This window comes from Ictidomys tridecemlineatus, chromosome 6, assembly GCF_052094955.1.
Source record: "Ictidomys tridecemlineatus isolate mIctTri1 chromosome 6, mIctTri1.hap1, whole genome shotgun sequence".
Taxonomy (NCBI): domain Eukaryota; kingdom Metazoa; phylum Chordata; class Mammalia; order Rodentia; family Sciuridae; genus Ictidomys; species Ictidomys tridecemlineatus.
In genome coordinates this window covers 97400453-97462480 of record NC_135482.1, presented here as the reverse complement: position 1 = coordinate 97462480, position 62028 = coordinate 97400453, and the positions used below count along the sequence as shown (strand labels likewise).

General features: G+C 34.1%; 3 protein-coding genes across 5 annotated transcripts; 2 read left to right on the top strand and 1 right to left on the bottom strand.

The window, feature by feature from the left end:
- Positions 1-8495: 8495 nt before the first annotated feature.
- Positions 8496-14790, top strand: Clec1b (C-type lectin domain family 1 member B). The gene is made up of 6 exons (XM_005341808.4): positions 8496-8769; positions 9372-9470; positions 10458-10583; positions 10743-10894; positions 12606-12712; positions 14583-14790. Exons 1-6 carry the CDS (start codon positions 8706-8708, stop codon positions 14725-14727), a joined length of 693 nt encoding a protein of 230 aa, XP_005341865.1. The 5' UTR covers positions 8496-8705; the 3' UTR covers positions 14728-14790.
- A 3050-nt stretch (positions 14791-17840) lies between these two features.
- Positions 17841-34666, top strand: Clec9a (C-type lectin domain containing 9A). Its single transcript, XM_005341807.5, has 6 exons — positions 17841-19935; positions 21356-21436; positions 30846-30992; positions 31964-32115; positions 33369-33490; positions 34137-34666. The coding sequence occupies exons 1-6, from the start codon at positions 19677-19679 to the stop codon at positions 34267-34269; spliced, it is 894 nt and encodes a 297-aa protein (XP_005341864.2). The 5' UTR covers positions 17841-19676; the 3' UTR covers positions 34270-34666.
- On the bottom strand, positions 29041-60722 carry Clec1a (C-type lectin domain family 1 member A). Of its 3 annotated transcripts, XM_078015256.1 has the most exons (8): positions 60475-60722; positions 52096-52194; positions 48180-48356; positions 43787-43938; positions 41459-41577; positions 39054-40313; positions 36288-36423; positions 33536-33691 (listed from the first exon to the last, which is right to left on the bottom strand). In XM_078015256.1, the coding sequence occupies exons 1-6, from the start codon at positions 60587-60589 to the stop codon at positions 40154-40156; spliced, it is 822 nt and encodes a 273-aa protein (XP_077871382.1). In that variant the 5' UTR covers positions 60590-60722; the 3' UTR covers positions 33536-33691; positions 36288-36423; positions 39054-40153. The 3 variants fall into 3 exon arrangements, with proteins under 3 accessions (XP_077871381.1, XP_077871382.1, XP_005341863.2); XM_078015255.1 differs by lacking the exon at positions 33536-33691 and adding an exon at positions 29041-33488 and having other exon boundaries at positions 36288-40313; XM_005341806.5 differs by having other exon boundaries at positions 36288-40313.
- Between the last annotated feature and the right edge of the window lie 1306 nt (positions 60723-62028).

Here is a 62028-nt window from a genome sequence, read left to right as displayed (position 1 = left end):
ATCTATTAACATATATAAGAAAATAAATTATTTAGAATCTTTGATAGGTAGAATAAGAGCTCCTAAGGATGTCTATGGTTTCATCCTCAGACACTATAAATATAATATAGTTCAAATGGCAAAACTATCATTGCAGATGTGAATAAGGTTATGGACCTTTAAGAGGAAGAAATTACCCTGTATTACGTAAGTGTACATAATTTGATTACATGAGTCCTAAAAATTGGAGATGACCTCTAGGGTGGTCAGAGTTGTGTAACAACAAAGATGAGTTAGAGAGATAAAGCATCTTTGAGTGATGATGAAGGAAGAAAGCTAAGAACCAAGAATCTTGACTAGAAGATGGAAAGGTAAAGAAGCAGATTCTCCCACACAGCCTTCGGAAAGGAGCTTGTCCCTGCCAACAGCCTTCATTTTAGTCTAGTGAGACTCTATCAGATTTTTAACCTACAAAGCTGTAAGATTATAAACTTGTGCTGTTTAAGTGGCTAAGTTTGTGAAAATTTGTCATAGCACAAATAGGAAACTAATTACAAAATCCCAGAAAATATTTAGGAGCTACACAAGAGCAAGGGTATCTCCTTTAAAGTTTTCCTTTGAACGAAGCAAGAGAATATTAAATAGCTATGTTTCAGGGAGGATTTGGCATTGGTTTTGTGTTTTCAGATAGCTAGGGAGTGATTCAAGATGTTCCAGGTCTATATCTGTGTGATGTGGTCCCCACAGGGTTCATATCTGTGTGAGATGATCTCAAAAGATCTCCAGAATGAGGAGCAACCACTACCAATGTGGGAAAGAAGTACAGGAACGTTTGCACATGCTCTCCAATGGTATTAATGTACTTACATATCTTTCTCATGTTAATTTTTTTTTAACCAATGGAGTGTTGAATCAAAAGGTGTTTGGAGGCTCTATGTTATACATTAACTGAACTTTGCTGTCAGAATATATGAAAATGAATAATAAATCTATCCTCTTATTTACCATTCTAGGTAAATTAAATAATGACAGAGAAAATTAACATGAGAGACAGTTAAACCAAGTAGATGATTATAAAAATAACAAATGAAAGTTGTTCATCTGTCTCTGCTCTGCTCCTCCATTTTCACCAAATTTTGCAAACTATTTTGTTCTAATTTTTCCTGATTTTTCATGTACCTTAAATTTCCCTGAGAGTGTATGCAACCTCTTGCTATGGTACAGGAAATGATGCTTGGATAAAAGAGTGATATATAATTGCACCTGACTCATGATTATTTCTAAAAGGAAAAAAATGAGTCATACCCCCTACATACTTTCTACTATTGTGGTACTAAAAGGGTAAATAATCTATTATTAGCTTATGATTTTATTATTTTGGAAATCACTGTATGATTTTTAAGCATCTCAATAGCTCATTTCATCAGTTATATTCTCAAAAAAACACCTTGATATAATCATCTATCAAATGCTCAATCTTCCTTATCCCCTTATTATTTTTCCAACCATCTTAAATCTCCTACTCACCTCTATTGCTCTCATGATCTTAGTAATTTTAATATCCATGTAGATGATAATTTAATACTATGGGTTCTTAGTTCTTGTACTTACCTCCAATAACCTCATCCATATCCACAAATCAACTACCTACAGTTGATTATACTCTAGAGCTACACTGTCCAATACTATATCAATACTATATCAATACAATATAATCACTAGGCACAGATGACTATTTAAATTTAAATTTATCACAATTTTTAAAACTTAAAATTATTTTCCTAGTCACATTAGTCATATGTTGAGTGCTCAATAACCATAGATGCTATTTATTATGAAATCATACAGCACAGATATATAAGGTCTCCATCATTAAGAAGGTCCTGTTGAATAGAGCTGCACTGAATCTAGAAATTTCACTTCCCACAAGAACCCCTTCTCCATTATCTCAATTTTAGGTATCCAACTCTCTTACTTCCAACTCCTGTCTTTACAACCCACTCCTTCTAGACAGTCCATACTCCTTTAATACCCTCTGGGATGTCAAATCCACTGATATACATATATATATATATATCATTGTTGTACATATATAACCCTTTCAGTGTCATCAATCCCTCACAACTTATTGACTATTTAACCAGACTTAGACCACATAAGGATCAATTATATATAATAATAATTTCCTTACATACAGCTACCACTTGTTGCTTATCTCTTCATTCATCACAAGCATCTAGAAATTGCAGCCTGGTTTAGTCTACGCCTATCCGCACCACAGTTTTTTGAAAGTGGTAATTGTGACCCCAGTAACTGGTCTAATCTCCAGGAAGATTATTCACAAATTCTCTTCCTTTCTCAACTTTCTTTTCTCTTTCCTCAAATTCAACTGATGACCTGTTGTAATATTATCTTGGGGAAAAAATAATTAGAAGAGTTTCCTTTGCTCTGCCAACCAAATACACAAAAACTGTCTTATGTCTGCGTGTAAGACATTATCCTTTTCAACAATGGTTAAGTTGAACCATCTCTTATTTACCATCTGTCTTCAGCTGTATTTTAAAATTCATCCTATCTGCCTATTTAAAAATTTTGAATTTATAATTCTCTTTCTTTCTCTCTCTGGAATCATTGATTTTTTTTCATTTCTACTGGTTCACTCATTTTAATGTACATATATAATAAAATATCTCCCATTTTAAAAACAAAAAGCAAACAAACCCTCATGTATATCCTCCCTCAACACACACTACCACCCCATTTCTCTAATGCTTTTAACAACAAAAGGGTTCTTGCCCTGCTTTCTCTTCCTACTTTTCTGCTTTCTCTTCCTATTTTTCTTGAACACTTTTTTTTCTTTTTGAATCCCTTAAAATAATTTTATTTTATTTTTTGTTTTCTTTTAATTAGTTACACATGACAGTACAATGATCTTGACATATCATACATTTGAATCAGATGGGATATAATTTCTCATCTTTCTGAGCGTACAGGTTGCAGAATCACATTGGTCACGCAGTCACGTATACACCCACAGCAATAATAATGTCTATTATATTCTGCTGTCTTGAACCCTTTCTAATCAGGATTTCCCCCTCACTATTTCTGTAAAACTGTCCTGTTAAAGTCAGGATTAACCTCCCTGTTCCTATCCAATGGGTATTTCTTGGCAGTTATCTTACTCACCCTGTAAGCAGTATTTGATATAACAATTTTATTGAATTTTCTCAAAACACTGTCTTCTCTAAATGATTTTATACCCCAGGACACCATTTTCTTATTTTCTTCTTTAGAGTCACTGACTCCTCCTTAACTGATTTCAAAATATTGTATCCCAACACTTGGTTATGCTCACCTAGATGAGCCCATCTCGGGGCATGGCTTGATGAAACAGCCATATCTTGATGATATCTAAATGTTTATCTCCAAGTCTGTGCTTGAACTTTAGGACCCCATATCTCCCTGTATTCTTTGCATATCTGCTTAGATATTTTTGTAGAATTTTAAGTTTAGTACATCAAAAAGTGAATGACCCCTCTCAATATATTTCGTCTTGGTAAATGAGAACTCCATGCTTTTGGTCTCTCACCCAAAAGCTTGGAATCACCTTTGACTTTTTTTGATGCTCTCACTTGAATTAAATCCATCAGAATACTGTTCACTGAAGAACAGAACAGAACACAGATGTAAAATATAAAAGTATTGCTGATTCAGAATACATTAAAAAATACTGAGTTTATACCATGGGAAGTTGTATCCTCACTTTGTTCTTTAACAGTCTCCCATTCCCATGTGTTATGCCTGTTTCAGAGAAAACTTTTAAAAAGAATGGCCTACATTGGTCAGTACCCAGAGAATAGCTAGAATTGGAAGTAATTCATAAGTATTGATGAAAAAGGATTGGGAGAAATGAAAGGCAGAGATGTTAAAAACCCAAAGAAAACAAAAGATAAATTAAAACCAGAAAGAAAAAAAGTGGCCACAAGGAGGAGACAGAGGATGAACACAAGATGGAATTTTTTTTGGAAATGCATCTTTACCAAATAGGAAAAGATGTCCTGATTCAAATAAAGGTCTATAAAAATGCACTGATTGATTCAAATCCTAATCAACACTTGCTCTGTGACTAAAGGCAAATTACTTATCCTCTGTGTTTATTTTTCTTATTAGTGAAATTTAAATAAATACCTGCAAAGGTAATTGTTTAATACACATACTTTGCTTCTAGAAGTATCAATCTAATTATTATAACAGAAGCAAATCTGGTTTATTCTGGATGACTTTTAAAATGGAAGAAACCTGTGTAATTTCCCAAGTGAACCCTTCAAGTAAGCTGAATCAGGGTCTTCCTGTAGCCTTACCAGTCAAGCTCTATTAGCTCAATTGATTTTCCTTCAAAGCATAGCACTTATCATGATGTCACATTATCTTGCTCTTTGCTTTCTTTACTTTTTAACTGTCTGTACCCATTACCCTTTAAGAAGAGCACAAACAATGTATCAGTGACCACTTGATCCTCTGAAAACAGCAGTGCCTGAGACATCCACAGTGTTGAAAAAATTTATGTTCAAATACTTGACCAATTATCCCTGCCATTTAAGTTTTATAGCAATTTTCATAGCAAAGTGCAATGTTTTATACTTCAATATACTGGGATATGAATCCTCAGTTCTGATATGCTTTTTATCAATTACACCATGTTTACTCAAATTTCCCAACTTTTTTACTCAGCTTTTTTCCTTGCTTGATAAACATTCCCCTCTCCTTTTTATTTGTATGCAAATCTTTACCTTTCCTTATATACACTTTATTCCATTTGATTGTCATTTAACTTTTTACTTATGTATGTTTTCTATGCATATGCAGGACAAGTTTAGTGATATGGATGCAGTCTAATACATTTTTTCTTCATTTTCTCAACGATGTCTAACAAAACACTCTGCCATAGTTGTCTATTAGTTACTTACTATTCAATTCAATAATTTTTAATGAAGCTCATTCCTTTTTTTTTAGGAGGATCACAAGTTCAAGGTTACTTGGGCAACTTAGCCAAATGCTTTCTCAGAATAAAAGGACTGGGGATGTAGCTCAGTGGTAGAGCACCCTTAGGTTCAATTCCCAGTACCCACACACACAAAGAAAAACAAATGTAATGCAGAGGGCTGAGAGAGGAAACAGGATATCACTGATAAAAGGACCCAAAACTCAGCTTAAAAGGGGTATACACGAAAAAGTCTATACATAGAGAGAGAACCAATTGTAGAATGTTCCTTTTATTTTTCAGTTTAGAGACAATTAACGATTCTTATAGTAATCAGCATTATTTTCTTGACTGTCACTTTTCCACATCCACTAGCCTTCCTTGAATATTGATTAGTCCTATCCACAATGCTATCCATTCAAATATTTCACTTTGTTATTATACCAATATCTCCTTATTCTGATCCCAGTGTCTTAATAAGTATTTATTGAGTGGTAATTGAATGTCAGTTACTAGTTTAGAGCTATAGAGTATATATCATTCCAGGGATTTAAAAAACAATTTAAATATGTGAGTGGGGATGTAAGTCAGTGGTAGAGTACTTTCCTGGCATGCACATACCATGAATTCAATCCAGAGCACTGCAAAAAAAGAAAAAGAATTAAATATTTAAGATTACTGTGTATGTGACAGTGTTTTAAAAAAGAGGTAAAAGAATATGAGCTTGTGTGTATTGGGCTGGAGGAAGATGTTCTAAATGTTAAAAAATGAAGATTACATATTTAAATTTCAAGTCTGTGCTCCATGATTAATATCATGGCTTTTTCCATAACTATTAAGCACCTGTTTCAGTGTCAGGAACCTAATCAATATTAATTAAATATTTGATTTAAATATAAAGGATAATTTATGCTAAAGTGCCTCAATCTCTAAACTACGTAAAATAGATTAAAACATGTTCTTCCAAATTTAAGATTCATCAGAAAATTTGGAATAAAGAACACTTTTTTAAAGGTACTGTCTTCTAAACAAAGAAAATAGAAAAGAGATAAATATTCAAGCTGAAATAAGATATACTAAGAAAAGACTTTGTAGGATGGTTAAGAGATATCTACCAAAGCCTCTGGACTTGTAAAAGGAAGAAGAAAATTTTGTCATATCTATCTCTTTTTCCTGCATGTCTCTGCTTAATTTTTGCTGAGTAACTCAGCTTCTATTTATAGGCTATGTGGCAGGGTAGAGCAAAATTAAGACTAAATGTTATCAGAGGCTTTTTTGACCCTGTAATTATGCTCTGTTTCTAACACCCAGAGTCATGATGGTGAGGGGGCGGAGATTGCAAATAAAGGCATATTTATTTTATAGAACATTAGATCTAGATTATCAGACCATAGCTGGAATTATCAAAGGCAAAGAAAAGACAAATTACAATGAGAAAGAAAGAAAAAAAGGAAATTTGGAGCAAAAAAGAAAGAAACTTTATTATAATCTGTTAACCTATTTCAGATACACCTTCTTCTGATGCTAAATATATTCCATACACTAATGGATCAAGAAGTAAGAAGTAAGACTGATACAGTCCTGGTGGTTTCCAAGAATAAATTAGTCACTTTCACATTAAACCAATTGCCCAGGACTCAGAAAATAAGAAATCTCAACAAAGCAAACAATTGTTATGTTTAATTCCTTCTTAAAGCTCATATTAATGAAGAAGAAAATGTGTATAACAATCTAAAATATTTCCTAAATATCCTCTTATGTCACAGTTATGCATTCAATTAAATTAAAATGATTACATTTTCAGAAGTTTCCAATTTGGTTACTAAGAGAACATGTAAAACTTTACTGAAAATGTATCCTTTGAATTATTACCTCCATCCCCATTTTATTCTCTTAAGTCAGAATTATTTATTCAAATGTTTTTTTAATATTTCTATACATAGTTAAGAAAAAACACTAAAGTAAGGCAATAAGAGAAAGAGCACAAAAGGAGGTTTATATTTTTTAAAAAGTGAAACAAAATAAAAGCAGCTTTGAGCATTGGTGCATTAGTATATGTGGGCAGAAGAAACCAGAAGGGTCCAGCTCTTCTTAGGCTTTTCTGGGAGTCCAGCTCACCAGGCACTGTGAGGAAGAGGAGGAGCCACTTTAGGTGAAACAAAAGTTACACAAACAGAAATAGCTATAGGTGTTTGCTGAGATGACAGTCTGAATTTATCCTTCTTATGGTTGGAAATCGTTGAATATTTTAACTAAGAACTCATTAACAAACACCAGATTGGGGATATAAGAAATTCAATTTATAGTACTTTTATCAAATTTCACATTTATTTAAAGTAAATGAGGGTTTTTTATGAAGGATTGGTTTATGGTAAAAATATTGGATTATACTAAATTTGGTTTTCCAAAATCAGGCAATGCCTTTCATATTTGTTTTGTGTAGTCTTCACATCATTCTTAAAATACTTTGAGGTGTACAGGGAGATAAATGTTAAAATATGAGTATTTTAAGTGAATTGGTGAAGATTTCAAAGTGAAGTGGATACTAAAATATATTAAAGGTAATATCAGCAATCAAAATTTTACCTGCCACAAGATCCCATGTCATTATTGCATTAAAAAATAAAATCTAGGATTTTATTAAATAAGGAGAAAAATAAAAATAAGATCATTTTTAAGATAAATGCTACTAGTCAAATTTAAAGGAACACTTTACTGGCAGTGGAGTTAACAAATGCATCAGTTTCAAAATTATGTAAGAGCTACCCTAATGGCAAAACAGACAACATTCCCAAGAATATTCCTGCAATATATCAGCCAATTTTGTATATTTGTTCTTATAACTACTTTCAATATAAGATAAATAATCATTTAAAAGTCTATCTATGAAGTTAAATGTGAGGAATGAATATTATATTATGATGTAAAGGGCATTAGGAAACCATACTCTCCCCAAATGTGTTTATCTAAGCACTACCATGACAGAAATGAAATGATGTCATTGAATAAAGATTAATTTTATTCCAGGAAATTCACTTTAAAGTATAAACATTAGTAAAGGGAATTATATCAAGTCACTAACTTTGTGTTATTTCACTTTGTTATTTTCCTTCAATGTCTAAATCTCAGTAATATGAGGCCTACAGAGTCCTCAAATTTTTGAAAAACCTATTTATAAAAGATGCAAGATTTAGATGAATTCTAGTCATAATTAGTCAGGCTTCCTTCCAACATAAGACTATGAACATCTAATTTAGCTCCATATAATTTCAAATAATATTAGACTTGCTTCCCACCGTGGGATAGACTATATATCTGGGGATATTTTTACCTATGAATTTTCATCAAAAATTGGTTCATTTAAGCAATATGATTTAAGGTTTCATAGGGTTAAGATGGAACATAAACTTTTGTTCTTTGAAAGGATACACATGAGGGAATCTCTCTTCATTCAGGATTGAAGATAAGGAAACAGGAAACAAATACCACATCTACTCCTTTACCACAGTTGTTATTATTTTCGTGTTTTTATGTTCAAGGTTCATGTATCTCAGAACAGCCATGAAAGGGCTTCCTGGAAAACAAACCAAAACAAAACAAAAACCATGTGTCCCAACTCACATGCTTCTACCCGACCACGGAGAGGAGGATCACAGCCTGCAGACTCTGGGATTGTAAAAAAAGGGAAGGCTGCATTTCACAAAGTCATTGAAACTCTGAGCTCACTTGCAGTCCAGGGGCAACCATGCAGGATGAAGACGGCTACATCACTTTGAATATTAAATCTAGAAAGCCACCTCTCTCCTCAGGTGAGAATGTAGGGAGCCCTCCACAGGGAAATTAATTAGTGAAACAGGTCAATCCTATTTTCTCTTTGCTACCTGTGATAGCATGTATAGTTGTACTTCATCTTTTCCTGAATGATGTTCTTTCTCTGAAGTTGTTTGAATAATGTCTACAAAGGCTTATATGGACATATTTAGAATATAAACAGCAAAGATGCAAGCAGGGAACATTATTTTAAGGCTCTAGAATTTAGTACTGGAAGGCACAGAAACCAAGGAGATAAAGAAACGTAATGTTTGAAAAATCCATTTTCTGAATGTCTGTATGGTTGTTGCTTATTAAAGTAACTATTTATGTGGGTGGCACACACAACAACAACAAGAAGAACAACAAGACAAACTACATGAGATCTTAACAGCCAGATATGTTTTGGCTTAGAATGAGAGAATCCATTGGGAATGCAGATGGATGTGAGGTGTGGAGTGGGTTGTGCTTATTATCCATGATCACGAAAGGAACAAAGGCAAGTTCTGTCTTGGCCCTTTGTGAGACTGGAAAATCCTGAGAAGGCATGTGGGGGTGGAAGGACCATCTGCTCCCTGATGTCTTTGTTGTTTGCCTACAGCTGACCCCACTTCCTCTCCTTGGTGGCGTGTGATGGCTTTGGTTCTGATGATCTTGTCCGTGGGGATGGTTGTTGGGCTGGTGGCTTTGGGGATCATGTGTAAGTATTGAATTTTGCCAAAGGTCTGATCTGAGAAAGGCAATACCTAAGGGTTCTGGTTTATGCTGCTCAGCTTCTTGTCACTATTGTCTATTTGTTGCACTCCAATCAGCCTATGCGTAGCTGCCACTATATTCCAAATGAAGGAGAACTTTGACTTTTACTTCTGATTAAAATCACTTTTTAAAATTCTTCCATTAATCATAATTACTTTCAGAATTCAAAACTAGTCCTTAAGATCTTCCTTAGTGTGGATCCAAACTATCTTTTGAAACTTTCAGCTTTCCTATCATACATATCCTAAGACCCAGCCAACCCAGAGTTTTCTTAATTTCATAAATAAATCTGAATTCTCCCTGTTTGAAAGTTTGTTCTATCTATTCCCCCTTCCTGAAATATCTTCCTTGCTATTTCACTTACTGAAATAATTGGCTTTCTCTTCCTGCAAATCTAATGGCTCTACAACGTCACATTGTAGGTTGTGTAGTTATTACTTGTTTGTATATTTATTTTTATAAGTGGTTTTAGAAGTTTTCATTTATCATGTTTTATCTATATGAATACTCACAGTTATTTTAAGCATAATAATAAATAAATATACATCCTTAAATAAGTTAATATTTTGGTATTACATGAAGAACAGAAAATAAATGGGGTCACTCACCTCTATGATGTCTGCTCTGAAATTTGTATTCAAGACAACTGCTTTGACGCATTATCTGGTTATGGGATTTTCTTCTTTGTGACTATCTCCTTCAAATAATTCACTTCTTCTGGATAGCCCTGACATATCTTTTGCATATTTCTTACTTTGTTCTTTATATTCTCCTTTACTCTTATTCTTTTTCATATATTCATATGTATCAAATAATCTCTTCATATACTGGTCATTCTATAGAAGTGGAAATGAATGGAAAGATCCTTGCTTCACCTTTATGATCCTAACTACAAGTTATAATTTTATGTAATTTTTTTTTTTAAATCTAGCTGTCACACAGCAAAAGTACCTACAAGCTGAAAAAGAAAATCTCTCAGGAACTCTACAACAATTAGCCAAGAACTTCTGTCAAAATTTAATAAAACAATTAGAACAAAAGCAAAAGGGCAGTTTCTGTAAGTATGATTTGAAAACCTCTTCCTCTCCCCAACTCCTAGAACATACCTGTGATGGTAACCAAAGGGAGTCATGAGATAGACAGTAAACAGTGAACATGGGGAAAATGTAAGCCACATGTAGAATGATGAGGTCCCTATACTTGGTTTCTCCTTCAGACCATAAATGCAGCCCTTGTGACACAAAATGGAGGTATTACGGAAATAGCTGCTATGGATTCTTCAGGCAAAACTTGACGTGGGAAGAGAGTAAACAGTACTGCATGGATATGAATGCAACTCTTGTGAAGATTGCCAGCCAGAACATTCTGGTAAGAAAATTCTGATGTTAAGTATGTTGGAAGCATACAGGGGGGAAAACCTGTAATATATGACCTGTTTCTTTCTTTTTAACATTTTCTCATGTTTGTAATAATCAAACTTGTCAAGCTCAGTAAAAGTTACAGAGTTCAAATATTCAATCTAGTCATGTTCCTCAGAATCACTATAGTTGGTCAGTAAAATTGACTTGTATCTTCCTGAGGACTAAAGTGCACAGTGGATCTAACTAGAAGAGTCAGCCAGGTATGTTCCCCAACACTAATGTTCCCTGTTACTCTAACTTGTTGCACCATCTACTTACCGTTCAGACTCACAGAGAATATAATCAACTAAATAAACTTTTTATTCCATTCAGGCAAAATAAGAGAATGCCCCCAAATCTCAACTTCTAAAGAGATTAATTGGAGATATATGTGTACTGAATCTTATTACTCTAGGGTAATGTGAGGGTGAATATTTATAGCTAAAAGAAGTAATATAATTTATGAGAAAAAAGAAATACTGAATTTGAAGTAGAATTATCCATCAGGTCCTATAGTGAAGCAGCTACTGTGGATATATTTTAAAGAAAAAAAATAGATATCATCATAAAGTTTATGGATGGCTCATACTTTCAAAAATAAACAATAAGAATGACATTTATACAATATCTCCATGGAATGTCATACTGAGTCACATATCTGTCAAGAAACTCAAATTACTTTCTTTTTCCAAAAATGAAATCCCACCTGTTATTCTGGGAGGCATGAGAGTATTCACCTTTTAATTTGGTTCAATTGATTGACTGCCCATTCATCCATTGGTTCAACAAATATATACTGGAACTGTTCCAGGACCTTGACCCATGCATTTTTTAAAAAGAGACAAAAAAAATCCCTAATCTCCAGGAGTATGTATTCTAGTTGGAACAATAGAAAGTGAATAAAACAAATATATTCAGTATATAGAATGATAGTAAAAATTATTGAGTAGAAAAAAGTAAATCAGGAAAGGTTTGATGCATGCAATTTATAATCCCTTTTAGAAAGATGTCATAAATATTTGATTCTCCCAGGCAACTAAAACAAATTAAAATTTTTTATGTATGATAAGTGGTAAAACCAAAGCAGGTAGCACTGAATTCTAGGTACTAAAAATCTCATCAACAATGCATTTCTTTTTGTGTTCTTCCTCTAGTTGTTTGCCATACTTCACATTTGAATCATATGTTCTAGTCCATTTGGAACTCCAATCTTCAATTGATAGAAAATATAACCATAGATTATAAAGACTTAGGAAGACTAAAACATCAGCTATTCAGTGACTAGTTTTCCTATGTCCTAGAAGTTTTTTCATATTATGAAACAACTCAATTTTGTACAATTCTAAATGCTAAATAGAATCCATTCATTCTAACACAGACATATAATCTAACATTTTTTAAAAAAGAAAGAGTGAGAGAGAGTGAGAAAGAGGGAGAGAGAGAGAGAGAATTTTAATATTTATTTTTCAGTATTTGGCAGACACAGCATCTTTGTCTGTATGTGGTGCTGAGGATCGAACCCGGGCCGCACGCATGCCAGGCGAGCCCGCTACCGAGCCACATCCCCAGCCCATATAATCTAACATTTTGTGCAAGGCCTTATTATTAAGCTTTGTCTCTGTTATTATGAAGAGTTGTGGATATTCTGAACATTTTATATTTATTTGTGTTTACAATAGGAGTACATCAAAACCAGAACCGTTTTAATTCGTTGGGTTGGATTATCCAATCAGAATTCTAACAAGGTCTGGATGTGGGAAGATGGTTCCATATTCTCCAAAAATATGTAAGTCACTAGACACTTGAACAGAAGGCACTACTAGAAACATTCATTCTGGGAAACCATTTCCTCTTGAATACAAGTTATTGAAAATTGAGATATGTCTCTATACCCTACTATGAGTTTTCTAAGCAGCAGCTGAGTCATTGATAACCTACTTACTCTTAACAACCAGAAAACACTGATAATAAGACAATTCTATTTTTCCTTCCCTCTCATTCTATTTTTATCTAAGTCATAGTTCACCTGTATTCTCAGTATTTTCCTCATTTATTTCTGTCTGACTTTACCTTTGGAACAGTGTGTGTGTGTGTGTTAAGCTTGATCTGATTCTCTTCACATATTTTTAGACCCAAATAATCACTCTCATTATTTTATAGTTGACAGTTATTAACTTGATGATTCTGTTGATTTTCAGTGTCATTTCGCCTAGTCTGTATCCTAGCAGACTCCAAGAATCAGGAACACTGTAGGTCACAAGCAATTCCCATGTTCATGTAATGAGGTGCCATCCTTCCACAGAAAATCCAGGCAAATGGCCTAATTACATTGAAAGATGAGTGAACATCTTGGTTCTCCAATTTCTAATTTCAGCACATTTTGTTCATCCTGTGTATACATATTGAAGTCTCTCTCCAATTCAAATTTAAACTGATAACAAAAGCTTTTGCAATCTGATCATTATTTAAATTATTAATCAATTTTTTAACATATATTTATTAAGTCTTTACTTTGGGAAGGAGACCAGAACATCATAACTACAACAAGCCTCTTCTGGACCTTGGGTTTTATCTCCTGTCACTGGCTGCCTCAGTCACAATATCATAGGCAAAGTAGCATTCTCTCTATTCTTCCATCAAGTCAAACTTGGTTTTGTTTTAGTTTTTTGTTGTTGTTGTTGTTTTGTTAGTTTGATTTCTTTGAGGAAATGACTGAAGGCCACTGTATCTGCTGGTTTTTCTTCTAGAATGCTCTTACTCCACAAGTTCAGTTTTGGGTCCCCCTTTTGAGTCGACTCTCAGCATAACTTGTTTGGTGAAATCAATTCTAATTACCTGAACTAATTTAGTCTCCCTCCGACCCATGTCTACACGGTCCATCATACCTTCATTGTGGTGTATCTTCATAATTCTTGTCACTGTTCAATTGTCTTGTCTACCTGTTTGTAGGCTTTTTACCAATGTTCCATTGTGTCATATAAGAGCCCCAAGAGAAGAGAGGGTCTTTGTTTTTATTTACCACTCTGTCCTCAGTATCTTGAACAACTTTGATACCTGACACATCCACAGATATTTGGCAAATAAACTAGTAAATATATATTCCTCATCTCCTCATAATAAACAGTCTAGCAAGGGGTATAGACAAGTTAAAGGGAAAATACAATGCAGTGTGCTTTTGTAGATATATTACTCAATAACTAAGTCTTCAGTTCAAAAATATTCAATCAACTTTCTTTTCCCTGAGCCTATTCCCATCTTGTGCAGCTTGCTCTCTAGGATCTCCCATGTCCTCCCTGCTTATCTGAATCCTAGCCTTCCTTCAGTACTGATCTGATAGGTAAAGCCTTTGCTCATCATATCAGAACCATATCCATCCTTTCTCTGCACTGCCATTGTAATCAGTGTTCACTTCTTCTTTATCTTATGCATTATAAAATTTCTACTGGACTTTTCAAATGTACATACCTTGTATTCTCAAGCAGAGGTGAAGTTTCTCAATGATGAGAATGTTGGGGGCTTTGTTGCTGCTGCTGCTTTTGTTTTTACATTTTTCCTGTCGTCTCCAGTTTGTGCAACAGTGTTTTGCACCCAGGGTTTGACTCTTGATTATTTATTCACTTTTCAAAGGCATGCACTCTACCCTTTTTTATTCACAGGCTTGATCTTTCTGGAGATGAAACAGAAAACATGAATTGTGCTTATTTTCACAATGGGAAAATCCGCCCTGCCTTGTGTAAGGACAGACATTATTTAATGTGTGAGAAGAAGGCTGGCTTGGCAAAGGTGGAACAACTGCTTTAATGTAAAATGATGGACAGATATCAGAGAAGTGGTGGTTGTATAATAAAAGATTTGGATGAAGAATCTATAGCCACAAAACTGCTCATTTCTCCTTTTCTTCCCCTTGGAGCCATTTTTATATTATTTTTACTTCCAACACCACTTGTGTAGTCCCTTCTTTGTATATCCAGAAGCCAACATGTGAGTTGATCATCTGCATATCAGTTGCTCTATTTTCCACTAATTTTCTCTTCCTGTATTGCATTCCTAATTATCTGAACATACCATGACTCACTGCATCTTCCGATACACACATATTAAGTGAAATTTGGACAAGAAAAATTAGCTGTTAGGTGACTTAAGCTGTACAAAATATCTAGGTTAGAAATACAGCATAAGGTATTAGAAATAATACTAAATGTAGAATAAGGAGAAAATTTAGATAATGTGGTCCCTTAACTAAAGTACAGTCATGAACTAGTCATGCAACCCCCTTAATTTCCATTTTTTCATATTTAAAATGAGACATTACCCAGCTAATATACCTCACCATTCTACAACCTAAGATGAACTTAATAGTGTTAACTATACCAGAAACTCTATGAAGCAGAGACCATGACTTCCCTGTTTACTGTTCTATAATTAGTACCAAATACAGTGAACAGGGAGTCTGGATCTCACTTAATAGAGTTCACAAGAAACTGTATGCTTTGCATTATGTGACATAGATATTCAGAAAATTCTTTAATCAGTACAAGTGTACAAATATTGTTACTATTTTAAGTCCACTCCTGATCAGACTCAATGCAAAAAAACAAAGTTGACACAAAATCTCCTGGTGTTCATAAATGAGGAAATGCTTCTTAAAAAGGCCCAGAGATTAGAAGGCAGAAAAAACACGTGAAAGTGTTTTATCTATCCCCTCCCCTCCATAAGAGGTCTATGTTTGGTTTTTGCTGAATAACTAAGGAAGTATTTATGGAGTATGTGGTCAGGTACCATTTAACAGGATAACAAGTAAAAATTGCCCTTCTTTCCCACAGTTTCCTTTCTCTAACTAGTGGGCATACAATTTATGAACATAATTCTCCACCTTCCAAATGAGTTTGTTTGTTAAAACATGGAGATATTACATTATAAATACTGATGGTTCTTGGTTTGAAGGCTGAGGAGACATAGCCCTGTTTTTAAAAAACACCTCTACATGATTCTGATATGGATAGTCTTTAATACATTCCAAAAAACATTGCTTTAAAGCTTATGTGGCTTTGGGTAAGTATTTTAGTTTCTTTACAACTCGGTTTTCTATCTATGAAATGGGTTCAATGTTATTTTCTTATCCAGAAGGTAATTGTGTGGATTAGTTAGTATAATGATATAAAGTAATGGTCAGAGTTTTAAGCATGCAATACTTACACAATAAATATGGGTTATATTTATAGCTTCATGCATTTAACTCCCAAGCATTCTCAAATCTTACTGTCAATAAACAAGAATGTGTTAGGAAACTGAAGAAAAATATCACAAATTCTCCAGATTCTGCTTGTCATTTCAAATATCTAGAGATGTTGGATTTGGTAGTGTGGAGTATTATTTTCTTTCCTTTCTTCCTTATTTTACTTTAACCTGTTTTTTTTGTTGTTTTTGTTTTTGTTTTTTGGGTTTTTTTTGTTTTTTGTATGTGTGTTTTATTATTTTTGCTTGTTTATCTGGTTTGGTTTTTGAGTGGAGTTTGTTGAACACCTCATGTGTCTTGTTTTTAATTTTTTTCTGTTTTCTCTTTTTTAATTTATTCTAATTTGTTGTATATTATAGCAGAGTGCACATCATATTACACATATATAGCAGAATTTTTTATATCTTTGGTTGTACACAATGTAGAGTCACACCATTCGTGTCTTCATATTTGTAATTAGGGTAATGATATCCATCTCATTCTATTGCCATTCCTACCCCATTCCCTCCCCACCTCTCCCTCTCTTTTGCCCTATCTAGAGTTCATTTATTCCTCTCATCTATTCCCCTGCCATCCCCATCATGGATCAGCATCCTCATATCAGAGAAAACATTCAGCATTTGTATTTTTGGGATTGGCTAACTTCACTTAGCATTATATTTTCCAACTCCATTCATTTACCTACAAATGCCATAATTTTATTCTCTTTTATTGCTGAGTAATATTCCATTGTGTATATATGCCAAATTTTCTTCATCCATTCATCTACTGAAGGGCATCTAGGTTGGTTCCACAGTTTAGCTATTGTGAATTGTGCTGCTATAAACATTGACGTGGCTGTGTCCCTGTAGTATGCTGTTTTTAAGTCCTTTGGGTATAAACTGAGGAGAGGGATAGCTGGGTCAAATGGTGGTTCCAGTCCCAGTTTTCCAAGGAATCTCCATACTGCTTTCCATATTGGCTGCACCAATTTGCAGTCCCACCAGCAATGTATGAGTGTGCTTTTCCCCCACATCCTCACCAACACTTATTGTTCTTCATATTCTTAATAGCTGACATTCTGACTGTAGTGAGATGAAATCTTAGAGTAATTTTGATTTGTATTTCTCTAATTGCTAGAGAAGTTGAACATTTTTTTATATATTTATTGATTGTATATCATCTTCTGGGAAGTGTCCGTTCAGTTCCTTGGCCTATTTATTTATTGGGTTATTCGGTTTTTTTGGTGTTAAGATTTTTTAGTTCTTTATATATCCTAGAGATTAGTTCTCTACCTGATGAGGATGTGGTAAATTATTTTTAATTATTTATTTAGATAAAATAAATTGGAAATAATAATTCAGAAAACTTCTTCCAAATTAGACATATCTCTGAACTTTACTGTTTCTTATTTCCAATATGGAAAAGCATATATTTATACACAGCTATAGCACATTCAAATTTAGAAGAATGATATCTTAGTTTACAGCTAAAACACAAATAAAATATGTAAACTAATTGAATTATGCCTACAAAGATTCTTTTTTTTCTGGTACTCACAGCTAAATTATTTCTTATACATGAAACCAGCTTAACACAGACATTAATAAACTTATGCTATGATCAGGCCACTAAATGTGAAACTTACTAAGTTAATTTCAGAAAATTTGACTTCACTGTGCTTTAATTTACAATTAAGCTACACTGTAGTAATAGTAGTACCTATTTCATGGATCTATTGTAAAAATCAAAATAACTCATGTGAAAGATTTAAAATAGTACAATACACAATGAACAGCAAATAATGGGAAATATGATTAAAATAATCAAATATAATGAGAAGCATATTAATTTTTTACTGGAGAAAAGCAATGGCCCTCCCAAAGAAATTTATCAAAGAATACAGTGTATTTGATAAAATCAGGTCTTTCTGAACTCAATGCTTAGTGCTAGTAAAATCTGAAGAGAAACTGGAAATGAATAATAGCTAATAGGACTTTCGTTCATGTCATTCAATTTCAGTTCACATGTGGTATGATTATGGCTTCTTCCTCTTTTTCTCCTCTAAAGAGAACTTGGGACATTTTAAAGGTTACATAGATTTTAGTCACCTGGTTTATTCAGATTAGCATCTCAGGTCACAAAAACATTACATGAAATGTTTAGAGAATGTGCTGGAAATTTTTCATTTGTCCCTGGAGACCCTCTCAGCCCCATCATGTGTCTTGGGAAGCTGAACTCAAAAAATGAACATATTATCTAGACAAGCTTGGACTCTGGCTTCCACTTACCCCAGCCAATGGGAGGCACTGGCAATGATCAAAAGTAGAATATTGATTCCACTGACTCTCTCCCTTCAGGGCCTTGGTTTAGCAAAGTCTGTTTGTTCTATATGAAGTGTAATTGGTAAAGAAGGAAACCACAAAGTTCCAATAAACACTTTCCATAAGCCTACAACTGATAACAGCTTCCCAGTGTGTATCTCACCATCCTGCTTTTCTTCTCTGAACCTTTGCAAAAACTTTAGTCTTTAGTGAATTCCCTTACCTGATCCCTTACATGTGCTGTTTGTTTGCTTCTGGGAGCCTATTATGAGAGCAACAACCGATCTAGTGAGACACTGAAACAACAGTGACACAGTGAAACACTGAAGTTACTGAGGCATGACTTTTGCCCATAAGAAGAAGTGGTTAAAAAATGAATAATGATTAAAGGAATGAATTTCTCAATACTGAAATAGTCACAGGATTAACACAAATGGCCATCTGTGCTCTAAATAATTTGTGCCTCCCTTCTAAAGTGAAATTACTATTGAAAGCTTGCTGTCTAGGCAAAATACACACACACACACACACACACACACACACACACACACACACACATACCTATACTTGTCAAACCTAACCTTTATATCCATATATGGATATGCCCTTGGTAGATGTGGCTGTGATACATTTTAATTCTAGGTTTTGGCTTTCAAGAAGTGTGAATCTACCACTTTCTCTTTTTCCTTTCCAGTGGATAGAAGTAGAGGATCAATGTCTTATAATGTGCCAGAAATCCAGGTCCCATTGGGAGAAAAGCTGTCCACCAATCAAGATTACTGGAGCTAAGGTGTTTTGTGAGAAAAAAAAAAAAAACTTTTATAGTGTTAACCGAGATTTGAGGTTTACTTATCACAGCTGTTAGTATTACCCAAATTAACATACAGCATGTAAATTTATTTTAGGAATGAAATCCCTTCCTAACTTTCTTAAGGACACATAGTGATGATCTACATCCTGGTTTGCCCATTGTGATCAATCAGCCTTGTATCTCTATTGTCTAAGCCATCTCTCTGCTTCATGTCTTGTGCCAAATAGAAAGACATTGTTTGCACATATATCCTTTCTAAACTAACCCAGGGCCATCACCTTCTGTATTTGTGACACTTTGGAAACCAGAGCAGAACCATGTTCTACCATTGGCCATATCAAGTTCAATAGGATCTCATTTCCTTCTTTACCAATTACACTTCAAAAACTTCCACTTTCAAATGAAGATGCATCAGTTCTATTCCTTAAACCCAAACATATTTTCCCACTACTGTGAAAAAAGTAGCCAGTTTCACTTCATTCACCAACTTGCTCCTAACCACAAGTGCAGCTGTTTGTATCAGCCTCCTGCATGGACTGGCTGCTTTACCTATCAAAGCCTCTCAGCCATGCACGAAGAAGAAATATACACCTCTCTTCAGTGGGATAATCCAACATCAGAAACTTCTCAGAAATGTCTGACTTCCACCAAACTTTCAGGTAATGAGTTCTAATTTTTTAGGGTAAGACTTGAGTTTCTGCTTTGTTTCTTGTTCTATGATGAGTCTAAGATTTATTTTTTTTTCTAATCTGGGATAACCTACTTAGAATATTTTCACATGCCTGACATACTAAATGAGATGAACTGGAGTAAATAAAGGTGAAAAAGGAAAAGAATGGGAGACTTAACAAATATGTGCCCTTTTCTCTTAAGAAAGAAAGAAAGAAAGGAAGAAAGAAAGATGCATTTCAAGATTTAGAAAATAAGTAAAATAAATTATATCACTTTAATTATTTTAATTTTTGAATCAAACACTCTCTAAATTATTTGATAAATACTAAGAAATAAAAAATGGGAAAAGTGAACAAATATCATCCTGGGGCTGCCTGCTATAGTAGTCAGTTATATCTTCTTATTTAATATTTGTATTAGTGTGTTTCTGTTGATGCAACAAGTCATCATAGACTTAGCAACATAAATTTATCATTTTAAAATTTTAGAGATCAAAATTTGAAATGGATTTTACTGTGCCAAAACCAAGATGTTGGTAAGGTTATACAGGAGAATCTATCCCCTTGTCATTTCTAGTTTCTAGTCTTGCATTTATTGCTTTCTTTGGCTCTAGGCTCTCTTCTTTCATCTGCAAATCCAACAGCATAACACCTGCTTCTTTGTTTCTATCATTTCATCACAATTTGTGTCTCCAATCATCTGATTCTTGCTTATAAGAATCCAAATAAGCCAGTGTAAACCTCCCATTCCAAATCCTTAATTTAGTAACATCTTCAAAGTGTCTATTGCCACATAAAATACTATTTACAGGTACCAAGGATAAGGAACCCTACGACACTATCTAAAGATAAATTTTATTTATTTTTCTTTGAGTAGTGTTAAAATGATAAATCACACATTCTTAAATTTTCCTTCCTAAGAACTATAAAATTAGCTGGAAAAATTTATTCTTTATCCAAAATTATATAACTAATAATGAAATATATTTTAATCAGTCATATTTAAGTGATACTTAAAAGAGGTATGGTAGATACAACTGCATTCTTGCTCTCAAAAATTCAAGGCAGCTCCCTGGCTTGTGACAATTCCTAAAGATTGTTGAAAAAGAAAACATGTAATTAATTAGTAAGGTTGTGATACTATGCATAAAGACCAAGAGGTATACTATTAAATCTATTTGATATTTTCCAAATCAGATGCATTCCAAATTATCACTTTCATTTCAAAAAGTTTTTAAAAAGGCTTTCTTTTTCCTATTACACATAATAAAAATTCCAGGCCTCCATAATTTTCCAGTGAGAATGCCCAATATAAATTCCTTCTTTTGCTCAGCCTCATCTTATCTCTGACCCATCCCTTTCTGGTACTTTCTCTAATTCAATTTCATTGTCCCAATTTCATGTTTAGGAACATGCTGTGTTGTGATGGCGATTTCATGGATTTTCTGCATAGGCTTGTTAACAACATCCATTTTCTTAGGCATCAAATGTAAGTACAAAAGAATATTTTTTAAAAATCTATTAACATATATAAGTTATAAATTATACGTTCATTTAATTATATGTATGTCATTACATAAAAACTTCATGATTTCCAAGTGAATGAAAAACCAGTTAAAAACTATTTGAATATGTCTAAATGATATAAATAAAGGTTTTCTGATTTAAATTATAGGATAATTATTTATTATGTATCTATGTGCACTTAGATATTACTGATAACATCAATAATGGCTTACATCTTATTTAACTCAAATCTAATCTTATATATTTCCTTGAGAAAAAAACAATGAGAATAGTTTCTTAAGTCTTTGTTTCTTTCTTTTTTTCTTTCATCTTTCTTTCTTTTATTTATTTCATGGTGCAAGGGATCAAACCCAGGGTCTTGTACATACACTAGGCACACTCTACTACTGAGCTACAACCTCCCTCTCATTACTATTGTTCTGATTCTATTTGTGAGTCACATTAGCATGCCAAAGGATTGAAAGATTTCAGATATACTCTTCTAATATACAGTTATTCCAAATGACTTTTTCAGATTATTTTAATGTGTTTCACTGCACATTAAGCAAGGTACAATTTCAAATGTTTAAAGCAAAGCTAAGAGCTATATTTGAGCCACACTTAAGCACATTGGTTTATTCCTTTTATTCATATTAGAGAAATGTTTCCATGTCTAGCACATGAAATTTGTATAAAATAGAACAATTATGGAGTTTCAAAATCCATAAAAAAAAACTAAGAACCTCTAATATGGCTTCTGCTAGCACTGAAAAAATATGCTTAGAAAGATAGTGATGGAGGTTATATTTAGATAATTTTTGTGATGACCTTGGCAAATCATTTCTCTATCTCAGAGGCATCTGCTGAACAGGAAGTACAATGAGCTCTGAGAAGGCTAAAGGAAAGTGTTAGATTTTCTTTGACAAGCTTGATCTTGCTCACATAGTGCTAGAAGATTAATTTTCTAATGATTCTTAGAGAAATCTTTTAAAACTCAAATCATTCTTGTTACCCTGTGTATCTCCTCAGATGAAATAACACAGCCCAACACAAATGTTAGAAATTCCAGGAAGCTTCCCTTCTCCATCTACCCTCCTTCTGTTTTGTTTTCAATATTTTAAGTAAATTCTAGTCCATCTATTAAGATGCTCATCTGTTAAATATCTGTTTATCAAACACACTAGAAAAATTCATTTAAATAGAACTAATGGTAAGTCAGTAAACATCTTGATATTCTTCAGTAAAAATTGAGGACCTTTTATTAGTTTTTATTAGTTTATTATAGTTATACTTAATATTGTAGTACATTTTGACATAACCATACAAGCATAGAATATAATTTGGCCCCTTTCAAAACTTGGGATGTTTAATGAAATAGTTCCAACTTCTTTTCTAATTTTACAACACAAAAATCCATATTGAACTCATTGCAGATGTAGTTTAAATATTAATTCTATAAAATAAATTTCAATGTTTCTTTTATAAATATTAAGGGAATAAAAGAAACTTAAAAATTTAAAAAGCTGTATCTGATTAAGAACAAAATTAACTGAATAGATAACACCTTATAGCAATATTGTCAAGTGAGTGGAATATAAAATTTTGTTATATATAAAAATAAAATCTAGAGTGTTCAACTACAATAATCAGATGATAAAAAATCATATAATATATGTCTATAAAAGTACATTGGACATTTTAAATGTCTTCAATAATACTTGATGTCAGTATATATATAATTTTGTCTTATTCTCTGTCTAGTGCATGAGATGTGTTTAGATAAACTATGACAATCATATTTCTAAGAATTGTTAGTTATTGTAAATGATACTAATTAATTTTGTCCTAGTAATACCACATTATAAATTTCTCTTATAGATAAACTTGCACACACAGCAGTAGAAATTTTAAAAACTGGAAAAATCCAAATGGTACATCAATAAGAGACCATTTAAATAACTAATATTTCATCTATACAATAGAGTACCATGAAGGGGAGGGAGGGAGGAGAGAGAGAGAGAGAGAGAGAGAGAGAGAGAGAGAGAGAGAGAGAGAGAGAAGCAATTTTTCTATGCACTGCTATAGAAATATCTCCATGGTACACTATTATTAGGTTAAAAAAAGGGCAACATTCAAAATACTGTATGTTATGCTATAATTTGATTTAAAAAGAATGTTTTCTTGAATTTACACAAAATAACAATAGAGTATATAAGTATGATGATGATAATGATGATGATGATAACAAGCTATGTCAGTTATACTTGTGTTTTTTAAAAATATTTTAATCCTATGAATGTAGGATATGCCAATTTTTATTTATATCTTTAGATAAAAATTGTTTGAAAAAATTAAAGTTACTTTGATAAAAATAATGAGACACTAGCTAGACTCTAATATGTTTAAGACTAGCAGTAATTTCTGGAAAATTCTTACAAGTAAAAGATTTTTTGTTTTATCTTATAGCTGTAAATAAGTATTACACAGATGTAATACTTTTTCCTTTGAATTTTGTCCAAATGTAGTAGCTTTCATTTATTTTTGTTGTTATCAACCTTATGATTTTCCTGGGTCTTCTCATATATTCTTAGCTAGATTTAATGTACATTGTACAGCACATATGTTTATTTGGGATGTTTTAGAAGTATTTTGTTATGCTTCCCCAGGTAATTACAATGTTAACCTCACTTGTTGGAAATTAATTCCAACCTCAACACAAATAAAAGTGAAGTATTTTGTTTCCCATTTAGGATAAAAAAGAGAAGTCTCATTTCCCTTTCTCCAGTTTTAATAGTTTTGTATAGTACAAGCTAATCAGAAAGTAATAAACAGAGCAACAATCGCTTCTAAAATACAGCTAATCTAAAAATAAGCATCTTATATTTCAAGTTCCTAAAAATTAAATAATTACATTTTACTAAGTTTGCCAAATAGCTAACAAGATAAAATAAAGAACACCATTGTCCTATTCCCCCACTCTGGTTAGGTCCAAACTTTGATAAGAGAAAAAACAATCCAATCAGCTGAGCCAGAGTTTCTTGATCCACAGAGAAGCAGGGCATGAACTCCTGCTTTCTCTAGTTCCTGGTTATTGATTTCCAATATTTTCTTTTTAGCAGCAATGTAGGTGAGTAAAACAAATCAGAATGTGAAATAAGTGATTTAATGTCCTATTGTGTGTCCTGCCTTGGCCAGTAAGGGGGAGATGGGCAAAGTAATGATGATGCAAATAGCTTTATTTTACAAATTATAATCTTCCCCTTTATGATAATATTCACTATTAGGAGCACAGCCAAATTGTGCCCTTGTTTCCCCAAAAGGCAGAGTTAACTAGATCTTAAGTAGGCTAATCTTAATTAATATTTACTTTATTTTCATTTTTCTAATAATTCATGAACCTAAATGGCAGCTAGGAAGAGTAGAATTTGGCCACTTCATTTATTACAAGTAAGATCAGCCTATCTTTATCAGATTCCTTTTTTGATCTTGTTTACCTCCTTTTTCTTGTTAAAAAATAGAAATCATTTTACAGTTCTATTCACTTTCTTCCTTTTTCCCCTATTTTTCTCTAGAAGATCTGAGTTTTACTCCTTTAGATTTGGCTGACATGTATAGTTTATTATTATTTTTAATTTACTAATGATTGCCAATTAATTAGTAATTTACCAATTAATTAACTAATTAATTTACTAAGAGATTGCCATTCTCTCTCCTATTTAACAACATAGGCACTTAGTGACTGCCAGTTAATAATTATTAATATGTCATGAACTTATTTGAAGCTAATTCTGTAGTTCTCTATTAAACTACCTCTACAGAGTAAATGGTGCTGGCACAAGCTCTTCTACTCAGAACTAACAAGTTTATTTAGCAAAGTCAGAATACAAAGTAAATAAACAAAAATTAATTTTATATTTATACTTTAGTAATGAACATGAACATCAAAATTAAAAATGTAATACTAATTGTATTTACTCTAAACAATGAAATGCTTAACAAAACATGTTCAGAATGTATATGCTGAAAACTACTAGATGAAAGAAATAAAAAACCTAAGTGGATATACAGGGCATGTTCATGAATTATAAGACTCAACACAGGAAAAATGTCAGTTTTGCTCAAATTCATATGCAGATTACTGCTCCCACTGGGGGAAATAACAATCACACACACAAACCAAAAAAAAAAAAAACTTTTCAATAAATACTGATGTATGAATTGTATATCTTTAATATTCAAGTGTGATATTTTCCTGCATATTCAATAATTCTTATTTGTATGTTCACCATTACAAATTCTTTTTTATGGTTTTCTGGAGCCTCCTTCTTTTTGGGGGGGTGGAGGGGTTGTTGTTACTGTTTTGATTTATTTGAAGTACTAGAGAGTGAATCCAGGGTGCTTAATCACTGAGCCTCATCCCCAGTCATTATTTTTTATTTTGAGACAGAATGTCACTAAGTTGGTCAAGGCTTCACTAAATTGCTGAGGCTGGCCTGAAATTTGGAACCCTCCTGCCTCAGCCTCCTGAGTTGCAGGTTTAATGCAATTCTTTTCAAGATATGAGCAAGATTTCTTGTGGATGTAGATAATGTGATTCTAAAGTTCATATGCAGTATCAAAAGAACTAGAGTAGTTAAAGCAAGAATAATGAGGGAGAAAACAATTTTACCTGATTTTGAAACATCATATAGTAGTATTAATGAAGGCTATGTGTATTACTGAACAATACAGCAACAAAATACAAGAGAACCTGGTAACAGTGTCACACAAATATACTCAGCTGATTTTTATATAGATACAAAATCAACTCTATGTAGCAGAATAACATTTCAACAAATACTGATGTATAAATTGCATATCCATTGGCAAAAAAAAGTCTTAATCTCACATCTTATACAAATATCAAAAATCAACTCAAAATGTGTCACAGTGTCAACTATAAAGCAAACACTATAAAACTCTTAGAAAATATGTAGAATTTTTTTTCAGTATCTAAGGGTAGGCAGATGCCGCAACCCGGCTGGGCACAGAATCACAAGCCACTCAAGCAGGAACAAAACTTTATTTTTAAAAAGGCTGCCAATGCCCCGTGCGTGCCTGGCTAGCAAGCTGGTCCACACACGGGGGGGGGGGGGGGGGGGGGGGGGGGGGGGGGGGGGGGCCGCGGACTGGAATTCCCACCTACTATCCTTCCCCAACCAATGGGAACTCTCCGGGAGTCCCGTAACATGAGTCCAGTAGCAGGCCTAGGTGAACAGCAGGAGTCCAATTTCCATATGAATGTAAATCTTAACATAATCATCTCAATGGCTAGCTGGCAGTCACCTTAACCAAAGGTGCCATGCATCATAATACTTTGCTGTGGCTCCTAGCAGGCAGAGATATTGGAATTGACATCAAAAGAATAATTAATAAAAAGGAAACACTTGTAAGCTGCATGTTCCTCAACATTAAAAATGTTTTCCTTACAAAAGACACTACTAAAAACCATTTACAGATGAACTAAATACTTGCAAACCTCATATCCAATAATGGACTAGAATATAAAAAGTATATAAAAACTTTCAAACTCAACAGTGAAAGATCAAACTACTTAACTAGAAAATAAAAAATAAATCAAAATACATCTCTTCAAAGAAGATATACAGACTTAAGCATATATACTTATGCTTAAGTAAGCATAAGAAAAGATGATCAATGTGATTAACATTCAGGAAAAGAAAATTAAAGCCACAGTGAGATATCACTATACACCTCTCAAAGAGCTAAAAATAAAAAGTAATCACAACATCAAGTGCTCATGAGAGTAAAAAGAAGCTGGCTTACTCACTTCAGTAAAATGAAACAATCACTGTGGAAAATCTCACAGTGATTTCTTTAAAACATCTACACTTATTACCCCAATAGAACACAGCAATTGCACTCCTGAATATTTCCCTCAGAGAAATGAGAGCTTATATTCACTAAAAGCTGTACAGGCAGGTGTACAGAAGCTTTATTTGAAATGAGCAAAGCCAGAAAACTACACAGATGTTTTTAATAGGCAAATGTTTAAATAGATGTGGTAATCCATATCAACAATAAAAATGAATTAACTATCTACTTATGACAACAATCCAGTGAATCACCAAGAAATTATTGTGAATGGAAAAGGCCAATTACAAAGTGTTACATACTATAAGATCCCACTTATGACATCACTGAAATGACAAAACTATAGAACTAGAACATAGATTAGTGTTGGGAGGGATGGGGCAAGAGTGTAATGGGTATGCTTATTTATAAAAGGAAATACGATGGCCATACATGGTGATGGAGAAGCTGTGCATCTTGAATGTATCGATTTCAATATCCTGGTATTGTCATTGACCTATAATTTTGCAAGATGTTACTCTTTGGTGGAAAGTGGGCAAGGGGTACCTAAAATCTTTATTATTTTTTTGTAGCTGCATATGAATTCACAATTGCCTCAAAATAAAATTTGAGTTATAAAGATGAAACTTCTATGTGATAGTTAAGTTCATTATTTCCATTCTAAAGATAGTCTGTTGCAGGAATATATGCATGAAAATGTATCAAATGTTCAATCATATCTTAATAACACATTAACAATTTCAACAGCAATGATCTGCTCTACCATTGGTCCCTTCCCCTGCAAAAAAAAAAAGTTTAATATATCCCTTGAGCTGAAGGGCAAATTAATAGATTAGAAAGTAAAGCAGAAATAATATAGAGAAAAAAAGGAGTAGTGAAAAAAGAGAAAAATATACAAAAGTGAGAGAGACACACAAAACACAAGAGACACTAGAATATGTGTTATAGTAGAGCCAAAAGTGGAAAAGGAAGTGTTGGACAAAAGTACTATTATAAGGCTTTTGAATAAAAATTTTCCAAAATCGATTAAAAACATTAAACTACAAGTTCAAGAAATTCTATTACAACCAAATAAGATAAATACTCAATGCATGTTAAGAGAAGTGTTTACTGTAATAGAAACAGGCAGCTACTTTATAAAGTGATTTTTTAAAAGAAATGGGCTTAGTAAGCTAGTCAGAATAGTAAGGGAAAAAAAAACTAATACAGTATTAAAGTATCAGATACTAAAACAAATTACAAAGTTAAAGTAATTAAGGCCCTGACATGCTGAAATATGAATAAATAAATAGATTAGCTGAATATAATTAAAACAAAACTAAATCTGAGTAGTTTATTAGATATTTACAGTGATTTAAATGCAGCAACTGAAGAGTTATGGGGGTGGAAGATATTCAACAAATGACTAAGACAACTCTGTAGATACCTGGGGAAACATTGAAGTTATACCTTACAATTTACAACCAAATAAATTCCACATACATCAAAATATAAGTAAAAATATAGTAGTATAATCTCACATATAAAACTCTTTTACTCAAACTTACTCAAAAATACTGAATCTATGTGGCATAAACTATCACAAACCCAAAATACAAACTAGAAACACATAACTGTAGCTCATATCTTACAAAATCTGCCTCCACATCATGTTTGTGCACACAGTATCAGATAACAGGGTCGGTTGCTAAAAGAGACTCGCCTGACTCAGAATGAGAGCATTTATAAATCTAGTTTATTATAAGGTAAGGGCACAACTTAACAACATCACAAAAGTAAACATATAGATTAGCCAAAGTCTGTTTCATCAGAAGGATCCCGGAGAGGTGGCACCTTTTCCTGACTCTAAAAGTGTCCTGTGAGGACACAGCTTCTCTCCTGGATCTGAAATCATTGACATGTATATAGGGTATGTTGGTCCTAAGGAGCTCAAAATGGAGCCTCACTTGGGGATTATTATATTTTGCTGATCACAAAGGCAAAACTTTGCTGAGGCTAAGTAACCTGGCTCAGCACCACAATTCTCTCATGGTCTCATTATAACCAAGGACAAATCACATATTATACTGTCATCAATAAACAATGCTGACAAGATAGTATAATCTGGTCCCCTAATTCCTGGATTCTTGGTTATAAAAATACACTATTAATCAGTGTGTCACATGCCTTTTCTGAAGGTCAGTGCCATTGTGAACTTAGGCACATTAAACTCTGCTTAGGCTGATTTCGAGCTTGCTGGAACTATTTCTCAGAGCACAATTAAAAAAAAAAAAAAAGACTAGAAACTCAACAGGGAGAAAATCACAAAGACTATAATCATACATTTCATACAAAGGAAAATACATCTGACTTTATGCATGTAAAAAGAACTTTAACTTCAAACATAAAGAGATAACTGCACATTTACATATTTCTATACATGTGTAAATTCATAATATGGATGGTAATTTGGAAATATCTAATACAATTTAAATGTCCACAAATTTTGACCCTATCTTAAAAATACACTTGTACATGTAAAGTGATGTTAAGATTAAGATTCTTTATGCAATAATGCTTTTTGCCATACAAGAAAAATTACAAATCACCTAAAAGGCAATAGAGAAATAGGACACATTCACATGATGGAATCTTATAGGTCTGATAAAAGAGTAACAGAAAGTTCTTGATGTGCCATTATAAAAATAGGACCAAAATATATTTAAGTTCTTACCTTAAGTACATATATGAGTGCACATATAGTGCGACGCTACTACATCGTGTACAATCAAAGAAATAAAAAGTTGTGTTGCAATTGTGTACAATGAATCAAAATGCATTCTATTGTCATATGTACCTAATTAAAATGATTAAATTTTAAAAAATATATATTTAAAGTAATAAAAGGTACAACATCATGTAAATAGATTGTCACCATTTGTATAAAGGGGAGAAGAGTATTTTATATTCATTGGCTTGTCAAATTAAAAATATCTTTGGAAAAATAAAGAAGAAATTGATAAACTCATCTGCTCTTAGTGAAACTGGGTAGTTTAAAAAAACATGGATACCAATATGACTTTTTGCTCTGTATCCCTTGAAACATTTGATTCTTTTTATAGTAATTACTTAATCATAGTAAGTGTACTAATTAATGGGTTTCACTGTGGCATTTCCATGAGTGCACATATTATGCTTTGATTATATTCACTCTCCCTACTACTCTTTCTTTTCCTTCCTTCTGTTTCATTTTACCTTATCCCTCCACTTCTTCAGTAATCTATCTTCTATTTTCTTGTCATTTTTGTTTATTTCTACATATGAGAGAAAACAAGGTATACTTAATCTTTTTGTGTCTAGCTAATTTTAACATTTGATTCTTGAAAAATGTAAATTTCAAATTTTTCAAAAACCTAAAATAATGCATATTCAAGTCTCAAAACTGATCAGTAATTTAGAGCTTCCTTTAGTCTGTGTTGAAGGATTACTTGGTTATAAGATGACAGTATTTTGGTAGGAATGAGTATTCTTATCTGCAGTTTTCCAGGTATCTACCATCTCAATGCAGCAGCAAGAAAAACTCATCCACCAGGAGAGAGCATTGTTGAACTTTACGCAATGGAAGAAAAACCATGACCTTCAGATGAAATATTGTCAAACCTTGATGCAAAACTCTTTCAGTTTGGGTAATTGATATAAGACCAGTTATTTTCAGTAGAAATCCAAACGCTTGCACTAACTCCTCAGAAAAAAACAATGATATATTTTATTCTCTGCAAAATTGTTCTTCAGAATTTTATAGTAGGGGGACATGGTTTTGATGCTTTTTACTCTTATCTACTCCAATAGTATAGGGGAAACACTAAGTTTTTAAAAAGAAAATGCAGCTAAACAATAGTTTTAGAAATTTAAGTATCTTTTCTCCTGTAAAACTGTGCCAGATCTCTTGGTCAAATTTTTGCTCTTTGTTCTACTTTATGCAGTTGATCTTCTTTTTGTGAATACGTTCTTTCTTAAAACAAATTCCTTCAAACATTGAATACTAATGCTTAACTTTTAGTTACGTCGAAGTCCTAAAATAAGCATACTGTTCTTCATTTACATCCTTCTTCCATTTTCTTCACCTACATGTTTTCAAATCATTCCTGAAGTTGTACTGTTTGTTCTGTCTGCTACACATGAAATATTTCTTGCTTGTCTCTCAGAATCTGAACATGAACTCAAGGCTTACTATTCAATTCATCTAGTTATTCAGTACACTTCAGGTTAAATTTGAGCAGTAAGATTAACAGACCTGAGATAATAAGTGAACAAGAAAAGATTGTAAATATTGTAAATTCAAAGAAAGGAAAAGATTGATAAAACTGAGAAAATCATATCAATTTTTATAGAAGAGGAAATATTTGGGTAAAAATGTCTCCAAATTACTAAATAAACCAACTCTTAGAGACCTATTGTAGGTCAAAAGTATTATATAAATTTTACAGTTCTCAGTATCAGAAAAACTGGAATTTCTAAGTGCTACACATGGGAATGGCTAAGTGCTGCACATGGTTAGAGTGTTTAGTTTTCCTGGAGGTGACAGAGGGTTAGTCTAGGGAGATATTCTACTAATTTTTACAGTGGTGACAATAATGTGAAATGTTTCTATTCAAAGCCTGTGACTGCAGTCCTTGTCCAGAAAACTGGATTCAGAATGGAAAGAGTTGTTACTATGTCTCTGATATTTGGAAAAGTTGGCCAGCCAGCAAAGAGGCTTGTTTGAAAGAGGGCTCCAGTCTTCTACAAATAGACAACGAAGAAGAAATGGTAAATTCAGCTTTATGGTTACATGTCACTCTGAAAATACTATGTTACTTATTAAAAGAAAGAATATTCTCCTAAGATAGAATTCTTTAATATTTATAAAAGTTTATAAAATTTATAAAAATAAATACTTATAAAAATAAATTTATAAAAATAAATACTTAAAATATATAAAGTAGGAATTACTATGCTTTATTCTCCTTTTAATGGGAGAAGCAAAAATCAGGTTGCTTTTCCAGAAGTCAAGGAGAGTATATTATTTCTATGTCTTTGGTTAATGAAAAAGAAAAGGAAAAGACTAGACCATAAGAAAAACAGTCTTCCTTGACATGTAGCCCACTTCAACATACACATACATGATTATTGCATATATTTTCCAATGTATTTTTCCATGCTATAAATAGAATAATCTGGAAAACCAGAAGTATAAAAAACTGAGGTGATGTCATGAAATGAATAGGTCTAATAAAACCAAGTATTTGGTAAATGAAATGTTAAATTGGTAGTAAACATAGTTCAGTAATATTTTAACAAGTGAACAAGATATTTCTCTAAAATTATTCTACACATAAATATATATGAAACAGAATGCATAATTATAACATATCTTTTACTACATTAAAAGCATATTCTGGCTATATTCAGTAATTAGTTGAAGCTCATTTCTATAAGAATAGTGAGAAAACAATGTGTTAAGGATATATGGTAAGCTAGGAAGGCTTGAACTATTATAATTATGGGTATACAAAATTATTTACTGTGTAAATTTGATGGTGAAAGTTACAAATGTTTTTTAACAAAATATATTTGCAGTTACATTGCTTCTGGAATCTCCTAAACTATTGGTAATACTGAAGTATACTAGGAAAGAGTGATCCACGTGTCATATGATATAAAAAATCTTTTTACGTCTGCTTATGAGGGGTCAGTATAACCTACCCCCCTTCCTTTTTTTTGTTGACATCTATTGTCAGACTCTGAATCCATTCATTAAAATTACTTTAATATCAAATGCCTTTTTCCCATTGTCTTTAATACTACATTGGTCATACAGAATCAGAAGAAAAATCTATAAGATGTATCCCCACTTTTTTGTTTGTTTGTTTTGTTTTTTTAAATAACCCCCTCTCTTTTTCTTCAGCACTAAAGTTACCATTTATTTCCAGCTAGGCAAAATGTCAGAATTCATACTTCATGATAGTTTTATTCGTGGTTTACTTTTTTCTTGGTTCACGTTCAGATCTTGTCTCTCATAGGTTTTTATCACCAAAAACTTGCAGAAGCTCAAAGCAGGCTATGAGTACTGGGTGGAAATATCTCAGGATGGACTTCAGGCACCTTTGCTTTGGCAAGATGGCTCCTCTCCTTCCCCCGACCTGTAAGTGTCAGCAGGAAGTGTTGTGAGAATAACTAGAAAGATGAGGCAATTCAAAGGTTAATTTTATTGTGCACACTGGATTCCCTTCAGGGGACATATCAGCATTTCAACATCACAGGCTCCTGATTGAAATTAAAGCTAATTCATGAAGAGGTAGTTTCACAGCTTCTAAATCTTCTTCTCAGCCCTCCGAACATTATCCTACAGAAAATAAACCAAAATAGAGTGTCTAAATGAGCAATATAACATAATTATCAAGTTCTCTGTATCATTTAATGTTTAGAGAGCACTAAGGGAAACAGATTGTAATAATTATTAAGCAATTTTCATATTGAACTTTTCAGATAGAACTAGAGAGACTGGTGAGCAGAATCAAGTACCCTACTACCTTGAGAATTAAGAGTCAGGAGACATATACTATCTACCACCTATCTTTGTGTATACATGGCTTCCTTTTCTTCATAAACTGTTAAAATTACATTAACATATTTTTATGGAGACAAAACTGCTGCTGTTGAAGGAGGAGGATAAAACCACCACAGGAGGGTGCCATATTAAAACAAAAAGGCCTCTCTCATGTGCTAACCTCAAAAGCATCCTTGTCACACTCCCATCTAACCTCAGATATGCTGACTTGCCTTTCCAGGTTACCAACAAAGAGACCCCAGTCAACCAACCAGCTCTGCAGATTCCTCAAAGACAATGTCCTTTCGTCAGATAACTGTAACAACTGGAAATATTTTATCTGTGAGAAGTGCTCATTAAGATGCTCTATCTGAAAGAAATTGCTCAAAAAGATCTATAACGCTGGTATTTGAAACAGGCCATTGAAAAACCTGCCACAAAAAGACTAAGAGCAAATACAGAAGTAAACCAGGGTATGGGCTTTGAAACCAGCTTCCTGGAACCATCAACCCTTCCTTTCATATTTTCACTTGGAAATGTCTTCAACAATTTGAAGATTTCAGTTGACATTGTTCAAATTGCCAATAAATTGATTGGAACCACAGAGGACCAGAAACTGATGCTCTGTGAACAAAGAACATAATTTCCTTCCCTCCCTCCCTCTTTCTCTTTTCTTCCTTCCCTTCCCTTCCCTTCTCCTCTTTTTTCCTCTCCTCTCCTCTCCTCTCAGGGCCATTGAGAAAATAAAATTTGTCTGTAAATTGTCAGTGACTACTTGGAGAGAATATGTTTGAAAGTCAATTAATCCTCTTCAAATAAAATTCTCTTCTATATTCAATCTCCTCTCCTCTCCTTTCCTCTTCTCTCTCTCTCTCTCTCTCTCTCTCTCTCTCTCTCTCTCTCTCTCTCTCTCTCTCTCTCTCTCTTTCTCTTTCAGATAGAACTAGGAGACTCCCCCCCCCTCTCTCTCTCCTTTCGTCCAGAGACAGTATAAATATCACACAGAAATAAATATGTGATTGGAGGAGGTGGTCCAGTTATAACTGATTGATTTTTAAAAATAAATAAATAAATGTAAAGCTTGCAGCCTGCCAAATCTTCCTATGCATTTTCTTTTTTTTTTTTTTAAGAGAGAAGAGAGAGAGAGAGAGAGAATTTTTAATATTTATTTTAGTTCTCAGCAGACACAACATCTTTGTTTGTATGTGGTGCTGAGGATCGAACCCAGGCCGCACGCATGCCAGGCGAGCACGCTACCGCTTGAGCCACATCCCCAGCCCTTCCTATGCATTTTCTAAGCTTTCAGGCATTATGTTGTTGGATTGACAGAGTAAAAGGAAAGAGATATGGATTTCTAAATTGGAATTGAGGGGAAAAGGCTTTTCTCTGCAGTGTCTGTACTCTTTTTCAGGAGTACAGACACTGCAGAGAAAACTCTGCTAATGGTGCAGAGTTCCATGGAGAAGTGAACCCCTAGAACTTGCCAGCATCTGTTACCCAGTGAAGGAAAGCTGTGAGCCTCCTGACTGCCTCTGAGAACACTCCCACCACTCACAAATCGAAGGGCTCATGTCTGCACCCCCAGATTAACATACCAGTACTTTTAACTGTATTTCTCAATGCCCCAAATTCTCCATCAAAAAATAATAATTGGATTTACTTTTAAAATTGTTGGAAAACTAAATCATAAGTATATGTAAATTGTTGCGAATGGTGTCCTATAGAGTTGGACACTGTATCAGTGCTTGCTATTGTTATCTGGAGGAAGCCACCAGCCACTTCTAGATATCAACCTCTATGTGTATGCTGGGCAAAACAGTCTATTTTCCTGCTAATGGTGCAGGGCCATTGAGAAAATAAAATTTGTCTGTAAATTGTCAGTAACTACTTGGAAAGAATATCTGTTTTAAAGTCAGTTAATCCTCTTCAAATAAAATTCCCCTCTATATTCAATCTGAACCACTGTGCTAGGAACGTGGGCTCCCTGAAACATCTGTCTTATTTTCAAGAGACTGTTGATATGTAAATAGCTCATCATCTTCAGGAAGGAAATATTAATTATTTGTATATTATCTTTCTCCCATTTGCCATCCCTAGAATAGCACCTTGGCACATAGGAGGTTTTCACTAAATATTTACTAAATTCAATATAATTTCTAATCCTTCATTTTTCATAAGAAGTAGCCAAGATACATTTAATTTTCATATTTTCTCCTTAAAATAAAGGCATTATTTAAATAAAAGGCAGTGGAAATCACTTAAATAAAAAAGGCAGTGGAAATCACTTAAATAAAAATAAAATTTCTGGTACTTAAAGGTCTTTTTATAATGGGAAAACCTTGGAAGAACATGTCCTCATTTTTTGGTTTTGTTTTTCGTTTGTTTTATTTACCTTTGACCTGGAGTTTAATGGTGGAAGTATCAACAAAAGGAATTTTCTCTAGTTTTCTGCTGATGCCCCAAAACCATATAAGTTTTCTCCTGTGTTTGGTTATCACAACTGGCAGCTGGCCGATAAATATAATAACCTGGAATAAAGGAGAAACAATAGCGATTTTCAGTGGTAAAGACTGTTTGTCTTAAAGAATCTTCAAAGTATTGTCACAGAGCTATGTTTAGAGAAAGGATAGGAAGCATTTACAATTCTCCTTAGAAAAAGTACAGTGAAACAAAAGGCAAACATCCTCCAGCTGATGTTATCCAGCTAGTATATGATGCTGTATTTACAAGTTAGAATTTTATCTACACTGCAGTTATCTACGCTCCTAAACGTCTCCTCAGTAGCAACCCTGCTTCCACACAGATGGCAATGTGGAAGAGTTTTCCCTGCAGGTTGCTTTTTGTCCAGGATACCAAAGCTTCTTAAAGATGTTAGCACGGAGATAACCAATTTTATATCCTAGTTCACCAGTGATTAATTGGGTCTCGGATTCATCTCATGGAGGTTTTTGTTGTTGTTGTTGTTGTTGAAAAGAAAAAATATCTGTTCTACAAATGTAAACAGGCTTTGTCACGAGGTATTAATAAAGTGTACTAAATATATTTTTTAAACACATTGAAATAATTAGTAGAATAATAATAGGTGTACCTAGAATCTGAGAAAATCTCTTAATAAAATGAGCCTTGTACAAAAGTCATATACCATTTAAGTAAGATTTTTCTGCTTTTTGTACCTTTTGGAAACCACAAGAATCTCTCTGCAGAGGAAGTAACTCCCGAATTTTAAGACTGCTCCTGAGACAACCTGCTAAACCCTTGTGCTTGGTTCACAATCTTCTTGGATCCCCCAAATAAAATCTGCCCATCATCCTTCTTGAACTTCCTGCTATTCCAGGGCTCCTGACCTGTTTCCTGTTGATAAGTTCTAAGTACTGGTTCAATATCCTCAGGAAAAGGAATAGCTCATTGTGTACCCTAGGGAACTCAGCTCTACCAGGAAAGGCTGTGTTCTTGTTTGACTTTTCCTGCAATTTCTTCAGAATTACATACTCACAATCTAGAAGGAAAAACATCTTATGCTGAAAAACCAATTAAGATGAGGTCCCAATCTGACTATCAACTGAAAGTTGTTCTCTGCAAATCATATTTTCAAATTCATCTGTGATTACGTGCTACTCTTTAAAAAAAATTTAAGTGTGTGGAGAAAACTTTGTGCCATAATGTTTTTATTCTGAAATGTTCATTCATAATGCAATCAATATTGTGTTTTTTTTTTATTAGACCAGGGGATTGAGGGTAAAGATGAAGAATAGTTCAGGGAAAGAAAGTATGTCAAAAGAATTCTCTCTTTCCTCCTCACTATCTACAAAGACCTCTCCTTTAGGTCCAATATTAGTAGTGAAGACACTGGTCACCTTTCACTCTTCAGGCAGCTAGACTCTTCAAAAGAACGGCAGTTAAAGAGACATTATCATTCATCCCTGAGCACAGAATGCCAGGAATCGATACTTAAATGAGTATTATATCCCTACTTTATAATTTAGTCCATAAATTTATTTGACTTTCTCATTTTAACTGGATTTTCTTTGCAGCAGTAGGGTTTAAATAATGGTTGCTTAACAACACACCTAATTATCATTTCTTTTTTTAAATTTTTTTTTGGGGTAGTTGTAGATGGACACAATATCTGTATTTTATTTCTATATCTTTATATGGTGCTGAGAATTGAACTCAGGGCCTCACACATGCTAGAGAAATGCTCTACCACTAAGCTACAACCCTAGCCCCTCATTTCTTATTCTATGCATATTATATTAGCCACTTTCATTGAATATTGCATTCATCATATAAAATATTTGATAATATCCTCAAAATAGTTATCTCTAATTTTTGTTTATGAATACAGTTCACCAAAGAAAGTTGTTTATGCATGTTTGTGCTCTCTTATGCTTAAAAATGAATCACTAGATCTTTTAAAATATTTTATAAGTTTTCTTTCCATTTTATATTACAATTTAGGTTGTGAAATTAATTTCGCAGTTACCTTATTTTAACAAACAGTACCATCATGAGGAACTTACAAATATTTCTGCTTTAAACTTAATGAAATCAGCTCCATGAAGTAAAATGATTGGCCCATAAGATAATTCAGAATAATAAGTCTAAAACTCTCATTTTCTAACCACAAATGCAGTTCTCTCTGTATGACACAGGATATCAACACAAAATTCGTGCAGCACTGAAGACATTTCCTAGCTAGCTAACCAGAAGAAAATTAAAAGAAGAGTCCTCAAGGAAGAATCTGCAAGTAGTACAGATAAAGTAACAATCTTACCAAATTCAGTCTTACAAAAAGGAACACTGCAAGAGTTTTTTCATCACATGATTGCTAACTGAATGTAATTTCCTCATGAAATACATGTTTACTGAAAATAAAAGCAAAGCACCCCGGTTTTCACTGTTGAAAAATGAAGATTTATAATCTTTCGTGGATGATCCTTTCTAATATTAAACCCCTAAAACTGATGAATCTATAACCAATAAAGTCAGTAGTCATGACAGTTTTATTCACAGAGATCCCTGTTATGGTTGTGCATAACAGCCATCTTGAGAAAGACCTTATCTAGTCTAAAATTCAGCTCTGTAGTTTGTCAGTCTCTTTCACTTTCCATGACCTGACTGGAAATCATGTGGTCTATTGCAAAAGCAGTTTACTCACCAGTCATGTGTTGATGTCATAATTTTGCTTCAATATCTCATTTTAGGAAGATATTAAAACCTTCTCCTTGAAGATAATATGTATTTCAAAGGCTTGGATTTTTCCACAAATAATCACATAAGCAATTCACAGAGTCCTCACAAACTCTCAGTAAGGCACAATCAAAACAACGATTATTATCATACTCTAAAAAGAATTCTCATGCTTAATTTTACCCCAAATCACAAATCCATTCTAAAATCACACACACTTAACATTATTTATATTTATTATTATTAACTCTTCGGTACCTGAATGGTATAAAAATGGATCAAATGGGAGAAAATAAGAACTAATACCAAATTATTTCTGGTGCACATAAGAGAGGTTTTTCTTTTTTTCTCTTACTGATCTTCAATCTCTCTGAAGAGGGTATCAAGGGGAGTGATTCTATGTAAAGCGGATTTGAGGAATTTCTTAGGAAAAAGAAACAACTATTGGAGTATTAGTGGGTATGCAGAGGTATGTTTATAAGAAGTTAAGATTCTCATAAAAGAAGTTGTTTCAGCTGTTTCGGATGCAGTCTTTATTGATAGACTGGAAAAGGAAAAGTGTAAACTGAAGAGGAACAAAGAAAATTAGTCATGCACTTAGAAGCACAGGATGGGAAGGTCTGTTAATTTCCCCTGGACCACCTGCCTCTGGAGCAAAGGATGTGACTTCCATTTAATTCCTCTCTTTTAGTGAGTGTGTCCCTTCTCTACATATGAGGAAGACATGGAAATAGGGAGATGTGTTGGATGTTGAGAAGGAAGAAAACCAGAAGGTTATTTCTAAGTCAAGAAAGTGGATAAAAACTGTAAGGTTTTCTGAGACTGGTTGGTGGTCCACAGATAAAGACTTCTTGTGACTGGTAAATATGTGCATGACCCCCAAATTCAGAAATGCTAGTGATCCCAAACAAGAAAAATGGGAATCCTGATTGTACCAGTTGGAGAGTTTGCCTTTCCTGATTATTTTCCATTGCCCAGTGTCTCAAATATGCCTTGCATTGGCCTCCCTTGTCTCAGTTCTTTTGTTGGTAGCTGAAGCAGAACCGTCAGTCCCCTTCATCTGCTGGTTCAAGGGGACGAGTGAAGATTTTCGGGCTCCACTCTTGCTGCCATCCTCTGACATGCACATCGTCTTAGCTCTCTACAGTCCTTTGAGAAAGCCTTTCCATTGAGGATGGTCACACAGTCCCTACTTCTTAGGCTGCTAACATCTATTATAATCTCAAACCTTAAAAAAAAAAAAAAAGAAAGAAAGAGTTAATTAGTTTATTTTTCAAGTAAAATATTAAGTATCCATAAAGTCCCTAAAAGTCTTCTTCTGATGATAAAATTATAGAATATACACCCAGAATGAGTTCACTGAGAAGATGGGGTCACCTATTTCTTTATTTTCAGCCCATCAGTTTGATTCTTGTTCTTCAATGCAGCAGGAAACCCAGAACAACAAAAACTGTTTCTAATTTGAATTTATCATATGATTCTACTGCTACTTAAAAACATATTTACTGTCTCTTTAATCCATTTACTTAACTGTAAAATACAAATGATTATATTAATCAATTCTGTCTCCTGAGAGAATAAATGCTTTAGAGAAGCTTTAGCGAAGAAAAGCAGATATAGCTTTAAGTGTAATATATTTTGGTATAAGGGTTGCATTTTCCTAATCAAATACTTTCATGCATTCTTCTTTTTAAATGTTTCTCATCATAAATAAAGCTGGTGTTTATAATGGCCTGTTTATATTGTCAGCAAATCTACTCTAAGTGAGCATATTTTTTAAAAATTTGCTCCCTATTTCACTATACTAAGAAAGAAGGAAAGAGAGAGAGAGAAAAAGAGAAAGAGATAGAGAGGGAGGGAGGGAGGGAGAGAGAGAGAAAGAGGAGAGAGAGAGAGAGAGAGAGAGAGAGAGAGAGAGAGAGAGAGAGAGAGAGAAGGAAAGGAAGGAGGGAGGAAGGAAAGGAAAGGAAAAGAAATCTGAGGTTTTGTCCTTTTTTCTAGGTATGACAAGTTGTGGCCTTATACACCCACTTTTACAACCTGGATTCCTGGACTTCAGTATACACAGACATAAAAGATTTTCTATTTCTTTCTCTCACATTCTAATTATCTAATTCACAGTTACTCCTAGATACCCAGTGTTGAAAACAGCTCAGGAATTGTCCCCTAATATTTTACTAGCACTACAGATCTGTCTCCCTGTTTTATAAGCCATTCAAAAGCAAGCAAGCCTATTCTACACATCTTTGGACATCTTGTGAACACAGCATCCAGTAGAAAACAAATGTTTGATTGATGTTTGTTGAACCAAACTGCTAACTCCATCACTCTTTCTGTTAGATGCCTTCCCTGTAACATGTTCTGAAATCTTACAGTTCAAAGGAGTAAGGTGCTCCATCCATCCACAGCCAGGCTTTGCCACTGCTGTTGCGGGAGAGCCCTATCCAATAAGAGTAGAAAAACTCAGAGTAGCTTTGAGGCATGGCAAACTCCTGTGAAAGACATACAAGAAAATCTTTAGCTTTAAAGAAGTTGTAATTTATTTTCAAATAAGTGTGGGGGCAGCTAACACTGTTCATGGGAAATCAACAAAGAATTCCTAACTCACATAGATGAGGGTGTGATTAGGAGATAAAAGTATCTGTCATGAGATCCATTAGAAATTCATCCAGGTTAAAGAACTTATTTTGCTTTAGTTGAAGTATGCAATTTTATATATTGATATTTTGAAACCAAGCATTTTATCAGTCAATATTTATACATAATCCATTGTTTTTAAGACACAAAATGAAACATCAAGAGTGATATAACATAGTGGGAAGAAGATTTACAAAGAGATATGGAATGACTATGGGAAATGGAAAATTTTAAAAGGAAAAGTTCAGGAATGGAAAAGAAACCTTTATAAACACCTAGGAAAAAAATAACTGGGTATGAGAAAATAAGTGTGAATATACTTCAATGCACAAAGAAGTGAAAAATGGACTTGGAAGGATGACCTATATCTCAAACTATAGGGGACAAAGAAATTTTAAATTTTACACACACACACACACACACACACACACACACACACAGTCATGTGTATGTATGTCCATATTTCTAATATGTATATTGAAATTTCAAAAAGTTATTTACTTCCTTTCATCTACTCTCACTCTATATTCATATATATATTTATATATTTAACATGGGAATTATATATATAATTATTATGATTATATATAGTATAATTATTATGACCATCCATTTATGTCTTTCCTTTCCAACATATTATGAACTCTTTAGGGATAAATACTTAGTTTTAGCAATTGTTCTATCCTCAGTGCCTCAGATAATTAGTGGCACATGCTGATTCAACAAGAGATCATAGGAAATATCAGGGAAACTATTGCAAAGTGATGGTCACACAGTAGTCATGTGAAAAGAACCGTATTTGAACATATTTTCTCCAAATTAAATGGTATCACTTTAAAACTTCTGAAAATAAATCATGTATAAGAAATTTAAACATATACAAATTTATAAAGTGTATAAAATAAAATAACTTTATAACTTTTATAGCAAAATTTCCTACCATTCCATATAGTACAGTTTATTTATATAACTGAGTCTTCAGTATGGTCTGTAAGTAAAGCAAACAAATATAATAAGAAAATGTTTTTTCCAGGACATATTATGTTAGTAAAAGAAATTGGGCCGGGTGCAGAGGCACACACCTATAATCTTAGAGGTTCAGGAGGCTGAGGCAGGAGGATCACAAGTTCAAAGTCTCAGCAACTTAGTGAGGCCCTAGGCAACTTAGGGATACCCTGTCTCAAAAAAATAAAAAGGGCTGGGGGTGTGGCTTAGGGGTTAAGCGCCTCTGGGTTCATTCAATTACTAGTTACCACCCCCCCAAAAAAATACAGAAAGAAAGAAATTGCCTTTCTCTATGCATAAATGGAGCCATAGAGGGTAAAATATATTAAATAAAGATATTACAAAGGTTCATTCATACAGATTTCAGGAAGTGGACAGAAATTAATATGTGACCGGAAGGATGTTAAAACTTTGTATATAAAGCTGGACATTTAATTAAAAAGCCATATGTTGACAATCTGCTCTGGATCAAGACCACTGCTCAATTATAGAGAAAGATAAACAAGTTATCACATGATCACATTGATGAAGGAATTCAATCCAAAAGCAATAATGAATGTGGAAAGAAGTGGGGGAGGGGAATAATTACGTCATTTTAAAAGTGCACTTATTCAATGTGTCAATTTGTAGGGTTAATTTTCATATTTTTCTTCACCAATCTTCTGGAAAGCAAGATATATATTTGTGGATCATGGTAATGATTTAATTAAATATTTGCCACTCATAAATCAAATACAGTCAGTGGTATTTTCATCTTGTGTAAACACTCTTCTCTTCTTACCCAAACTAAAAGAGGTTAAAAAAAAATTAAGGCATTCTCCGTCTATTCCCTGGCTTAGGGGTGGTTTCTGTGGAGAAAACATTTTTGAAGAATGCAGCTCCTTTTTTATGTAGTTGAGGGAATCATGCAAAGCAATAGGAATAAGACAGAGTCCTTGATCAGAGTAAGTGGGAACATTTGTGAGCCAATATCATTCACTCCTCTGAATTTTCTTGGCCAGCAATTTCAAGGCCTCTTCTTAAGAATTCTTCAAACATTGAAAAGATCCAGGACCTTACCAGCACTTCTTGTGTGTCTATCTTCAGCATGGTGGCATTCTCACCAGTGCAGAAATATTCACAGCCCTGCCAACTTTTACTGTCTTTATAGAATTGGTAGCATTGGTCCCCATGCCACCTCCATTTTTCCGGGCATGGGTTGCACTTGTGTCCTTGAGAGAAGAAAAATATTTGTAAGTTTTCTACTCATGTTTGCTATATTTCTTCTCATGAAATTATAGAGTGTTTATGTCCCAAATAAGAATCAATTTCCCTTCTCTCAGATATCTAAATTTCCCAGGCAATGATAAATACAAATCTGTATTGAGTGGCCACAATATGCCGGGAATTATAATTGGTGCTGATTATACAGTGGAAATTAAAACAGACACTGCTTAATGGAGTGTAGAATCTAGTAATGAAAACTTCCTTGTCTAGATGGAAACTTCCTTGTCTCTTGGCTATGCAATGTAGCACATGGAGAGTAAATTCAATTCATGAAGCTGCTCATATGCTCAGAAATGCACAATGCATTATATTCAATAAACAAAGGATCACAATTTTCTTTCTCAAAATCATATTCTTATGACAAAGGGGTTTTAAAAAAATACAATGTATACCAATGTGAAATGGGCTCTTACTGTAAACAAAAATAAAATTTTAGGGAAAAAAATGCTGAGACAAGCCTTGAAGTTAGAATGGTAAATTTCTATGTATCAAAAATTAAGATTGGCATCCATGCCAAAGAAGTAAGTACACAAGTTGAGTGTTCTTAGATGGAACAGTAGGTACTGACAGTACATTTAAGAGTTAGGCCCTGAGAGTCACAGGCCCTAAAAGGAATGTGGTAAAGAGTAAATAGGAAAATATAGTTTCCTTAGCATAGTAGCTTATACATGCAACAGGCTGAATGGATGTTAGTTTTAAGTCTAATCATGACTGTCACTGTGACAATTTAGATTGGTAATGCCTGCTTGGAGCACTCTGTAGGAAATGATTAGGAAGCTGCATCTGAGCTCCACACGAAGGAGAACATTGGCTCATTGTAATGTCTGCTCTAGCTTCAGTAGATATAAACTGTAACTGATACAGTTGATATACAGTTGATACAGTATATTAATATCTTACTCCCCTTTCTAGTTATAAGATTTCTTGCATACCTTTAATCTTCACATATGGTGAATGATTTTCTCTGTACAAGTAAAGTTCCATATTTCTATGAGAATTGATAGAAAGTGTAATTTCAATGAGTGTATAGGAAAAAAGCAAGATACAATTAGATGGAAAGGAGAAAGACTCAAATATAGTGCCTTATGTGAAATAAAAATACTAGGCAGCTGAAGTGATAGCAATAGATACCTCCTTACCAAGATAACTTTATCTACTTTAATATTTTATTTAATATTACATTAAAAAATTAGAAAAATAGAACGAATCAGAATTAATTTTCTCTGGACTTGCATATACATAATGTGCATGTACACATACAAACACACACATGCACACCATATGTATGGTGTGTATATGTATATATACACACACACTAGATAGATAGGTAGATAGGTAGGTAGGTAGATAGGTAGGTAGATAGATAGGTGAAAGAAAGAAAGGAAGGAAGGAAGGAAGGAAGGAAGGAAGGAAGGAAGGAAAGAAAGAAAGAAGGAAGGAAGGAAGGAAGGAAGGAAGGAAGGAAGGAAGGAAGGAAGGAAGGAAGGAAGGAAGGAAAGAAAGAAAGAAAGAAAGAAAGAAAGAAAGAAAGAAAGAAAGAAAGAAAGAAAGAAAGAAAGAAAATATATTTAAGGAGAAAATGCACATTTTCAGAGAGAAATTAATGTGTGTACTGAACATGGATTGTTTTCAACTGTTTTGTTCATGGCTGTATGACTAGGGAAATTACAAACACCATTGGATTCCTAAGATGAACATGTGTGATTTCTGTGAACTCTCCTCATCTATAAATTATGTGTGTATGTGTGTGTGTGTATTGTGAAATAAAGTAATAAAAATTTACCATTGTTCATGAGCAGTGAAGCTGCTACAGTTGATATACAGTTGATACAGTATATTAATATCTTACTCCCCTTTCTAGTTATAAGATTTCTTGCATACCTTGGTAATATATATATTACCAAGGCTAATATTCTTAGGAAGGACAATTAGTTTTATAAAAACCTAAAAATATATCATCAAACATAGTCTTATCAATTTTTTTTTCCTTATAGTCCTTTTTATTTCTGTTTCTCCTTTATTTTTCCTGGACTTGGACCCAGAAATGCAAGTTTATATAGGTGGTCCAGACCCAAACTTTATTTTTCATATATTCAACTCTCAAGACAGCATTTATTCCTAGTTCCTAACTTTGGGATGTCAATTTTATATTTAAACTAAATGTGGTTTATTTGCCTATCTTTTCTTTTTATTTTTTTTAATATAGCTAGATAAAAATTATAGAGAAACCTGGATTCTCTTTTTGCTGAGATAGGGCACCGAACAAAGAGAAGTATGCCTACTGGGCTGTTAGAAAAATAAGAAAGAATAACATGACCAGTGAAATCAGTATTCATGTGAATAAAAATCATTTAGAGAAGTGGAAGTATGCCTACTCATATTATTTGTTTATGCTTATTCATATTATTGGGTGATTAAATAATCAAGATGTCTGCTTAGGGTGTGAAGTAGTGTATGTCTGGAAGTCTGAGATTTTGTCCTGTTTTAGAGTTCCCAAAAGATAAATAAAAACTGAAGAATTCATAATACATATTTCTTCTTAGGTATATATGTTAAAGAGAGCAGAAGATATAGACCAAGGAGTGGGTAGCTGAGTCAAATGGTAATTCCACTCCCAATTTTCCAAGGAATCTCCATACTGCTTTCTATATTGGCTGCACCAGTTTGCAGTTCGACCAGCAGTGTATGAGTGTGCCTTTCCCCCCCACATCCTAGGTTATTTGTTCTTTTGGTGTTTCGCTTTTTGAGTTCTTTATGTACCCTAGAGATTAGTGCTCTATCTGATGTGCTTGTGGTAAAAATTTGCTTCCATTCTGTAGGCTCTATCTTTACCTCCCTGATTGTTTCTTTTGCTGAGAAGAGGCTTTTTAGTTTGAATCCATCCCATTTATTGATTCTTGATTTTAATTCTTGCACTATAGGAGTCTTATTAAGGAAGTCAGGGCATACTACAGGGACACAGCCACATCAATGTTTATAGCAGCACAATTCACAATAGCTAAATTGTGGAACTGACCTAGATGCCCTTAAGTAGATGAATGGATTAAAAAAATGTGTTATATATACACAATGGAATATTACTCATCAATAAAAGGGAATAATCATGGGACTTGCAGATAAATGGATGGAGTTAAAGAATATAATGTCAAGTGAAGTTAGCCAATTCCAAAAAAACAAATGCTGAATGTTTTCTCTGATATAAGGAAGGTGATTCATAGTGGGTTTGGGAGGGGGAATATGGGAGGATTAGACAAACTCTAGCTAGGGCAAAGGGGTGGGACAGGAAGGAAGGGGGCATGGGGATAGAAAAGATGGAATGAAATGGACATCATTACCCTAAGTACCTGTATGAAGACACAAATGGTGTGAATATACTTTGTATAAAACCAGAGATATGAAAAATTGTGCTCTACATGTATAATACAAATTGTAATGCATTCTGCTGTCATATATAACAAATTAGAATAAAAAATAAATTTAAAAATTCAAACAAAAAGAGCAGAAGAGAGAACTGACTTGAATAAAATGGATAATGAAATACAAATAGGACAGGAAATAGTCTCCCCCCCTCTCTCTCTCTCCCTCTTCCCCCCCACTCTCTCTTTCTCTCTCTCTCTCTCTCTCTCACACACACACACACACACACACACCCTCACTGACTTCTCCAATACTATTTTTATTTATACAACTGTGGTACACCTATCATTGACATTGATGTCTCCTAGGGTACTTCTTAAAATGTACAGTTTTTTCGGTATCAGTCAAATCATATGGAATTAAAATAACAGATTTGATTCAGGTTATATGCCTTCTTTATCTGATCCTTCAATGATTCTTAAATTATGAGTTTATTGACTTATAATAGGGATGATTTTTCAATTATGGGACAAGGTAAATTGAAACATTTCCCTGTTTTATTTACTTGCAATGTTACGTTGACTATTCCAAACTAATTGCTTTGTTATTGTTTTAAGTGTTGCATTTGAAGAATTCTTTCATACACAGTAACACAAACATGTATGGACTGCATGACCCCCTAAACTGATCATGGTCTTGCAAGCCAAATTTCTTATCAAGTTTTCCAGAAAACTAATTAAATAGTACTGGTTCCCAGTTATGTTAATAAGAAATTCAACTTAGATTGACAGATAATGTCCTGGGGCCAGAGTGATGAAGACCTGCTTACCTCCACTTTTGTTATAAAGCTCACGACAGAGTTTTTCAGCCACATGCTGCAGGGTTTCTGCAAGCTTCCTATTCCGGACTTGGACAGACTGCAGATGTTGAGAGAGATTCGCCAACCTTTCTTCCTTTTCAGAAATGCTGTCTTGCTGAGTACTGGATAGCTGGTAGAACTGAAAAACTAACCCAAGTGGCTAGGTCAGACTGGACAGTTCATTTCTTCACTTTTACTTCTAATTTTCACTTAAGATGAAGGCAAAAATGTATATAAGTTAAGATCTTAGGTTCTGAGATCTCACATTGCATATATCCAAGTAGAGACTCTAGTACATAAATAACAAATTATATCATATTGCACAAATTAATTTTTCTAAGTCTTTCTGAAAATGTGGAGTCATGATAACAGTTCCTAGCTTCAGAAGTAAATTTTCAAACTATTTTACTACTGAATAGGTATGTTTCTGTTCATGCAAATGATTACTCAATCTAAAACCATGATTCATTTACCTATAGATCATTACATTAAATATTGGCAATATTCCATATATTGTTGTTTGTCTGATTATTAAAATGGTCAATTATCATTTCCATATTTTTATTGATTTATGATTATTATCAGTGGGATCAACAAACTTCCCTAATAAAATTTAACTATAAAATTTTAATGCAGGTTTGAACTTTGGTTTTCTAAATCTAAATAGAGAAATCTCTTATGAGTCATGAGAGTTGCTTTATATTGCTAAGAGTAATGGTGATTGCAAACTAAAAGTTATGTCATACAAATTTTGGAGTTAGGGAGAAACAGGAAGTTTTTTTACTTTTAAATTTAAGATCACATATTTGTATTTTGTTTTTTTTGTTTGTTTTTTATTGATTGTTCAAAACATTACAAAGCTCTTGACATATCATGTTTCATATATTAGATTCAAGTTGGTTATGAACTCCCATTTTTACCCCAAAGATCACATATTTATTGATTGATTGTACATCATCTTCTGAGAAGTGTCTCTTCAGAACCCTGGCCCATTTATTGATTGGGTTATTTGTCTTTTTGGTGTTTAGCTTTTTGAGTTCTTTATATACCCTAGAGATTAGTACTCTATCAGATGTGTGAGAGGTAAATATTTGCTCCCAAGATGTAGGCTCTGTATTCACCTCAAAGATTGTTTCTTTCGCTGATAAGAAACTTGTTAGTTTGAGCCCATCCCATTTATCGATTCTTGATTTTAATTCTTGCACCATAGGAGTCTTATTAAGGAAGTTGGGGCCTAATCCCACATGATGGAGATTAGGGCCTACTTTCTCTTCTATAGACACAGGGTCTCTGGTAGTATTCCAAGTCCTTGATCCATTTTGAGTTGAGTTTTGTGCATGGTGAGAGATAGGGGTTTAATTTTATTTTGTTGCATGTGTATTTCCAATTTTCCCAGCATCATTTGTTGAATAGGCTATCTTTCTCCAATGCATGTTCTTCGCACCTTTGTCTAATATAAGATACCTGTAGTTTTGTGGGTTAGTCTCTGTGTCCTCTGTTCCGTACCATTGGTCTACCAGTCTGTTTTGGTGTCAATATCATGCTGTTTTTGTTACTATTGCTCTGTAGTATAGTTTAAGGTCTGGTATAGTGATGCCACCTGCTTCATTCTTCCTGCTGAGGAATACTTTAGCTATTCTGGGTCTCATTTTTTCAGATGAATTTCATGATTGCTTTTCTTTTTTCTATGAGGAATGCCATTGGTATTTTGATTGGAATTGCATTAAATTTGTATAGTGCTTTTGGTAGTATGGTCATTTTCATAATATTAATTCTGCCAATCCAAGAGCAAGGTAGATCTTTCCATCTTCTAAGGTCTTCTTTGATTTCTTTCTTTAGGTTTCTGTAATTTTCATTATAAAGATCTTTCATCTCTTTCATTAAGTTGATTCCCAAGTGTTTTTTTTTTTTTTGAGGCTATTGAAAATGAGATAGTTTTCCTCATTTCCCTTTCTGAGGATTTGTCATTGATATACAAAAATGCTTTTGATTTATGGGTGTTGATTTTATCCCTGCTACTTTGCTGAGTTCATTTACTAGTTCTAGAAGTTTTCTGATGGAACTTGTAGGGCCCCAGCTTCCTTAGTAAGACTCCTGTGGTGCAAGAATTAAAATCAAGAATCAATAAATGGGATGGACTCAAACTAAAAAGTTTCTTATGAGCAAAAACAAAACAAACAAACAAACAAAAAAACAGTCTGTGAGGTGAATAGAGAGCCTGCATCTTGGGAGCAAATATTTACCCCTCACACATCAGATAGAGTGCTATCTCTAGGGTATATAAAGAACACAAAAAGCTAAACACCAAAAAAAAAAAAAAAAACCCACAAATAACCCAATCAATAAATGGGCCAAGGTTCTGAAGAGACACTTCTCAGAAGATGATGTACAATCAACAAATGCATGAAAAAATGTTCATCATCACTAGCAATTAAAGAAATGCAAATCAAAACCACTCTAGGATTTCATCTCACTCCAGTCAGAATGGCAGCTATTATGCATACAAACAACAATAGTGTTGGTGAAGATGTGGGGAAAAAGGTACACTTATTGCTGGTGGGAATGTAAATTGGTGCAGCCAATATGGAAAGCAGTATGGAGAGTTCTTGCAAAATTGGGAATAGAACCACCATTTGACCCAGCTATTCCTCTTCTCAGTCTCTACCCAAAGGACTTAAAAACAGCATTCTACAGGGATACAGCCACATCAGTGTTTAAAACAGCACAATTCACAATAGCTAAACTATGGAACCAACCTAGATACTCTTCAATAGCAGAATGGATGAAAAAAAATGTGGCATATATGCACAATGGAATATTATTGAGCAATAAAAGAGAATAAAATCATGGCATTTTAGGTAAATAAATGTAGTTAGAGAATATAATGCTAAGTGAAGTTAGCCAGTCCCCAAAAACCAAATGATGAATGTTTTCTTTGATATAAGGAGACTGATTCATAGTGGGATAGGGAGCAGGGGAGCATGGGAGGAATAGACAAACTCTAGATAGGGTAGAGGGGCTGGAGGGGAAGGAGGGGGCATAGGATTATTAATGATGGTGGAATGTGATGATCATTATTATCCAAAATACAGGTATGAAGACATGAATTGGTGTGAATATACTGTGTATACAGCCAGAGATATGAAAAGTTGTGTTATATATGTGTAATAAGAATCGTAATGCATTCGCTGTCATATATAAATAAAAAACATTTAAGATCATAAACAACATTTTTTAAATTTTACTATAAAAATCAACTTTTTGACACATCTGCTTGTTTTTATGAACTTTTGCTTTGAATCACCTTCAGCTGTTCAGGGAACATGACTGCAGGATCTTAACTTGATGAGGCAAATTTATCCACTTCTTTTTTAAGGAATTTGTCCTTGTTTATTTAAAATGTAAAGATTTTCACACATGCATTCTTCTGTGTTTGATTTTTCACATTTTTTTGCAAAATGTCTTCTTAATGGAAAATACAGTGATGAAGGGCCTTAACTATTTTCCTTGTATTGAGAATATAAATAGAAATAAAATCTCTTTCCTTTGCACTAGCCCACTGAGACATACACACTGAAAGCAAAAGCCACTGCCAACCCACTCTTGTGGAACAGGAGAGAGATGATGTCATTGTTTTAAATATTGACATATAAGCATACAAAATCCTGAACTGAAACAGAATGTTTAATTCTAGTTAGCAAATGATAGTTCTATTTTAATACTTCTTCCCCCACTGATCTTTAAATGGTTGCTATTAGAAAAGGGGCATTGAATTGCCCCCTAAGCTCCAGAATTAAAAGCTTAAAAATTCATAACAAGTGTTTCGTGTTTCATCTAGAGAGATCATGGAACCAGGATCCTCCCCCAAGGCAGAGCCCAGACTTACACACAAAGCCCAGGGCTGCCAGGCCTAGGAGCAGCACCAAGCACAAAGTCAGTAGTGTGAGGGCCACTGGGCGCCAAGCTGAAGAGGGAGTCCTTTGCTCTGTAGGGAACAAAAGAGAAAGAAAGGTTGAGCTTTTCCTCTTCTTCCATCTAAGTCAGCAACCAGCAAGTAGGAGGAGGTGGTTCTGGACAGGAAAAACCCTGCAGGACCTGGTCATCAGGTCTAGATAACTTACCCTTTGTCCTCAGAAACATGGTCACAAGGCTCAGTAAAACCTCACTTTTCACAACTAGAGTTGTTCACAAGTCCCACCCTTTCCTATCCTCCCCTCCAGTCCTACTGTGCTCCAAATCACAGTGTATACAACTGTTATCTTTATGTGGTTGTTTTTATAACCTCCTGCTTGTCAAAATTTTAATGATGAAAAATTCTCCTAAAAAATGCCTGAAACAGAGTTTGAGACACCTGAATCTACTAAAGAACAATTTTTAACATCATCAAAGAACATATGAAACTAATTTAATTTCACTTCTGCAATATGTGACTCCCCCGACATGTCACATGTATCTTTCTTCTGAAAAGCAAATTACATATCAGTAATGAGAAATGACCATTTTACACTTTTTCATTGGGGTTTCTTGGTCCTTCTTTTGCAAGGATGCTTTTTATTCATTCATTTCATTTATATTGCCTCAAAAATAGAGTAAATAGAAACATAATTATCAAATTTCTCAAAGACAGATTTGAACTATTTCAAATTTTGCAGGAGTTAAGTAATAACAGAAGAGGAGGAGGAGAGGAAGGAAAAGGGGGAGGAGGAGAAGAGAAAATTCCCTGCTTCCATTTCTATAAGTTTGACTTGTAATTACAGAAGTGCCATTGTAAGTCCTGAGTAGACCTATCACCTAGTGAAGTCATCTATGTGGGTCTGAATGACCACAGCTCTAACAGGGAGAACTTCAACTCAGAGGGAGTTGGCATCTGGAATTCTGAGTCAAATTAAACAAAAGGAGAAGGAAACCCTCAAACTCTGACTTTTTTGTGATCTCTGAGTTCTACTTCATTGAGAATTCAACTCAGGTTCTAAAACTAAGAAAGACTAAAGAAACACAAATTCATTTCCATCTAACAAGAACCTCTATAAAAAACATTCTAGGCTCAAAGATTTGCACTAAACATTATTTCCAAAGGGAGAGAGATAAGTGGTAAAGACTGTAGAAATAGGAAATACAATTACTAATCTCTTAAAATCTACAAAGGAAAATGTTTATATCACAGAAAAGACATGCTGTATTTTAAAGCATGAATCTTATTCTCTCTTCATATTTGTATTCTTCATAAATAGCTTGAATTATACTTTGAAAATGCAAATCACTTTTCACAGTTTGCCCTTTTTAAAAAAATGGCAATTTTATTACAATATTTCCTGACTTAAAAACTTCCAATAGTTTTATTGCACTTGGAACAAAAATCCCACAATACAGTCTTTTCATCTAGACCCTACCTAGTTCTCTTATTCTTTTCTGAACCATTCTCCCCTTTCTCAAATGCTCTATTCCCAGTAGCCTTCTCTTCTATTCTTGGTCTGAATGAGCTTGCCCCTATCTTTGTACCTCCTGCTACAATGGCCTCTGCCACTGCATTAGTTCTTCCTCAGATTGATTCTTGGCAGCCTGTTACCTGTTCCTCTGCTTTCAGTGTAAAGGGCACATCCCTAGAAGAAGGGCTGACTCCATCTCTAGTACAGTACTCACCTTGGTGTGTGTGTGTGTGTGTGTGTGTGTGTGTGTGTGTGTGTGTGTTTAATAAAAGTATTAGGTAACATTTTCATGACAGGTTGGTTTTTGTCTGTCTCCCTTTCCTCCAAATATGCATTCCATTAAAATAACCATCTCATCTGTCTTGTTCACTAATTATTTCCAATACTGAAACTAGAATATATCCCATAAAGGTAGTAAACATTTGGTGTTTAGATTTTAAAAAAAAAAGAATGAAATCATGAAAAAATAGCCCCTAAACTATGTAAGTATACAGAAGAAGAGAGTATTATCTAAAGTTAAATTTGACAGGTTGATTTTCAAAAAGCTATTTTTTTAGCAATATTTCTGTCAGCAGAGGGCAGAGTCAGCAAAATATAAGTCCCAATCCTATAGGTTTCTATTCAGTGACTTGCGTGAGATTCTGTGTCCTGAACAAATATAAAAGATGCACTTCCTCTAGGTGCCCTTCAACCAGCTGACCTATATGGTTTATTCTACATTTTCCTAGAAAAGTATGCTTTCTTCAGGGCATAGACTTTAAGAGAATTTCAGATCAAAGAATGGAAAAAAAAAAACAAGATCAGAAGTAGAACATAACTTAGGCCAAATATCTCTAAAACCCTAAACATTTTTAAAGTTAAATATAGTCCAAGAAAATTTATTTTATCTCAAGTGTTCATAATCATGCTGAAACCTCTCTCTGGGGACCACTCCCACTCTAAAATAAATGTATATTCCTAGCTTCCAGATGTACCAAGTGCTTCATGTTTTTTTCCTTCATATTTCTTATTACCTTTAAAGATATATGACTCATTTATTTCTTTTGTTTTTTTATCTATCTTACCCCACTAGAAAGTAAACTCTTGGGCTAGGGTTGTGGCTCCATGGTAGTGTGCTTGCCTCACCTGCATGGGGCATTGGGTTTGATCCTCAGCACCATATAAATAAAATAAAATAAAGGTAAACATTTTTTTAAAGTAAAACTCTTTCTTGGAAAAGATTAAAATTTAAATAGCCACTATTGTAGTCTGGCAACTAGACCAATAATTGAAATAGCTCAAATAATGTTCAGTGAATTAATGAATGTCTATTCTGTATCTCTGTAATATGCCTGGTTACCCCTACTAAACCTTATTATGAATATATATCTCAAAGTCATAAAAATTAAAAATTATATCCCTTTTTATGACTAATATTTCCCTGGACAAAATTAGAAATTTAAAAAAAAAAGGAAAGGAGAAGAACTATAAAAATCAACCAAATTATTTATGCTTTCCCTTGGATAAAATTATGGACAAGGGAAGTGTTGATTTTCTGCCTAATGAACCAAAAAGAGTAAACTTAAATCTTTACAATAATGTCAGAGCCTTGACTTTAGATATTAGAGCATTATTTAATAATATATCCATGAAAAGAACAAATACATGATCCTTCCTGAAATTTCCTCTAGGACAGAAAAATAAAGTATAACATGTCTTCTGCTAAGAACCAGTTTTTTAAAAATCCCTTCCAAGGAATCATCTTTACCTGATCAAGTTTTGCATTTGAAATCTTTCTTTCCTCCTCAATATTCATAATACATCCCTGTTTTATCTAAAGACCCAGAGAAATCTAACCTTGGGGTGTTTCTACACCAGTCATGGTCATGTCCTAGGAAACCAAGCTTCCATGATGGAAAGACCATGAACTTGAACGTTTCACTTTTCCTTCAATGCTGTTTTCCTCTCTAATGTTTTTCTTCTAACTGTTAGTCCAATGTTCCTGAGTTTTATCTCAAGTGTTCCTAATCATGCTGAAGCCTCTCTCTGGGGACCACTCCCACCCTAAAATAAAGAGAGAGATTTTCACAAAAATAAGCCAGGAGGTGCATGAGTTTGGTTTGGCTCTAATGTGGTTTTATTTTTTGGAAGAGAATCCCTACACTGTCTCCTGAGGCATGTTTAGAAAGAGGTGTGGACAGGCCAAGGAATGATATAAACATCCCTAGGAATAATAAGATATATATAGAAAAAAAACACTCCTTTCCTGTATCCTCTTACTATAACCATACTATAAAAGGCTACAGTGTCAGGGTCAAGTTTTGAGTACAAACTCCTTTGTCATTATATGAAATTTTATGGATAAAGGGAGTTGTCATATTTGACCAGTTACCCTTCATCAGGTGACAGAGAGAGAAACCTTTACACTTCTCCAAGCCCAGGGCCTGCAAGAAATTAAGCAGACAATACACAAAATGTTCTATGTCTCTGAACTATAAAGGGTCTTAACAGCTGGAAAACAAAGAGAATTTCAATAATTTGCAGAGAGCCACATTACAAGATTTTGTGATTCCCCCAAATTATCCTTATCTAAAATTTAATACAAAATTGGCACCTCATCGTTTCCTCTGAACTCTTGCCTCTTAATTTTACTCCTTAAAGGTTGTATCTCTGACATGTATACCAGGCTAGTGCCTGTCTCTCTGCTGGTGGATCTTTGCACCTTGGTCCTTGCTAGGGAAAAGTGACCAAGTGCCACATTTTGCTTTGATTAGAAAACTTGGACTGATTCAGATTCAGAGCACCTGTCTCCTTATCTAGGAAGATGCAAAACTAGACACAGTCAGTAACACATTCATTCCTGTGTGCCTTCTATGCCTCTGGTATGCATTCAGTAGCCCTAAATGACATTGTATTAGAATGATTGTTTCCAATTATTCCTCCCATTTTTCTAAGTGCCTCAAAACCAAGGCCTTTCCAGAGCCTACCATAATGTTTAGTATTCAGTGGATGTGCTTCAAAGATTTGTTGAATCAATGGGGTGTGATTCGTGCCATGCGGCTGCATGAGGGGTTTATACTGTAGTTAAGGAAACAAAAGTAAAAAGCTGGAGGAAAATGCAATAATATTGTAATTAATATGAGTAGGAAAAAAGTCGAAATTGAATTTATTATTAAGTGTTGTTTTAATTTTTTTTTTTTTTTACTATTTTTGCTAGGATAACGTTTAGTCTTTAGCTAGAATCTTTGTCCATCTGTCACTTCACTCTCTCGTCACCATGTTAATGTGAAGTTAGTCTTCTATGCTTCTTTTCAATCTATGATTAAGTTAGAATCTCTTGCACCTTAAAAAAGTAATTTTAAAAAGCCTTCGCTCATTCCTATAATAATTCACCAATTACTACTCAGTGTCCTTAGCTTTCCCATTACTTTTGAATTTACTATTTCCTGCCTTCCTCGATGCCTCTCTCTCCCCCAGCTCCATACTCCACCCCTCTCTACTTCTTAGTCCTAGAAGCTCTTGTTGGATCCTCTTGTTCTTCCTGTCCTTCAGTTGTTGCTATTCCCCAAGCTCCTCTCCTTGTCACTATTCTTCTGTTCTATTGTCTTTTCATTTTACAATCCCTCCCTCCCTGTGTGATCTCACTCACTCCCATAAATTTAAGTACTATTTATTTTACTTCATTGCTTAAGCACTTGTTTATTTATTTAATAAGACGGTAATTTCTACATATATGTGTAGCTCAGAATTCTTACCACAAGCCCACATCCTTCACATACCAATGTCTTTGGACAACCACAAATGCATATCTTGCCTCCAACCAGACTACCTTAAAGCCAGACTGAATTTATTACTTTTTTCTGTTCCTCCTAAAGTTTCTGGCCCTCTCCATAGAATATCTGACAGACTTTAGCCAACCTACAGTTGATGCAATTGTAGGTCGACTTCTTACATGCAACTGAACACCAATCTTTAAGCGCTTTCTCCTCAACATCTCTCATATCTGATTCCTCTTCCTCCTTCTTAACCTACTACCTCAATTTAGGTACCCAGATCAGTGAAAACACTGGGTGCTGGCTTATCCAGTTCCATATCCCTTCAGTCCATCCTCTTCATTTTAGCCTACAGGATCTTCTAACTGCACATTTTATGTTTATCTCTGTTTAAATCCTTCATTGATCTCATTTTAACAATTGATGGAATTTAAACACCTTTGTATGACCTAAAAGTCCTAACTAACCAGACTTTCCTTTCACCAGTCTCCCCCTCCAACTTGACATGTATCTTTTCCTGTAGGGTCCCCAACCCTGAACCTCTGCTCCTGATTCCTCATCACGTGGAACATCCTAATGTCAACTCGGTGCAATGCTCACTCCCTCTCTCAAGTCATTCCTGATCTCCTTTATCCCTATCAGAGAGAAGTCAGACAGTCATTTGTACCCAGCACATGCTTCAACCACAGCATGCCATTACAATTGTAGCTTAGTTGAGAATGGTATTAGACTAAGCTGGGATTATATCACATTTGACATTGTATCCTCAGTACTTTGCAATTGCCTGATATAACAGTACCCTAAACATGAGTTTATGGAAAATGTGTAAGGGGTTTCATTTTTATTTTCTATTTTGTTGGTATTTTTAGCATAAACACAATTGAGATTTATGATTTTGAATGAGAAAATCAAAATCTGGACAATAAATGTATGTGCCAATTCACAATTTTGCCACAGCATTATATTGACTTTGAATATTCTGTTGCCAAAAAAAATTTCAAGAGTTATCATTGCCATTGTTTTTAACACAAAGTTATATCAGATATATTTTCTTAAGAGACTTTCATAGTGACCTTCTTCCAAATATTTGCATTATCACAAGAACATAAAAACAAGATATCATTTATGTAGGCTAAGGTAACTATTTCCAGATGTTTGCCTCCAAGATACTTCTTTGTAATCTCTGCTCCTAACTGTTCTGATTTCCATTTCTTACAAAGAGACTGCCAAATGCTGCATTTGTGTTTTATCTTGCTACACCCCTCTCTCCATCCTCCAACCTTAACAGAACTTATTTGTACACACTGTTCCTGCTTATGCTGATCACTAATCCTTGTGAGAGTTCCTGGCTCCAGTCAGAGGTGAAAAATGTAGTTAAACACAAGCTGCTCAAAACCAAAGCCATAAGAACTGATTCTTCATAACATTTGTAGAAGAAAAGCATTTAGTATCCTATTACACACATCCTGTGGCTACAGAAACCACATCTCTCCTGTTGCCCCTTAGCTTTAGGTCAAGGAGACTGGAAATCCCCCAATGTTCCCTGACAGCTTACTGAATAGTTTAGTTGAAAAACAAAAAGCCGTTATCAGTGGGACTCAGGTGGAGGGTCATTTATGCATAGAAAGTGAATATAACGGTTTAGTGTAGGGAAGGGGGAAAAAAAACTAAAGAGAAAAGGAAAAAAAAAAAAAACAGTGAAAAAGGGTCTGCCCTGATTTACAGATGTGAGAAAAACCTGGATATGGTCAGAAGGGAAATGACATGTTAAGATACAAGCATCAAATAAGGATCTCTCTCATGCAGACTGACACTAAAATGTTAAACAGAACACTGTAGTGATTCTCAAAGTATTAAATATCAAAAGGAAGTTCACATTTTTGAAGTGTCTGTGATATATCAAGTACTTTACATCATTTACCTCTAAGTATCCATGGCCACTTTATGGAAGGTTTTGCCACTTTTGTTTAATGTTAGTTAAATTTAATATGAACTAATATGCCGTAAAACACTTAAAACAATACCAGACACAGCAGAAGCACTAAATACCCATCTACTATCATTGATGTTTTTTAAATACACTTGAAGCTCAGAACACTTAAGTACTGTGTTCATGATCACAAAAATGGTAATGGCATAGCTCACAGTAGAACCGAGAACCTAGTTCTATGTACAGTACCATGTAAGCTCTTCTCTAGAATTAAGTCACTTCTGCTTTAGATGGCTCAGTCATCAAGGGAATAATGTAGGTGAACTATGAAAATCAATGGAATTGAAAAATTTGTATTAATGTATCATAGGATGAATGGTTATAAATAAAATGATTAGATAGAAGTCATATGCAACTAAAATGAGATATTTTCTTACTCTGATAAACCTTCTCAATAAGATCAATAGAGTTGAATGAAAATAGAGATTGCAGTAATTGAAATCTGAGGCCACTATTTAAATTATCAAATCATGGAATTTGGAGCTAAGGGGATGCCTCAGAAGCATTTATTTTAATCATCCCTCATTTCACAGACAGTAAAACCAAACACCTGATGTTGTCATGACTCTCCCAAGATCTTGCAGCTTCAAAATGCAAAATTATTATTACAAAATACCAGGGTTAATTGGTTCATTTGGAAATCTTCCTTTTAAAGCCATGAGTTCAACACGAGCTTTCATTTATCTAAATTTCCAAATCAGATCACAGATGGTAAAAATAAAAAGAAGAAAAAGCAACACTTGATTTGGCCTTCATTGGAAGAAAAAGGGGAGGGGATGTTGCTTTAATATGCATACAGTTTGACCTTTGTATGCTATTCCTTCTCAGAAAACTTGACAACCCCTCCACTGCAAACCACTGTGCTAATAGGATTTCAGAAAACAAAACACCTGTATAGAGACTAAGTTTGTTTTTTTTTTTTTTTTTTTAGTTGTTTATATGTGGCACGTTCAGTTCTGGAAAGTGCAGAGTTACTTAGCACTGCAAATCTTGAAAATATTTCCTCTTCCCTCCACTTTGTATATTTCTAAGAGAGGTACCTCATCAAATACGTTTTCCAAAGCTCTGTCTGCTTGAACTCCAGGAGATGAGAATACCTGCTCGCCTGGGCTCTAGCTGCCGGGTGATAGTTGAGGCTTGAGAATACAGGCTCATGGTGGTATCCCCATCCTCATCCAGCATGTCTCTCGAGCTGCTGTATTTGGCCTGCATCCAGATTCCTGCAGGGCTGAAGGTGAAGATGCAGTCAGATTGCCCCAAGCTGCCTGGCTACTGTGAGATAGCTCAGGAAGCCAGGCACTGAAAGGCATGCCGAATGTCCTCTCCCAGCAAGCAGCAGGGGAAGCCTCTGACTCCAGTTCCTGCCGGGAGAGGCCCAGCCCCTCCCCTATGAGCTTGTACTCTGAATGCCAAGTTGGTCAGGCTGAGGGGAAATAGCATGTGTTTTCTGTTTGGACAGTCTCAGAACAGTTATTGAAACGGTTGCCCTTCTCAAACCTCCTTTGTTTATCTGTTTGCACTTCTTATGAAACTGCAGTGTAAAGATGGTGAGACCTTACAACAATAGTACTGTGGTTTCTTCAGACCCTAAAGTCAGGAGGACACTTGTTTCCCAGTTTTTCTCTCCATCACACATTCACGGAGTCATTTAAATGTTTAACTCTCTGTGCCTTTGTGGGAAGAGATGAGACTCTGGACTAGCTTCTTCCTGTCTCCAAGGGCACAGCGTAAGGCATCATATACATGGAGTTTCAGCACAGAAGAGTCCTCTTGAGAGCATCCGATTCATTCTATTCTTTCATTTTACAGAAAAGGAAATTGAAGCCCATCTAAGTGAAGTGATTTGTTCAAAGTCACATAGCTGGTTAGTGGCAGAATTACCTTTAAAAGTGCTCTCCTATTGTCAACTCAATGATCTTTCTTTGTATGGTATATAGACTTGATTCAACATTTTATAGCACACTTGCCACATTATCATCATGAAGAATTGTCCATTTGATGAGGAGTCAGGACTTTTAGAACTATTACTAATCACAGTATGATTATGGGAAGCCAATGGACAGTTTGTGTCTATATTTCTTAAACAGAGCTAGGAAATGTAAAAAAATTGTTTTCAATGATGTCCAATAATTCTTCCTGAACCAGCACATAAAATCATATTACTAGTCAACCTGTTTGTGCTGCAACAACAGAATACCTGAGACTGAGTAATTTATAAGCAATAAAATTATTTCTCAGAGCTCTGAGACTGGAAGTTCCAAGATCAAGACACTGGCAGCCTCAATTGTCAGGTGAGGGTGGCATTCACTGGAGAGGAGGAGCCCATGGCAGAGGTGGAAGGTCACGCCAGCCAAACTTACATATAATTTGTGTGTCATATACACGTGTAATATCATATGAAAATATATTCCATTATATGAAATTACTTTGTCAATTTTCTTGATGTTTGGTGACAAGTGGGCCAAGTCAAGCATGCTAACTATACAAACAAGTGTGGGAATTGCTTGAGATGGGACAGTGAGTATCTACAAGAGATATATCAGGAAGTGTATGTTGTGAATTAACGTGTTTCAAGCTGCATGTTGTTCATCAGATTACTTAAATTTTTTAAAAAAACTTTGGAGACATTTTATAGATTAGCAGCTTGTAAA

What these genes read in the sequence shown, in the direction of transcription:
- Clec9a (XM_005341807.5), top strand. Translation starts at nt 19,677, where the DNA reads ATGAAGATGCATCAGTTCTATTCCTTAAACCCAAACATATTTTCCCAC. An exon ending in TAGACAACGAAGAAGAAATG is followed by an intron (nt 32,116 to 33,368) that starts GTAAATTCAGCT and finishes TGTCTCTCATAG; the next exon opens with GTTTTTATCACCAAAAACTT. An exon ending in TCCTCTCCTTCCCCCGACCT is followed by an intron (nt 33,491 to 34,136) that starts GTAAGTGTCAGC and finishes TTGCCTTTCCAG; the next exon opens with GTTACCAACAAAGAGACCCC.
- Clec1a (XM_078015255.1), bottom strand. Translation starts at nt 60,589, where the DNA reads ATGCAGGCCAAATACAGCAGCTCGAGAGACATGCTGGATGAGGATGGG. An exon ending in GCTAGAGCCCAGGCGAGCAG is followed by an intron (nt 52,195 to 60,474) that starts GTATTCTCATCT and finishes TGTTCCCTACAG; the next exon opens with AGCAAAGGACTCCCTCTTCA. An exon ending in GCTTTATAACAAAAGTGGAG is followed by an intron (nt 43,939 to 48,179) that starts GTAAGCAGGTCT and finishes TCTTCTCTCAAG; the next exon opens with GACACAAGTGCAACCCATGC.
- Clec1b (XM_005341808.4), top strand. Translation starts at nt 8,706, where the DNA reads ATGCAGGATGAAGACGGCTACATCACTTTGAATATTAAATCTAGAAAG. An exon ending in TTGCCAGCCAGAACATTCTG is followed by an intron (nt 10,895 to 12,605) that starts GTAAGAAAATTC and finishes TGTTTACAATAG; the next exon opens with GAGTACATCAAAACCAGAAC. An exon ending in TCCATATTCTCCAAAAATAT is followed by an intron (nt 12,713 to 14,582) that starts GTAAGTCACTAG and finishes TTTTATTCACAG; the next exon opens with GCTTGATCTTTCTGGAGATG.